Source organism: Porites lutea, chromosome 2 (assembly GCF_958299795.1).
Source record: "Porites lutea chromosome 2, jaPorLute2.1, whole genome shotgun sequence".
NCBI classification, from domain to species: domain Eukaryota; kingdom Metazoa; phylum Cnidaria; class Anthozoa; order Scleractinia; family Poritidae; genus Porites; species Porites lutea.
Window position 1 is genome coordinate 37,125,948 of NC_133202.1, and position 60,948 is coordinate 37,186,895.

The 60,948-nt window shown below is 39.9% G+C and overlaps 4 protein-coding genes and 1 pseudogene across 4 annotated transcripts; all 5 read left to right on the plus strand.

Moving 5' to 3' along the window:
- Positions 1-4,890: 4,890 nt before the first annotated feature.
- On the plus strand, positions 4,891-6,300 carry LOC140926956 (tetratricopeptide repeat protein 28-like). The gene has a single exon (XM_073376628.1). The coding sequence runs from the start codon at positions 5,038-5,040 to the stop codon at positions 5,854-5,856; it is 819 nt and encodes a 272-aa protein (XP_073232729.1). The 5' UTR covers positions 4,891-5,037; the 3' UTR covers positions 5,857-6,300.
- Positions 6,301-11,157: 4,857 nt separating this feature from the next.
- Positions 11,158-20,547, plus strand: LOC140926142 (tetratricopeptide repeat protein 4-like). The gene is made up of 8 exons (XM_073375932.1): positions 11,158-11,311; positions 14,076-14,193; positions 17,704-17,865; positions 18,979-19,056; positions 19,141-19,208; positions 19,637-19,778; positions 19,943-20,104; positions 20,441-20,547. Exons 2-8 carry the CDS (start codon positions 14,118-14,120, stop codon positions 20,545-20,547), a joined length of 795 nt encoding a protein of 264 aa, XP_073232033.1. The 5' UTR covers positions 11,158-11,311; positions 14,076-14,117.
- Positions 20,548-20,600: 53 nt separating this feature from the next.
- LOC140928526 (uncharacterized) lies at positions 20,601-26,428 on the plus strand. Its single transcript, XM_073378281.1, has 3 exons — positions 20,601-20,664; positions 22,505-22,594; positions 22,851-26,428. Exon 3 carries the CDS (start codon positions 22,935-22,937, stop codon positions 25,878-25,880), a length of 2,946 nt encoding a protein of 981 aa, XP_073234382.1. The 5' UTR covers positions 20,601-20,664; positions 22,505-22,594; positions 22,851-22,934; the 3' UTR covers positions 25,881-26,428.
- Positions 26,429-44,321: 17,893 nt separating this feature from the next.
- Positions 44,322-46,530, plus strand: LOC140928527 (tetratricopeptide repeat protein 28-like). The gene has a single exon (XM_073378282.1). The coding sequence runs from the start codon at positions 44,539-44,541 to the stop codon at positions 46,225-46,227; it is 1,689 nt and encodes a 562-aa protein (XP_073234383.1). The 5' UTR covers positions 44,322-44,538; the 3' UTR covers positions 46,228-46,530.
- Positions 46,531-58,539: 12,009 nt separating this feature from the next.
- LOC140926143 (tetratricopeptide repeat protein 28-like) lies at positions 58,540-60,057 on the plus strand (annotated as a pseudogene).
- The last annotated feature ends 891 nt before the right edge of the window (positions 60,058-60,948 follow it).

A 60,948-nucleotide genomic window follows, 5' to 3' on the forward strand; every position in this document is an offset into this window, starting at 1 on the left:
CACAAAATTAGTTTTGGATTCCACAGCAAAAATTTCCGTATTCCGGCCGTATCCCTGTGTATACATTTTAATCACCTTAACTCTTTTAAGATTGACGATGGCAATAAGAATCTTTTCGAAATGAAGAGGACATGTAAGTAATCGTTACCTTTTGCATACTTTCAACTTCACTGGTGTAATTTTTTTTTTTTTTTTTTTTTTTCAGCATTAGCAGAAGTGCACAAGGGTGCTGGTAACAAAGCTTTCGGTAAACACGATTTTGTTCAAGCCGTTTACTTCTTCACGGAAGGAATCAATGTGAACAGCCAGGATGACGAACTAAACGCCAAGCTTTACCACAACAGGGCGACCGCACACTTTTATGCGGGTAGAGTATTTTTGTTTTCTTGTAAAAACTAATTTCAACCTTAAGGAATGAAAAGAACAATAAACAAAACAAAATAAACAAAAACGATCATAGAAGATTAAATTAAAAGGAGTAATGAAATATTGTAATTTTAAAAAATGATATGAACCTCAGCACAGTCATTACCCTCTTGAAGACTACGGTATCTGATGACAATTTAGCACATACGATCTTGTGCCTTAACTGATCTGAAACTTAATCCAGCGAGTTCTCAGTGACCAGTAGTCCAAGTATGTCCTGCGTGGCAGGCGCAAAATACAGAGAGGGAGGGAGAGAAAAAATGGAAAAGGGAAAGGAGTGCGTGCTATACGAAGCCAGTTATTTTGCATAATAACTCCCTTTTCCCTCCTTCCCCCTCCCCTTTCCACGCCTATCATGATGCAGGTGAGACCAAGCCAGGAAATGTGATTAACATGACTCTTGTGACTCTCTTTTTCCCGACACATCAGTTCTTCTTTTACAAACTTCTGAAGTGAATAACGTATACAGGTACATTCTTTCATAGGTGAAAATTATTATTATTTTCTATTACTGTTTTTTTTTTATTATTATTTATTTACAGGAAATTATGAGGATTCACTTAGTCACTACAAAGTTGCAGTATTATTACATCCCACTTACTTAAAGGCTATTGTCAGAGGTGAGAATAGATTATAACACAGTTTATCACGCTACACAATGAAGAGAAGTCTTATAACCCAAAACTTGCTTTACACCAAACCTTTTATACCCCTGATTTAAATGGAGATAATATCACTTCCATTAAATCTTGAATTGTTTATACATTAAAATTTATTTAAAAAAATATGGGAATTTGGAACTCACGTTCAGAATGGGACCACCATAGTTCAAGTTAACCTGAAATCAGTACAAGGTCAGGAAACAAAGGAGGACAGGGCTCGTCCATCTCCATGTGAGCTAAGGATACAAGATATATCTCATGGCCTGGTTTCAAAAACTTGGTAGCGATGATCGTATTTTACTAAAACCCTTAGAAACAATTAAAACATGTAGCTTTGTAAAGGACTGCTGATGAGTTTTAAAGACGTGTAAGAGAGAATTCAGTGGCATGTCTCAATTTCACGTAGGAGCGACTACCTGTGTGAAGTTGAAGAAGTTTGAAGAGGCTAAGAAATGGTGTGAGCAAGGGCTTTCAGTATCCTTTACTGCCTGCAATTGATCTTTAAAACTACTTCAACCGTATTTCTATTATATTGTCCATTTTTGTCCATAATGACATTGTCCTTTCTCAAATAAGGGTAGATCCTTTAAGTTTCACTGTAAAGAATTTTACTTATACTGTTTCCTAAAGGAAACATAAAAGGCTTAGTTCATCCTGTGGTTTTTTGTCTCTGATATTAAATTATTATTATCAACCGCGTCCAACTACCAAATTGCGGTCGGTTCCATGACGCCGTCCACCATTTACAGTGCACATAATTTGTAAGTATCAAATGTTAAACCTGATTTTTCTCCGCTAATAAATAAAAAGCCTGCATCTATGAGGAAAACAGCCCAATTCAAACAATTATAACAACTAAATCCTTAATCACATCTAGAGAGCAAGTGGTAGAACAGTAAACGACAACTGTTCAATCTTTAATTAATAAGGATTTGCATAGCGCGAGAATCTCGTATGCTGTGATCCAGGATAATTCATAAATTGATGTTTTCTTTTTTGCTATTAATATTTCTTCCTGGAAAGCTTCAAGCTCCTAATTAAATTGTTAAGGGGCGGACCATTATGGGGGAGGGGTGGGGGTTTTTGCCTTGCAAGAACTTTTTACTGGCCGATTGCCTGTGCAAGAATTTTTTTTTTAAGTGCAACCCTTTGTAGGAATTTTTTTCCAAAAATTTCATTCACACGTTTTAGTCATTACGATAAATGAAAATGACGCTGCTTCGTTTTATTACAGAGGTTGTTCTTTAAACGTGACTTTCACTGTTCAAGTTTACACTTATGACTCACAATACTAAAGTTTAATTGATGTAACTTACACAATGACTGTCCTAGACGGCATGGCGCCTTTCTTTTGCTCTTATGCCACCACTAGGCAGGGAATGTAAGGTTTTTTTTCATGAAAATAGTATGCTGAGATGCCTGCATTTCACAGAACGCTGTGTAAGTCCTTTTATTAACGTCTTACACAGAGCGTACTCATGTGCAATGTCTTGATAGAAACGCTGGTGTCCAGGCACTACAGCTTAAACTATGCAACTGACTATAAGTGAAAGTTATTTGTATCTCACTAGTGATTTAGGAGCATTTTAAATTTGAGAAATGATCAAAACATAAGAAAATATTGCAGAATGGCGTTAACTCCTAGCGCAAAAAGTCCAAGTCTGAATATTTGATTATCTTCTTCGAGAATATCGGAGCTAAAAACTCAGCTGTGTTTATAAGCTATAAAGTCAAATATCTTAATATACTTTGTTATTTTAAGAGCTATAGATCAGTTTCTAAATTTATTTTCTCTTCTCTTCTCTTCTCTAGTTCAGGCTAGGAGGTTTTTCCCTCCCACCAAAACAGATGGTCATTCTGGTACCCAGCGTACCAGAGGTTTTTTCTCGCGTGTGGCGGGAATCTTCGTTGTCGGCTTGACACCGAAGCCGCTAGCAGCGAAGCAAAAAAAACTCACTTTTTGCGCGTGTAACTATAAGAAAAAAACCTTGACACACCCCCAACCCCCCTGCCCCCCATCAGTTTTCTAATGGTCCGTTCCTAAATATCCTCTGGCAAAGTCATCCGTCCCATTCTTTTTTTAACTTCACACAAACCTTGTTACATGTCTTGACTATCCTAAGATTGACAAGCTTGACAAGACGCTCTTAAATATAAAGCACTCATGGATCATGAATAAGTTCTTGGAAGCCAAGGCTTACATCAGATCGGGCATTGCTTTTAAACGTCCAGATGATTTCAAGAAAGCCATAGAACATTTCAACATTGTTCTTGGTGATGTCAAAGAAATGGGAGAAAAAGTTTTGGAGGAAAAAACCTATAGCTATCTCGCTTGTGCTTATGCCGGTCTTAGTGATTATAAAAAAGCCGTGGTCAACTACAACCTACTTCTTAGCGCTGCTAAAAGCTTAGGGGACAAGCTTGAGGAAGGAAATGCGTATGCAGGTCTTGGTGACGCTTTGTTTCGCCTTGGTGATTTCAGAGAGTCCCTGGATTATTACAGATATGCCCTGAGCAATGCCAAAGATCTGAACGACAAGGAAAAAATAGCCATTGCATATGGAGGACTAGGAAATGCTTCCCATGCTCTTGGACATATTAAAACCGCGATCAGCTACCTGGAACGGAGTCTTGACTATGCCAAAAAAATCGGAAACAAAAGGGAGATAGGAAAAACATACAGCATGCTTGGCCATATTTTTCACAGCCTTGGAGACTATAAGTCGTCCATAGAACACCACAAAAGTTCCCTTGATACTGCCAAAGATGTCGGAGATGTGGTCATAGAAAGCGAGGCGTATGGTGGTCTTGGCATTGCTTATGACAGTTTCGGGGATTTCGAAAAAGCCATTTATTACCATAGCCAACAACTTAGGATTGCTAAAACTACTGGAGACAAAGTTGGTGAGGCAGTTGCAAATGGCAATCTGGGAAACGTTCATACCGGTCTTCGAAACTTCGAGAAAGCCCTCCACTACTACAAACAGCGCCTTAGTATCGCAAACGGTCTGGGAGACAAGGCTGGGGAAGGACGCGCGTATTTTCATCTCGGCAACACTTATGAAAAACTTGGGGATTATGGTAAAGCTTTTGAATATTACACCCTTCGTCTCCGTATTGCTGAAGATCTGGGAGACAAGGCGGGGAGAGGGGATGCCTATGGCAGTTTAGGTGGAGTTTTCCTGTGTTTTGGAAATTGTAAAAAAGCTGAAGAACTTTTCAAACAACAGCTTAGAAGTTATGAAGAGCTTGAAAATAAAATGGGGACTGCTGTCGCTTACCATAATCTTGGCCGATGCTATGAGTTGATGGGAAGTCCGCCTAAAGCAGTCGAAAATTACCGATCAAGCGTTAAAGTGTCTAATGAAATAAGAGGGTCTCTCCAGTCTGAAGATCAATGGAAGATTGGTTTTCGCAACGAATGTAACATTGCTAACATAAGTCTGTGGAGATGTCTGTTAAAACAAGAAAAGATTGGTGAAGCTCTAGCTGCTGCCGAAGAAGGTCGGGCCCAGTCACTAGCTGATCTTATGATTTCTCAATATGGTTAAAAGAATGTCAATACCGCCATTACAGAGGAAAACCTCTAGAAGAACAGGAATTTGGCATGTTAAACAGCACTTCATCAAGCATCGTATTCTTAGCTGTAAACGTGCACGAAAACAAAGTAAATATCTGGTTACTTTCAAAAGAGAAACCTGTTCTCCACTGGGGGAAGACACTAGGCCATCATTGTGCAAAGTTTGCAGCTGAAACATTACAGTCCTTAATTCAATTTGCCTACGAAAACATTGGTGTTCGTGCTAATGTTAACTGCGAGAATCGGTCTTTAGATGTGTTACGCGAAAACTGCTCTGCTGTGGAGCGGTCATCCAAACAGAGCTCACAGGCCATTCTCCAAGAAGATATTCATCCCTTGTCAGCTTTGTACAGCTATGTGATTGCCCCGATGTTAAATCTAATTGATGGCGATGAAATAATCATTGTCCCGGATGGTCCATTATGGCTTGCTCCGTTTGCTGCATTACTGAATCCTTCTTCCAAATACTTGTGTGAATCATTCAAAGTCAGAATAATTCCCTCTCTGACAAGTTTGAAAATTCTTGCTCATTGTCCAGAATATCACTCCAGTAGTGGAGCTCTAATTGTCGGAGATCCAGACGTGAGTGAAGTTACCAACAGCCATGGAGACCAGCTCGAACAGCTTCCTTTTGCCAGACAAGAAGCACAGATGATTGGGCAGATTCTTAATACGGCACCTCTCACTGGAAAATTGGCCATCAAATGTGAAGTTCTAAGACAGATTGGTTCGGTTGCCGTAGTACACATTGCTGCACATGGACGCATGGAAACCGGAGAGATAGCGTTGAGCCCAAATCCTGAAAGCCGGAAATCGCAGACCCCTGCACAAGAGGATTACATGTTGACAATGAAAGATGTGATGAGGGTGAAGCTGCGAGCCAAGCTAGTTGTCCTTAGTTGCTGTCACAGTGGTCGAGGAGAGATCAAAGCTGAAGGCGTGGTCGGTATTGCACGTGCCTTTATTGGTGCTGGTGCTCGTTCTGTTCTGGTGTCGCTTTGGGCCATAGATGACGAGGCCACGTTGGAGTTCATGAAAAGCTTCTACCATAACCTTGTTAAAGGGCGAAGTGCGAGCGAGTCTCTTAACCACGCGATGAAATGTCTCAGAGAATCCGAGACGTTCAGCGATGTAAAATACTGGGCGCCTTTTACGCTTATAGGCGATGACGTCACTCTCGACGAATGAGAAGAAATCAGGGTCTCGTAAATAAATTAAGAAACTATGTCCCCAAAAGGCAGAGAGATGGTATGAAACAAAGTCTTGTCGATCTTTCTACAACTTCATCTGACTGTGGGCAAAGTAAATGAGACTTAGATATCGCCTGCCTGAAGTTACCCAGATAATGCCCGTTTGAGTAAAAGAAGCGGTATCTTAATTCTCTTCCGCGAAGAAACAACTCACGGCTGCGTGGGAGACTAGCAGTCTAAGCAAGTGGACAATTTATTTCAATAATAAACTGTAGCAAGGTCAATCTCATGTATCATGTTCTGTTTCATTTTTCGGACAAATGAAGTACCGTAGAACCTACAAAACCAAGAGCCAAGGCACTGGCAAAATTTGTTCGCTTTCACGCGGTTTCGTTCAATCATTCGTCATACCGAGGACTTCGTTATATAGAGGTTCATTATATCTATGTCCCACAATACAATTAATCCCTAAAATTTGTAGAGAAAACTAATTACAAGGCTGAAATCTGTGAGTTTTTTTGCTACTCTAGAAAGCAACGAGGCCTTAAATGTTAAAGGAGCAGTTTCGCGACTGATATGTGGTGTTTTCTCAGCACGCTAGTTTCAGCTGTAGTTTTAAGCGGTATCTGATTGTTATCGTGCAGCAATACAAAAAGATAAATAATTAAAAAATAAGTGTTAAAATTCTTTGCAATGGAACATCTAATTTGATCGGGTCTAATTCACTTCCTTCCTTTAGGCATTGCAAAGAAGTTTTAAATTAAGGTTCATAGTATACTTCGCAACGCAACATAAGATAAGAACTAACATATTTCGAGATTTGTGCGTGGAATGCAGCTGAACTTGAAAGGGTTGCTTATTTAATCCCTTAATTCACTCTTAGAGTGTTCTCCCTTCTCTCTCTCTTTAGCCCTTTTACCCCTGATACAGGGATACAAATTTCTTTTTGTAAAATCCTGCGAAATATATATAGTGCTGTGACGTTGGCGGGCAAAGCGCACAAAATCTGTTTTATCAAGTGAGGTACCACCATAAAGAGATTGGAAGGCTCAGGTTTTGAGCACCAACCAATTTTTAGTGCGAAAATGGCGGGTGGTCAATGAAACCAGGCACAAATCACTTGTATGAAAGGATTTCATATTGATTCCGTTCCAACTTGGAAGGTAACTGATTGTTCTAAATTTTTGCGTCTTTCCTTGTTACCTTGGTATAGCGAAAGACCACACTGAATGAAACGACAACTCTAGAGGAAAACAGTTTCTTATCTTCGCACCTGTCAAAAAATATCTGAAGTCAACTGGATTCGCCAATTCCAAACAATGACCCACAGCGGAGAGATCTTCTTGAAGCGTGAGCTAACTTTAGCTCGTTTTAACTCCTAACCCTTTTATCTCGCCCAAATCATTCACTGACTTTAGCCGTAACACGGGAGCTGATAGGCGAAGTATGAGTAAAAAGGAGAAAGGCTTTCCCAACCTCATTCCCAGGGTTTTCTCCTACCCGTCCCTAGAGAGTGACGTAGGGACGGGTAGGAGAGAATTCTGGGAACGAGGTTAAGGCTTTCCTTTAGCGTTAATTTTCGATAAGTACCCTTAACAGAAGAAGAGCCGTGAAAGCGATCTGAGAGATACCAAGCTCTGGTAATCTGAAATCTGTAGACTTTCTTTTTGTAGCCTACCCTACGAGTAGAATGTATTTGTAGCCCAACGCTTCCTCTCATCGTTATTAGCCAATTAGAGCCATCATAAAACACAACTTGACGCAGCCCCAAAATGATTGTATATATTTTTTTTCAATGCTGAAAGACCTCAAACCATACTGGAAAATACCGCAAAATAAACTTATGATTTGAAGGGCTGAATACGCTGCAAAAATACTGAGTTCACCATTTTCACATAGGCCATAATGTATCGTGTTTACTCTCTAACCCCCTCTCCCCCCCCCCCCCCCCCCCCAAAAAAAGAAGGAAATTGCATAAACATTGTCTTCAGTTTCTCTTGGGACGGCTATAATACCCATGTTACCCAGAAACTGGAAACAATGGTTGTGCACTATTTTGGGGGGATAACAAGATGCATTATGGTCTATATGAAAATGGTGAATAGAATGTTTATCTGGGAGATTTACTGACCTGTAAAGGATAGCAGAAGATTCGTCAGTAATCTGGGAGAGATCACATTATCACATATGCGGTCTTCCCCGTCTGTATAAAAGTCTCTAAATAATGAAATGGCGGCCGAAAGTGAAAAATTGTTTGGGAGGGATTGGTCACTTCTGTATGAAAAATATTTTCCGTATTTCTACCCAAACTTTAGCTTACGGTAATAGAAAAGAGGACGGAAGGGTTCCTTCCCGGTTTGTTGAAACGCGATATTTTCAATCCGAGGAGCAGCTAGCCTCCCACGCACGTCGAAGCCCCAAGGAGATCTGCGGAGCAGCTTGTTATCATCGCTCCCAAACAATATCTGCCAGGATCTCGTCAACTGCCAAAATATTTGCCGAAGATAGCGAAAAACATGGGCGGCTAACCGGCAAGACGAGAATTTCTGTTTGCGAACTTTGGCCCATGAAAATCCTGACGCCGGTCCGATTAATGGGGAAGACACAGTCTAGCGCGAAGCGCAAGAGACGTGCGTGGAGCGCGGGACGAGGGGGTGAGAGAAAACATTGTGCAGGCGAGAAATAGTTAAAGAGCGATTGAATTCGTCTTGTGTGGTTGTGTTCTCATTTCACGTGATGAATGAGTTCCAGATAAGCCATTGATAGAAGAAATTTCATGCTGATCACTCTTAGGGCAGTTAAAGGCTTTACTGGACAAACCAATCAGACAGTCAAAATCCTTTCACTTAGCATGTCTTCATGCCCAATTTTTGCCGCCTTCTTTCGCGAGGAAGAGCAAAGAGCAAGGAAGAAATACGATGTTGAAAAAGGAAAGTCTTAAGAAAAAAAGGTGGATCAGTTTAGGTCTCTGGGAAACTGCTCACCTACCCCTCCCCTAAGCCAACATTTGGTAGGTGGATAGTTGCCCACAAACCTAAATTCATCCTGCATTAACCCAGTGGATACTTTGGAGATTTTGCAGTTTGACAGGTGCTTCAACGCAAAAAACGCAGCAATGACTAGGTTGAGCAAACTGACTGTTCCCTCTCACTTAAACATTTCTGTGTTTCTTGAAATTTCTGTTCTACAAATCTTCTTGAAAGGGCAAGTCTATTCAATTTTTTATCTAGGATAATGAATTTGAGAGAGGCATGAGCTACTGTTCTTACAATAAACGGTTATTAGATCCGACTTTTGTGATATCCGAACTAAACAAGGTCAAGGTAAGTGTTATCAGCCCAGCCGAAGGCCGAGGCTAATAACTGTTACTGAGACCTTAATTATTTAGGATATCACAAAAACCGAATATCTAATAATTGTTTTATTGTACATTGTTTTGAAGAAAACAACGACAAACGCACCGTCGTAAGGAAACTGAATTGATATAATTGTTGTTGGTAATCATGCATTGCCCGCACAACCTACAGATTAGTCAGTTATCTGCTAGCAGAGAACTAACTAATCTGTAAGTTGTGCTGATTTCCAAAATTAGCTATAGGTCTTAGCCAATGAGAAGACGGATAATGAGTACAATGTAGAATAATGAGAAATAGGGCCCCCGACTTCCTTTCCAGGTGTATTTCTTATATGGTATGTGCAACTCAAAATCTTTAAAACTAGGAAAAAAAGGCCTCGAAATGGCTTTAGAAGCAAACAGAAAGGACACAACACAAACACGAGGTTTAGTCATTTTTATTTCGAATATTTTTAGTACGTATTTTGTTTATTCCCAGAAATTCTCTTATAAAATTCTAGCATAATTATTGTATACGAGCACTTCTGGAAGCATATAATGCTACTTTTGCGAGCACAATTTACTAAAGCCTACAATATATAGCTCAAACTTGATCTCGTTCAGAAAAGATTGAACTCTTTCTTTCAGTTGATATGATGAAGTTCCTCTTCTGTCAGAATTTTTGTCCATTCAGAGTATTTCTTGAAGGGATTTGGATCTTCTTCCATTAAACATTAATTTTCTGTGACCACAAGAGACTGGGAAATAGATAGGCTGAAAGGGAAAGAGCAAACAAGAATCTGTTTAGTACATAACTAGACCTTCAGATTCGAAAATTGTTCGGCATAACTAGGAAGAAAATTTCTATCATAGAAGTATAGGGTCCTTTCAATAATGAGAGGCTGGCCAGTTAGAGAGCAGTGGAAAAGCCAAGGCAAAATGGAACGCCAATTTAATGTTAAAGACAGTTACAGATTCAAGAGAAAACAACGAAATTAAGGTCAAAACTTTTAGGAATGACAGTCCGTTTTTTGTTGTCGAGTTCGCTTCTCTAATCACATGCCTGACGTGAGCGCGCGGGCTCCTACCGTGGAGAATGAGGACGCTCTTAACCCTTCTTCTTAAACAAGTTAAGGTGAAAATCAGAAAAGGCAGAAGACGATTACAATAATCGGCCCCGACGAAGGGAACACAGCGAAAAAGGGCGGAAAAGACTGGAAAGCCCAATTTGCCGCTTTTCCAAGTCTTTTTTAGATCTACACGTCGGAGTCGTAATTATCACCACATTGTTGTCTTTAAAAGGCGCAAAAGTTTCACATTACCAGCCAATAAAAGAAATAAAAGATCTAGGTGTTTTTAATTTGGAATGCAACATTAAATCCAATACAATAAGAAAAAAAGCAAAGAATAACCTTAAGGCACATACCCAGCCAAACGCGCCACGACTTCCTGCTAACCCGGGCTTTTCATTTAGATGTGGAAGAACTATGCATAGCTAGTGCAAAGGAATTCGCGAAAGGAAAGAAGCGTTTTCGTTTGTATTACATGTAAACGGCCAATATCTCGGCTAGTTAAAGAGCAAGCAAACAGAACCAGACACTTTTAGTAAAGTACAAACATTGTCATCAGGGTCGCTAAGCAACGCGCATGTCACAAACCTAAAGAGATAGGGCGACGTAAAGAGATATAGACGCAAAGCTGTTTGTTTGCAATTTAATAATCGATAAGTTACACAGCTATCGAAAATTTTAAAACAGTTTTAAATGGATAATGGCTGATATCATAGTTTATTCACCTCTTCAGTACAACTGCGAGAAAAAATATATATGAATTCCCCTGTACTACCCCCTCAAAAATTAATCGTTCCACAGGAATTTTCCCTCCAGCTAGGTTTCAATTTGTTTCCTGTACTGTGGGTGCATATTTTTGTAGTATAAACGGATACTACAAAACTCGTAGCATACGAGCCTTTCCGTAGCCTTTCTCTTCGTACAAAATGTCATGAGTTTAAGGCAGCACAAGCATTTTAAACATTTCCACTTTTACGAAATGTTACGTTTGGGGAAGGTGTAAGCTTGCTTCAGCGAAGACTCCAGACGGTTCAATGGTCAGTCGTCCGGTAAGTTTCAAAGTCTTTATCTTTATCTTTATCTTTATCTTTATCGCCCCTTTATATGAGACTTTTTTAAAAGCTCTTATATGTTGTACTTTCATGAGGTGTGCAGATTTCAAGAACGGCCCCAAAATTTGCGCTCTGCGAGCGCGATCATATTTATATACTAATACGACAGTCGACGAGTGTTATAATTTGAAAAGGCGAAATTTACATGTAAGAGTTCATACGATCGACGCTCAAGTTGGGTAATGTACCTGGAGGATAGCCGTCAAATGACGATCGGGCAGGTGTCTATTTACGTTTATATGAACAAATCAAGCTTTATTAGCTCTACCCGGAGGTATGTGAGAGTGTTATTGATATCGCAAAGGATATGCATAATCTTTGTCAAAGGAAACTTTACGCTCGACCAAACATTTAAATTGAAATGACGAAACTTTTGGGTTACGCACTAAACATAGCGGTAACTCTTTGATGTACCAAGAGTCCGCGGTAAGTGGAATGGAAGCATGAATAGTTGGTATTCCATTGCTTCTATTTAATATGGTGCCGTGATATCTATGAACAAAAGAAGTTTAGGCAGGTAAACAGAGTCATGTCGAACCTGTTGTGTCTTTGGAGTTACGAAACGAGAATGCCTATAGATGTTTTTCTTAGTTCATGTCAGGAAAACGAACTAAACTCACTTGAAGGGATAATTAGGCATCAAATTTCACTTCCTTGTTCTTTGTGTGTTATTGATATTGACAATATTAGGCCTGTTTCAGACGTCGTGCTACTGCCGTGCTAAGCTTGCTCGACTGTAGCTCGACTGTAGCACAACTCTAGAACGACTCGGTTTTAGACGTCGAATTTAATTCAGTCGAATAGAAAGGTTGTTGCGAAAACAAAACACAAAAATAAAGAAACGATTTTGCAAACTTTTAAATGTATTCTAATGTATTCATAATTTATGAATTGAGTTCGGCACGACAATAGCACGACTTGGTTTTAAACGCCGCGCTACTGCCGTGCTAAAGTCGAACTTAATTCGATCAATTTAATTCGACACGGCAGTAGGACGACGTTTGAAACGGACCTTACCTGTAAAAAACCGATGCCGTACACAAAGGAGCTTCATGTAATTTTAGGGAGGTGAAAAAAGTTAAAGAGTATTAAACGTTATATTATATGATTTCTCTGATGTTATAACAATGGTCTAGAGGCTTATAATTTGACTGATGACGGGCCAGTTTTATATTTCTTTTGAATTAAGACACAATGGTAAAACAACTCTTTGAATTGCAAGTGATTGCACACGACAATTTCTGTCGTTTTTACGTTATGGTTGGTACAGCCTTGAGTCAAACGTCGTGCTTGAATTGCGCCCATTGTGTTCGTAAATCTCTTATTTAATAAGCCCCTTGCAAACTGATGCAACATTGTTGGTTGTCATATGTTGCGTCCTTTTGCACACTTTGTTGCACGCTGTTGCGTGTTGTTAGGAGTTGTTACGCAAAGTTTGACAGCAGTAAAACCTTTGAGCTAAGAAGTCTCAAAATTTTTTTTGTTCTTTGATCGCCGAAGCGTAGCCCAAACAATGTTGGATCCGTAATGCATAGCTCTTCCAACATTGTTAGGGCCACTCACGCGCATTGAAGTCTTATGGTCTGTATCCTTCTCACGCCGTTGTACTGCAGGTCCTAATAGTGTTGGGAGTTGTTTCATCCGTTTGCACACCACTGCCAACACCTTTCTCAATGTGAATCTGTGCGCCAACAAAGGGTGCCTATTTGAGTCCCGTAATTTGGTCAAACTTGTGTCAAGAGAGGAGTCAAAGAGGCTAAATCTATACACGCTTTTAAGAATCAAAATTTTAGGCCTTCAAGATGTAACTACAGAGAGCTGTAAGAGTCTCAATGTGTCTAATAATAATAATAATTCCGTTATTTACCCTCGGCAATATTTATAGCACTAATGCTGTGACGATAGGTTTTGCCTTTCCAAGCACAAATCGGGGAAAACAGCGTTGAGGGAATTTTGGCGGCGTATGAAAAACAAGGAGGGGAACTAACTCAGTCTTCTGTAACTCGCTTGGTTAGCAAGACTGGAATTCGTCACTGTTCCATAGTACTGCGGATCTGCTACAACTGAAAACAAGACAGGACTCAAACTTGGACTTTAACAGTTTAATCTTCAGCTCGTGGACGTAAATCACACAGGCACGTGAATCGAGAAACAGGGATAACAGTGCTCCATTTATACAGACCGATCAACTTATTACAACATCACAAAACAAATGGAAAGGGGGCTGAATAAAATCAGCTGAAAACTGAAAACTAATCTGGATAAATTCAGCTTTAAATTTCATATGCTAAACTAAATGACTCAAAATTAAATGTCAGTCAAGCAAATGAATTTCGGAAAAGTTTAAAGATTGAGCAGCAACTCTTCTAGCTAAATTTACATTTGCGATTAGCAGGACTGCAAATTAATTTGATATCTTAGGCATCGTAATGTATCCTAGTTAAGTACAGTAGAGTGATTTTAACTAACCCGTGATATAGGTAGTAGAATAACACGCACCATTATGTACTAATTCCATTGTCTTCTTCTGTTCACCAATAGCTATTTTGCAGTAGTTGTTAGTATACACGGCTCGAGTAAAATCACCCTGTGTAACTTGGTGTGTAGTAAGTTAGGTGTCCCCAGTTAGTTTACAACTGTGTAAAGTAAGTAACTATCATTATTATTATATTTTATGTGAATACTAATTTTCTTAACACAGGAGCTGTGGTAAGGGGTTCAGTTACAGCTACAGGCGAAATGAATGTCACACCATCCTGTAAAGAAAACAATGGAGGACAATGAAACTGACAATGACTTTGAGGAGGACACTTTAAGAGGTGTATATAAATTGAATAAAACGATTTTAGTATAGTAGTTGACAATATAACATAGGTTTCAGTATTAATCGCTATTCGGAGAACGAGTGCAGAATTTTTAAGTTTGTTTAGTCTCGTTCTTGGGAAGCCTGTGTAGCTAGAGGTTTGTTTGTAGTCGTAGCCTATCCAGGCGTTCAGATAGTAGAGTGCTGCGCAAAGTAAGAGAGCGGGAGAAAAATAAGGAGATGAGGATGCGGGAGAGAAACTCTCACCCCTTACTCCACCCCCTCGCCGTTTTTCCTGCGCACATCTCTTCGCCCCGTACCCCCCTTCGCGCCGTCCCCTCGCGGCTTCTCCGCTCGTTCAGGGGCACGCTCCCCACTGAAAACCGCCAGCCACTCAGGTTAGTTCGACTACCATAACCTTGCGGCAAAAAACGTCTTTTAATAGCCGGAAAGAATGAACCAGTTTGTCAGAAACTGTGAGTAAGGAAGGTACGAACAGTTACAGTTCGTTCCCGGTACGTGCTTCCTATCTCAGACAGTTGACCAGTCTTATTTTAAACCCAGTAACGAACCTTGGTCGCGGGGTAGAATTATACTAAGCCTTAACTAAAATGTGGAATGGCAAGTTTACTTTAACACTGACTATCAACCATCTGTTTGAAGTCTTATATCACTTGAACTCTCGATCATGCATACTTTTAATCACTCAGTAAAAATAGTTCTAGGTTGTTGAATATGACGTTAGCCTACGCCCCCCCGCCCCGTACGAACGCTGCACAGACTGTAAGGAAAGGGCAGGGGTCACTGTGCAAGTAAAGGGATCGACAAAGGAGTCCAAGACATGCATCTTGCGTTTGTCTGGGCGAAAATTTAACCAGTTCAGTTCTTTTCTCAATCAACAACAACGAAATTTTTTGATCAATTAAAGGGGTAAGTTTGTAAAGAAACTGTGGTGTTGCGTCGGTAGAGAAGTAAAACTTACACGAAGACTTAGTTTTATCAACTGAGCTGATAATTAAAGCAAATCGGCAAAGTAGAAAGATCATGATAAACTGGAGTTCAGAAGACGCGCGCGACAGAAGAGGGCGATTCAGGAACTATAAACCCAAAATCTTTTGATTGTACATGTAAGTAAACTTCAAACAAAAAGCGGGTTTGTTAACCAGGGTCTTCACTGGCTCTGCGCTACATTTTGTATGTCAGACAACGTACATTTTCAGTTTTATTCTCTGGCCTCCGCTAGTTCAGTTACTGGCAAAACTCTGTTTGTATTTTTGTTTCAGTAATTGCGGAGACTAGCAAAAATGCTGGCAATGATGCATTTTATAAAGGTGATTTTGTCAAAGCTATAAACTTGTACACAGAGGGAATTGAAGTGAAATGCAAGGATGAGGATTTGAATGCCAAATTGCACAGCAACAGGGCATCAGCTCACTATCACTTGGGTAAAGTATCATAGTCATATTTACGCATTGTCAGCATTGCACTAAATTCCGTATCCAACATTCTATTCTCTATTCTGCATCCCAGCCCTTCTTCGTTAAGACACCTCTGGAATCTCTATGTAACTGTCTCTATTGCCCCATTGATGAATGAGGATAAAGTCTTAGGTGGGCGAACTCTTTAAAGCTTAAGAAAGTAACAGAGGGGGAAGAGGGGTGGGTTCTCGATAGACCTCGATAACATCGTCTCAAAGCAGATAGTGCCTGGTCTCTTGATTTACGTGTTCATTTATTTAATAGCTCAAGTCTGAGTTTCTGAAAACCGTATGTTCGTTTTATGTGCCGTAATAGGTTCAATTCATGCATGCATCTTCCCGTTCCGCCGATGCATGCTGCGCTGCATTTGCAAGGAATCTTATAAAATATTCAATCTTGCTTCCTTGGGTTACTTAAAGATCCTTAGATCGCGCAGAATGTTTAGTGTCGTGTCGAATATGAAGACAGCCCGGGTGTAAGGATCGTTTAAATACAAAACAGGCACTGCCTCTCAATTAAGAGACCCCTGGATAAAGCATAAATTTTAAGAGCTGATTTTTTTCGAGCTTATAGGGCAATTCTTTCTAATCTACTTGAGGATTATTCTTTTTAATTAAAGAATAATAAGAAAAAATTCTTGAACGAGAGGTGATGGCGAACGCTGAGCCTGCTCAGTACCTTAGAAAGATGATTTGTCAACTAGTGACACAGGAAGCTCAGAGGGAAAAATCCGAGTACTCCCAAAAAACTCCCTGTGCCACTGATTGTAAAATCATCTTTCTCATGTGTTCAACAAGCTCCAAATTCACCATCACATCTGTATCATTGCGCATAAGTACATATCAACATTCTTGACCTAGCAGCATCCAGGTTATTTGTCATTTGTCACTTGAACCTTGTTCAGTAGTGGCCTTAGGTCTCACTAGTCTCTTGAAGCTTGAAACTTATAGTAGTAGTGGCCTTACCTCCAACTTGTCTCTTGTAGCTTAGTCATAGCTTCAAACTCCTATTGAGCGCCTGTATGTGTCACTGATTGAAAAGTCATCTTTCTCAAAAAAACTCTTTTTCAGAGAATTACCATGATTGTCTGAGTGACGTAAAAGCTGCGACAGCACTACAGCCGTCTTATCTCAAGGCGATTATCAGAGGTAAAAATGAATCCCAGTAGAAAACCTGAATTTTTTTTCTCCATTTAATCATTTCAAATAAGTCGCCTTTTTTCCCTAGGGGCGCAGACCTGTTTAAAGTTGAAGCAGCTCGAAGAAGCCATCATCTGGTGTGATAAAGGAATAACCGTATCCTTTCTATGTTATCGTCCTCACAGACCTTCTTTTTCTCTTTTTTGAGATCTTAATGTGCACGTACGAAAATAAAAACCGCAGGGAATTTATTCAGCCGCAACGCACTGGATAAATTACTCAAAAAGAAGGAAGGAAAAATCGTGCATGTGCGGACAGACTATCTTTTCTTAGAAGAGCAAATACAAATCCCTGACCGCACAGATTATTACCTCCTTTAGTAAATTAAGCTTGAATCGATAAAATCGGTTTAAATATTAAGTGAATTTTTGGTGTCGAGTTCTGACGTCTCACACAAAGAGTAGCGTAGAAAACTGATTATCGAACCATCTGAAAATGCAGCTCAACTGATGCTGCTGCTACTCAAACGTGTCATTCCTGCCACTGCCGTCAGCCTAGTTTAAGGTAAGAGGAGATTATTTTCTATCCTCTTAACTCTTGTAAGATTGACAAGGACAATAAGGATCTGTTGGAGATAAGGACTTGTTCTGTCATAGAAAGCGAAAAGATTTTAACCCAGGAAGGCGATAAAGCAGCAAAAGAGGAGAGCGATTCACGAACAAACCAAACATCTCTTGATTGTACAAGTAAGTGTTAAAACTCCAAACACAAAGCGTACCTATAACGAGCGTCTTTATTTCAAGTGGTTCTACAATATATCAGCCGCATCAGATGTTATGTTTTGTTCTCTGGCCTTGACTCATTAAAATACTGTCAGAACTCAAAACTCTGTTTGTATTTTTATTTCAGCTTTAGCAGAAACTCACAAAAATGCCGGCAATGAGGCATTTAGTAAACATGATTTTGTCGGGGCTATTAACTTTTACACAGAGGGAATTGAAGTAAAATGCAAGGATGAGGATCTGAATGCCAAATTATACAACAACAGGGCATCAGCCCATTATCACTTGGGTAAAGTATCATACATATTACATTTACTCAACGCATTGTCAACACTGCATGTTGTTCCGTATCCAACATTCTATTGTCTATTCTGCATCTTTGCCCTTTTACGTAAAGACACTCCTAGAATCTCAATTCAACTGTCTCTATTGACCCTATTGATGTTATCAGGGTGAAGTTTTATGTCCTATTATCATCTCTTGGTTATGCGGACGACCTTGTTAAAGCCTAAGGGAGAAACAGTGGGGGAAGGGGGATGGAGTCTCTACAGAGAATTTCAACCTCATCTCAAAGAGCATAGTGCCTGGTCTCATTTCCGTGTGCATTAATAGCTCACGTCTGGAGTACCTGAAAACCGTGTGTCCGTTTTATGTGCCGTAATAGGTTCAATTTATGCACGCATCTTCCAGTTCCGTCAATTTATACTTCGCTGCGTTCGCAATAAGGAATCTTATAAAATACTCAATCTTGCTTCCTTGGGTTACTTAAGGATCCTTAGATCGCACAAAGTGTTGTCGTTTCGAATATGAAGACAGCCCAGTTGTACCCATCGTTTAATTACAAAATAGGTACTGCCTTTCAATTAAGTGACCAGTGGATAAAATATGAATTTTAAGCGCTCACTTTTTCGAGTTAATAGGGTGCAATTCTTTCTGATCTACTCTACTTGAGGATTATTCTTTTTAATTTAACTAAGGGATAAAAATTCTTGATAGAGATGTGCCAGTGAATTGTGAGCGTTGTAAATATTTTACAAAGATGATTTTTTAATTAGTGAAACAGGCGGCTCGGAAGGAAGAATCCGAGTACATGTACTCCCAGTACCTCCTGTGCCACGGATCGTAAAACCATCTTTTTTATATATTCAACAGACTTCAAATTCCCCATCACATCTCTATCATTGCGCATAAGCACATATCAATATTCTAGTCCTAGCAGTATGTGCCAGCGTAATTTGTCACTTGAACCTTCCCTTGGCTCCCACTAGTCCCCTGTAGCTTAATTAGTGGTTGAGCATCCGGACTATACTAGCAGCCTGAAGGTCGTAGCTTCGACTCCTATTTGGCCGCCTGTATGTGTCACTGATTAAAAAGTCATCTTTCTCAAAAAACTCTTTTTCAGAGAATTACCATGATTGTCTGAGTGACGTAGAAGCTGCGACAGCACTACAGCCATCTTATCTCAAGGCGATTATCAGAGGTGAAAAGGAATCTCAGTAGAACACCTAAATCTTAAAATTTTCTCCATTAAATCATTTCAAATGAGTCGACTTTTTTTCACTAGGGGCGAACACCTGTTTAAAGTTGAAGAAGTTTGAAGAAGCCATCATCTGGTGCGACAAAGGATTAGACGTATCCTTTCTTTATCCTGTTCAGAGACATTCTATTTTCTCTTTTGACATCTTGTGCGCTCACGAAAATAGAAACTGTGGGGGATTTATTAAGCCGTATCGCACTGGATAAATTACTCAAACCAAAAGAAAGGAAAAAAATTGTGTGAACAGGCTATCTTTTCTTAGAGGAGTAAATATAATCGCTGACCGGACAAATTGTTACGTCGCAATCCTTTATTTTACTAGGTCAATATCTCTTAATACAGTCGGTTTAAATATTAAGTGACTTGTTGGTGACGCGTCCTGACGTCTCACACAAAGAGTAGCCATTTATATACACGTACAAAACGGATTACCGATGAACCATTTCTCCAATTTCTGCTGCTGCTACTACCACCGCCGCCAGCCAAGATTATTATTATTTTCTACCCCCTTAACTCTTGTAAGATTGACAAGAACAACCAGGATCTGTTGGAGATAAAGACTTGTTCTTTCATAGAATGCGAACACATTTTAACACAGGAAGGTGATAAACCAGCAAAAGAGGAGAGCAATCCACCAACAAACCCAAGACCTCTTGATCGCACGTGTAAGTAAAATCTAAACAGAAAGCGCACTTGTAATCATGGCCACGGTCTTTACGTCAAGTGAATGTACAATTTGCCAGGTATCAAATGTTATGTTTTGATCTCTGGCTTTCACTCATTCATACTGGCAGAACTCAAAACCACTCTGTTTGTATTTTTATTTCAGCCATAGCAGAAACTCACAAAAATGCCGGCAATGATGCATTTCTTAAAGGTGATTTTGTCAAGGCTATTAACTCGTACACAGAGGGAATTGAAGTAAAATGCAAGGATGAGGATCTGAATGCCAAATTATACAACAACAGGGCATCAGCGTATTATCACTTGGGTAAAGTATCATTCATATTATATTAACTCAACGCATTGTCAACACTGCATGTTGTTCCGTATCCAACATTCTATTGTCTATTCTGCATCTTTGCCCTTTTCCAGTTCCGCCAATTTTTACTTCGCTGCATTCGCAAGGAATCTTATAAAATACTCACAATCTTGCTTTCATGGGTCACTAAACTTTTCTTGCATCACATTAAGTGTTTCGTCGTATCGGATTTGATAACAACTCGAGCGTACGCAAGGTTTACGTGGAGTCTATAAAGTAGACGCTGCCCCCTCAGTTTGTGCGGATTATTCTTTTTAATGTGGGTGTAATAAAACTCTTTTTCAGGAAATTATCCAGATTGTCTAAGTGACGTAAAAGCTGCGACAGCACTACAGCCTTCTTACCTCAAGGCGATTATCAGAGGTGAAAATGAATCTCAGTTGAAAACTTGAATTTTTCCTGAAACAATTATTTTAAACGAGTCTACTTTTTTTTCATTAGGAGCAAACACCTGTTTAAAGTTGAAGCAGTTTGAAGAAGCCATCATCTGGTGTGATAAAGGACTTGCCGTATCCTTTCTTTAGCCTGTTCACAGACCTTCTATTTTCTCTTTTCAGATCTTCTAGTGTGTGTACAAAAAATAACCCCCGCGTGGGATTTATTAATTCGTAATGCACTGGAGAAATAACTAGTTCGCTAACGTACGTGTGGACAGGCTATCCTTTCTTAGAAGAGTAAATACAAAAACCCTGACCGCGTTATTAATTCTTCAGTTTTACTATGTCAACGTTTTTTTTTTCATTATTTCTCATCTTCGTTATCAGTATCCTTTCTTGGATCTGCTGTCAAAGTCTTTAACGATTCTTATTTTTTTCCAGGAGGCCCTATGTGGGCCTCTCTGATAACATGATCTAAGTCTTGATAACTGAAGACGGATAACTTCTGCCCGAGGTGTTTATAACTCAGATAACTCAAGACTAAGTAAGAAAATCAGTCTTACGGGCAAATTCGTTCCGGAAAAAATTCAGAGTTTGCAGTTTCAGCAAAAAATTAGCCTGGGACCAGGCTCCGAAGTGAGGGGAAAGGCAAAACACGAAGTGAAATGGGAAAAATATATATCGGCTAGCGAAGTGCGTCGATGGGTGGGCCGGGGAGGGGGGACGGGCGGTGCCACAGCCACCCTTTCCCTACCCAGACTACCGCTGGGCTTGCTTCGCTCGCCGACTTTTTTCTCCTCTTTCCCCAAGGCGGAGCCTGGTCCCAGGTTACAAGAGATGGAAAAGCATAACAATAAAGAAACCGAGAGAAAAATGTCGTATAAACAGTGTATAGAAGCAATATTGCATTGTTTGCATACGGCTATATGATCGCCCGTTTTGCATTTATTTAGTAGCATGCTCGTTTCTAACTTCGACTCAGATGTTTTGTTTGAATTATGAAACGTTGCTGGTGCTCATAATTAGGGTCCGTTTAAAGGATAATGTTGCACAAAATCCCACTTCTCACAAATTCACGAACAACAAGAATACTTGAAATGAAGACGCCTCAACGATTCCTCCCGGTTGGCGAATCCGGCGCTCTCGGAACCATTCAGATTTCAAGGATTTGGGAATTTTTCTCGCTTTTACAAATAGCCAGGTGGGGCTTGTTTTTTCACGTATATTCACTCAGTGTTTTTAAGGGGTGATTCTTGTTACAAACCTTGTTTTTCGTCTATTTCAAAATATTTTCTTCTAAATCTGACCAAGATTGCATCCAATCAAAAAGTGGCTCCATAATTAAAAGGTTGACATTTTTGGATGATTTCTTGACCTTTTTCAACGAATAAAAGTGGGGGATGTAAAATTGGAAAATAATGGATGTAACATATCAAGCATGAGATGCAGTGTTTCATCACTAGATGAAACGCCCAGAAGAGAGTTAAAAATACGACGCGCAGCAGAGTATTTTTGACGAACTTCGAGGTGTTTCATCTGATGATGAGACACTGTGTGGAATGCCTGATATTGCTTCTCAAACAAAATGATTTTAGAAAGAGAAATCAAGGATGCAAAAATGAGTAGTGTTTCATCTGATTTCCAAACACTCGTTAAACATCAATTCAATTTCCTTTGTATTTTCTTTATGAATTATTAATGAGTTTGAGAAGTGAGGATTGAAGATATGAAGGAAATAATGAGCAGGCAAATACATGATAGTCCACCACCATCACAAGGTTCCCCTGAGCTCATTAGTGGATCAACTGGTTTACGTTTATACCGTTTTCTACTCGTACTTGTTTCATTCCTAAATCAACCCCATTCCCACCAAAGAAAAGAAACAGCTGGAATCCATCCATATCCATATCGTTTACCAAGACCATTGTAGGATACTTTCTAAAACCTGTTTATCGAACTTGACAGTCGTAAGATTGACAATGGTAACAAGGAGCTCTTCAAAATAAGGAGGATAAGCCAAAGGGATACTCCAAAGTCAGAAGCTAACACTGTGAAAAAAACGGTTAGTGGTCGATTTGCTCATATTTTGGGCTTACGGGTAACTGTTCAGCCAAAAAAATGTGCTAAAAACAAATAAATACGTTTTGAAGTAAGTATACACATGGTTCTGATAAGGAAGACATTCACATGAGACTTACCTCAAACCTACCCCGTTTGCATGGTTGGGCATACATTTTAGAGACGTACGTGAAAACCAGTAAACTTATACAATCAAATGTCTCAATAATATCTGATCAAAGAGCAATTCAATTTTACAGGTATTTACTCCATATCAATCATCAACGAATTTGCCCAAAGAAAACCAACCCGTTGAAACTAAAGATGATGAATTTGCACGCGTCATGAGCAATATTGATGATGTGCCAAATCTTTCTGGGAATGTCAACGACATCGTTAACTTTTACCGCCAAAATCTCAGTAGTGCCAAGCATGCGGGAGATAAAGCTAGAGAAGGAGCTGTGTATAGTACTTTTGGTTTGTTTTTTCTGGGTCAATGCGATTACAAGAAAGCCATAGAATATAACGACCTTGCTCTTGATATTTTCAAAGAATTGGGCGACAAGAGACAGGAAGGATATGCGTATCAACGTCGTGGTGATGTTTTCCAAAAGCTATGTAAATTCGAAAAAGCCAGGGAGTACCAAAACCGTGCACTCAGTATAGCAATAGATCTGGGAGAAAAACCTTTGGAAGGTTATGCTTACTACGGTCTTGGTAATGCTTTTCGAGGTTTGTGTAGTTATGATAAAGCAATAGGCTTCTACAAGCGTTGTCTTAGAGTCGCCAAAGGTCTGGCTGACAAGACAATCAGAAGGTCATTAGAAGGTATTGCCTGTAGCAATCTCGGACATGCTTTTGACTGCCTTGGTGACTACAAACAAGCTGAAATTTACCAAAGGCTTCACCTTAGCATTGCCAAAGAGAGGAGAGACAAGTCTGGAGAGGGAGACGCGTACAGAGGTCTTGGCAACGTTTTTCAGGGCCTTGGGAATTTCAGAAAAGCCCAAGAATATTACAGCTTAAGCCTTAGCATTGCCAAAGATGTGCGAAACAAAGAAGCAGTGGCACTGGCATATTTAGGTCTAGCAAACGCTTCCCGCAACCTTGGGGATACAAAAAATGCAATAAAATACTCTAATCTGCATCTCACCTGCGCCAAAGAATTAGGAAATAGGGGAGGAGGTGCGTATTGCAACCTTGGACATATTTATAAAAGCCTTGGAGACTTCAAGAAGTCCATAGAATACTTCAAATGCTACCTTGAAATTGCCAAAGATTCTGGAGACTCGGAAGGAGAAGGGGCCGCGTATGGTGGCCTTGGCAGTGCTTTTGACAGCCTCGGAGATTTCGAAAAGGCAGTTTACTTTCACAAACAACATCTTGATATCGCTAAAAATATTGGAGATAAAGAAGGGGAGGCGATTGCACATGGCAATCTCGGCAACGCTTATCTCAGTCTTGGTGACTTCAAGAAGGCCCTCGACTACTACTTACCCCGCCTGAGTATTGCAAAAGACCTGGGAGATAAAGCAGGGGAAGGACGTGCGTATGGCCATCTAGGCAGCACTTATCAACATATTGGCGATTACGACAAAGCCATGGTCTATTACGACCGGCGTCTCTGTATTGCCCAAGAACTTGGAGACAAGGCTGGGGAAGGGGCTGCCTATGGCAATTTAGGCACAGTTTCCCAAAATATTGGTAACTACATGAAAGCCATAGATTGTCACAAACAACAGCTTAGAATTGGTAAAGAAATAGGAGACAAAGGAATGCTAGGCATAGCCTACAGTAATATTGGACAATGCTTTGAGATGCTGAAAAGTTTACCTGAAGCACTCGAAAATTACCAAACAAGCGTTAAAGTGTTTAATGAAATGAGAAGTCTCCTCCAGTCTGAAGATCAGTGGAAGATTGGATTTCGGAACGAATGTAACCATGCTTACACAGGTCTTTGGAGAGTTTTGTTAAAACAAGAAAAGATTGGTGAAGCTCTGGCTGCTGCCGAAGAAGGTCGGGCCCAGTCACTAGCTGATCTTATGACATCCCAGTATGGTTTAAAAGAATGTCAATACAAAGGAAAACCACTAGAAGAACAGGAATTTGGCATGTTGAACCACACTTTATCAAGTACCACATTCTTAGCTGCAAACGTGGTCGAAAACAAAGTAAATATCTGGGTAATTTCAAAAGAGAAACCCCTTCTTCACCGAGGGAAGACACTTGGCCGTCATTGTGCAAAGTCTGCAGCTGAAACATTACAGTCCTTAATTCAATTTGCCTACAAAAACATTGGTGTTTGTGCTAATGGTAACTGCGAGGATCGGTCTTTAGATTTGTTACGCGAAAACTGCTCTGGTGTGGAGCGGTCATCCAAAAAGAGCTCACAGCCCATTCTCCAAGAAGATATTCATCCCTTGTCAGCCTTGTACAGCTATGTGATTGCCCCAATATTAGATCTAATTGATGGCGATGAAATAATCATTGTCCCGGATGGTCCATTATGGCTAGCTCCATTTGCTGCATTACTGAATCCTTTTTCCAAATACCTGTGTGAATCATTCAAAGTCAGAATAATTCCCTCTCTGACAAGTTTGAAAATTCTTGCTCATTGTCCAGAATTTCACAGCAGTAGTGGAGCTGTAGTTGTAGGAGATCCAGACGTGAGTGGCGTTATCAACAGTCAAGGAAAGCAGCTGCAACAGCTTCCTTTTGCCAGGAAAGAAGCACAGATTATCGGGCAAATTCTAAACGTGGCACCTCTCACTGGAAAATTGGCCACCAAATGTGAGGTACTTAAACAGATAAGTTCGGTTTCTGTAGTACACATTGCTGCACATGGGTGCGCAGAGACCGGTGAAATAGCGTTGAGCCCGAATCCTGAAAGGAAGTCGCAGACCCCTGCAGAGGAAGATTACATGTTGACAATGGCAGATGTGATGAGTGTGAAGCTGCGAGCCAAGCTAGTTGTACTTAGTTGCTGTAACAGTGGTCGAGGAGAGATCAAAGCTGAAGGCGTGGTCGGTATTGCTCGTGCCTTTATGGCTGCTGGTGCTCGTTCTGTTCTGGTATCACTTTGGGCCATCGATGACGAGGCCACGTTGGAGTTCATGAAAAGCTTCTACCATAACCTTGTTAAAGGGCGAAGTGCGAGCGAGTCTCTTAACCACGCGATGAAATGTCTCAGAGAATCCGAGACGTTCAGCGATGTAAAATATTGGGCGCCTTTTACACTTATAGGCGATGACGTCACTCTCGACAAACAAGAAGACATTAAGGTGTCATAAATAAATTAAGAAACTATGTCCCCAAAAGACAGAGAGATGGTATGAAACAAAGTCTTGTCGATCTTCCCACAACGTCATCTGACTGTGAGCAACGTAAATGAGAATTAGATATTTTCTGCCTGAAGCCGTGCCCAAATAATGCCTGTTTGAGTAAAAGAAGCGGTAACTCTTCTCTTCCGCGAAGAAACAAATCACGGATGCGTGGGAGACTAGCAGTCTAAGCAATTGAACAATTTATTTCAATAATAGACTGTACCAAGGTCAATGTCATGTATTATGTTCTGTTTCATTTTTCGGACAAATGAAGTACTGTGGAACCTACAAAACAAAGAGCCAAGGGACTGGCAAAATTTGTTCGCTTTCACGCGGTTTCGTTTCATTGAAGTTCTTTTCCATGCATATATTTTACTATTACTAGGTAAAGAAAATCAATCGTTATGCCGAGGACTTCGTTATATAGAGGTTCATGTCCCACTATAATAACACAGAATTGGTAATTGTCCCCTTAAATTTGTAGAGAAAACTAATTAGAAGGCTTAAAAGTTGTGAGTTTTTGTGCTATTATAGAAGGCAACGAGGAATTAAATGTTAAAGGAGCAGTGTCCCGACTCATACATATATATCGTGTTTTCCCAGTAAGCTAGTTTCAGCTGTAGTTTTAAGCAGTATCTGATTCTTATCGTGCAGCAGTACAAAAGATAAATAATTAAGAAAGAAAAGTTAAAGCTCTTTCAATCAGGGTTCATTTAATTTGATCAAGTCTAATTCACTTCCTACCTTTCGGCATTGCACAGACGTTTTTTAAAAATTACGGTTCATACTTGGCAATGCAACATGAGATAAGAACTGATATTTTTCGAGAATTGTGCATAGAATGCACCTGAACATGAAAGAGTTTCTTATTTAATCCCTTAATTCACTCTTTAAGTCTTCAAAAGAAAAAGGAAAGAGATAAAAGACCGTGCAATTTGTTGATGAAACAGTCAAATCTCTTAAGAAGGACCACCCTTTGGTACACGCAAGCGTCAGCCTCAGAGTGTTTTCCCTTCTCTGTGTCTCTTTAGCCGTTTCACCACTAATACAGGGTGCAAATTTCTTTTTGAAAAATCCTACGAAATATATATAGTGCTGTGTCGTTGGCAGGCAAAGCGCACAAAATCTGTTTTATCAAGTGAGGTACTACCATAAAGAGATTGGAAGGCTCAGGTTTTGAGCACCAACCAATTTTTAGTGCGAATTGGCGCCGTGGATGGCAGGTGGTGAATGCCTGGGGACTCGGAAACCAGGCACAAATCAGCAGAATGAAAGGATTTCATGTTGATTCCGTGCCAATTTGGAAGGTTACTGACTGTTCTAAATTACTGCGACTTTCCGTGTCACCTTCGTAAAGCGAAAGACCACAGTGAATGAAACGAGAATCCTAGAGGAAAATCTTTCTTAGCTTTGCACCTGTCATGAAATATCTGAACTGGATTCGCCAATTGCACAATGGCCCACAGTGGAGAGATATCTTCTTTAAGCGTGATCTAACTTTAGCTAATTTTAACTCATACCCCTGTTATCACGCCCAGATCATTCACTAACTTTAGCCATGAGACGGGGGCTGATAGGCGAAGTATAAGTGAAAAGGGAGAAAGGGCTTTCCTTTGGCGTTAATTTTCGATAAGCCCCCTTAATAGAGGAAGAGCCGTGAAATGGAAAGCGATTTTACAGTTGACAAACTCCGGTAATCTGAAATCTGTATACTTTCCTTTTGTAGCCCAACCTCTCCTCTCATCGTTATTAGCCAATTAGAGCCCCCATCAAACACAGCTCGACGCAGCCCCAAAATGATTTCCTTTAGGGTCTAGAACACGAAAATATTCTTTTTCAATAAGGAAAAACCCCAAACCATACCGGGAGAAACCGCAAAATGAACTTATGATTTTAAGGGCTGAGTACGGTGCAAAATACTGAAAAGACATTTTTATCTGGGAGACACACTGACAAGTAAAGGATACCAGAAGATTCGTCAGGGATCTGGGAGAGTTGTCACATATGCGACCCGCCCGATCTGAGAAAAAGTCTCTGTATTCTCTTCAATCAAATGGCCGGAAGTGAAAAATTGTTTGGGAGGGATCAGTAACGTCCGTATGAAAAATATTTACCACATTTCTACCCAAACCTTACCTTGCGGTAATAGAATAGAGGACGGTGGGGTTTGTTCCCGGTTTGTTGAAACTCGATATTTTCAATCCGTGGAGCTGCCAGCCTCCCACCTGCGTCGAAGCCACTAGAAGATCTGCGGAGGAGCTCGTTATCATCCCTCCCAAACCATATCTGCCAGGATATCGTCAACTGCCAAAATTGTTGCGAAGATAGCGAAAAACATGGGAGGCTAAACGGTAAGACGAGAATTTCTCTTTGTGAACTTTCGCCCATGAAAATCCTGTCGTCCGGTTAATGGAGAAGAAACAGTCTAGCGACGCGCGAGAGACGTGCTTGGAGCGAGTGACCAGGGGCAGACATAGTAGGGAGAAGTTATTAAATTAGCGATTGAATTCATCTTGTGTGGTTGCGTTCTTATTTCACGTGATGAATGAGTTTTATAAACCACTGATCCAACAAGGAGAAATTTGATGCTGATCACTCTTAGGGCCGTTAAAGGTTTAACCAAATCAACCAATCAAACAGTCAAAATCCTTCCACTTACGTCCTCATGTTCATGCCTTCTTTAGCGAGAAAGAGAAAGGAAGAAATACGATGTTGAAAAACAAAAGTCTTACGAAAAACGGCAAGAGGAATCAATTTGGGTTTCTGGGGAATTGCTTACCTACCCCTCCCCTAAGCCAACAGTGGGGAGGTGGGTAGTTTTCCGCAAACCTAAATTGATCCTACATTAAACCAGTGGATATACTTTGGAGATTTTGCAGTTTGACGAGTGCTCCAACGAAAGAAACTCAGAAATGACTAGATTGAGCAAACCGACCGTTCCCTCTCTCTTAAACGAGTATGACATTTCCTTGTTTCTTGAAATTTCTGTTCTCCACTTCTTCTTGAAGGGGCAAGTCCATTCAATTTTTCAGAGGAATGAGTTACTGTACTCACAATAAACAATTATCGGGTGAGGTTTTTGTGGTATCCGGAATGATCAAGGTCGAGAGCCGTAGGCCGAGGCTGATAACTCCTACTGAGACCTTAATTATTTAGGATATCACACAAACCCAAATTAATAATTGCCGTTTTATCATACATTGTTTTGAAGAAAATGGCGACAAACACAAGGAAAACGTAAGGAACCTGAATTGATATAATTATTATTGGAAATCATGCATCGAGCGTGTAACCTACAGATTAGTCAGTTATATTATCTGCTAGGAGATAACTAACTAATCTGTAGGTTGCGCTGATTTCCAAAATTAGCCATTGGCTCTTAGTGAATGAGAAGACAAATAGTGACCGCAATGTAGCATAATGAGGAATAAGGGCCCGGCTTCCTTTACACCTGTATTTTTTACATTGTAAGTACAACTCAAAAATCTTTAAAACTCGCCAAAACGGCTTTGAAAAGGCAAAAGACACAACACAGACACAAGGTTAAGTCATTTTTATCTCGAATATTTTTATAGTACGTATTTTGTTTATTCTCAGAAATTCTCTTATAAAAATCTAGAATAAATTTTTGCCATATAATTATTGTCACAAATAGAAGCATATTATGCTACTTTTGCGAGCACAGTTTATTAAAGCCTACAATATATAGTTCAAACTTGATCTCGTTCAGAAGAGATTGAACTCTTTCTTTCAACTGATGAAGTTCCTCTTCTGTAAGAATTTTTGTCCAACGGTATTTCTTGAAGGAATTTGGATCTTCTTCCATTAACAATTACCCTTCTGTGAAAATTGTTCGGCATAAATTAGCGACAAAAATTCTATCATATAAGTATAGGGTCCTTTCCATTATGACAGACTGGCTAATTAGAGAGCAGTGAAAAAACCAACGAAGGAAAAATGGAACGCCAAAGTTAAAGACAATTACTGACTGAAGAGAAAACAAGGAAATTAAGGTCAAAACTTTTTAAAATGACATTACGTTTTTTGTTGTCGATTTCGCTTCTCTAATCACATGCCCGACGTAAGCGGGCAAGCCCCTACCGTGGAGAATGAAAACGCTTACGACCCTTTTTCTAAAACGAGGTGAAAATCAGCAAAGGAAGAAGCCGATTATAGGAGTCGGCCCCGACAAGGTAACACAACGAAATCGCGAGGAAAAGACTGGACGCAACCTCTAGAGCCCAATTTGCCGCTTTTACATGTCTTTTTTAGATCCGCACGTCGGAGCCGTAATTATCACATTACCAACAAATAAAAGAAATAAGACATCTAGGTGTTTGTAATCTGGATCAAAGACAATAAGGAAACAGCAAAGAGTAGCCTTGGGGAACATACCCAAACAAAGGCGCCACGACTGCGTGCTAACCCGGGCTCTTCATTTCGATGTGGAAAAACTATGCATAGCTAGTGCAAAGGAATTCACGAAAGGACAGAAGAGTTTTCGTTTGCATTACATGTAAACGGCCAATATTTCGGCTAGTGAAAGGGCAAGCAAACAGAAACAGACACTTATAGAGTGTGAAATGGGGGCCATGTTGGTGTCCCAGACCAGTCGTCCTGTGGGAGTTGAATTTCGTTCTTATGCAAACGCTTTCTTTTGTTTCAATAAATTTGCGTAGACTCTGGTTACGTTAGTGAAAACACTCTGTAGTAGGGTACGAATATTGTCATCAGGGTCGCTCAGCAACGCGCATGTCACAAGCCTAAAGAGATAGGGCGACGTAAAGAGATAGACGCAAAGCAGCTGCTGTTTGTTTGCAATTTTATAACCGATCAGTTACACAGCTATCGAAAATTTTAAAACAGTTTTTTATGGATAATGGGTGATATCATAGTTTATTCATCTCTTCAGTACAACTGCGGGAAAAAAATTAAATATGAATTCCCCTGTACTACCCCCTCAAAAATTAATCGTTCCTCGGGAAGTTTGCCTCCTGCTAGGTTTCAATTTGTTTGCTGTACTGTGGGTGCATATTTTTGTAGTATACTCGTATACTACAAAATTCGTTAATATAGATTTCGTAGCCTTTCTCTCCGTAGAAAATGTCATGAGTTTAAGGTAGCACGAGCATTTTAAGCATTTCCACTTTTACAAAATGTTACGTTTGGGGAAGGCGTAAGCTTGCTTCAGCGAAGACTCCAGACAGTTCAATGGTCAGTCGTCCGGTAAGTTTTTTTTTCTTTATCTTTATCGACCCTTTATATGAGAAGTTTTTAAAAGCTTTCATTTGTTGTACTTTTATGAGGTGTGCAGATTTCGAGAACGGTTCTAAAATTTTCTTTTTGCGACCGCGATCAGATTTATATACTAATAGAGCGTTTTCACGTGACGTCACGGCGGCCATATTGGTGTTCCAAAGCAATAAAACGGGGGCCATGTTGGTGTTCCAAGAAAATCCTCTGGGAGTCGAACTCTTTTCTTTAACGCTTTCTTTTGTCCCAATAAATTTACATAGAAGCTGGCCACGTGAGTGAAAACACCCTATATGACAGACGAGTCGACGAGTGTAATAATTTGAAAAGGCGAAATTTATATGTACAACTTGAATCTATTTAAATTACGACAGGTGCTAAAATATTATGAAACCATAGTTACAGCCTCTCTATAGAATATTCTGTAAATCATTAAATATTCACAACTCAGTCAAAACAAACCGGCACGTGCTTGAGATGTTATTTAAATGGGGGATTACCTACTTTAAAATCACACATTTCTTGTAAAAAAAGGTTGCATTTGTATATTTGAGTAGTTATATAAATGGGTGCTCTGGCTACATTCAAAACTACTTTTTTCTGATTATCCCTGGCGAGCAAAGCGAGCTAATTGTAGAGTCAATAAATCATACATTTTAGGGATTATTTGGAAGTCATTTGATTTGACGGACTTCGAATTCTTGATTAAAGACTGTTTGAAAAAATACTTCTTAAATTAAAATTCGCGAAAAAGTACAAAAATCATGACAGAGAATAACCACTAGTAACCAGTGGAAAAAAGTAGTTTTGAGTTGAGCCGGAACACCCATTTAGATAAGTACTGACGCTCAAGTTGGGTAATGTACCAGGAGGAAAGCCGTCAAATGACGATCGGGCAGGTGTCTATTTATCTTTATATCAACGAATCAAGCTTTATTAGCCCTACCCGGAGGTATGTGAAAGTGTTATTGACATCGCAAAAGGATTGCATAATCCTTGTCAAGGAAAAATTGACGCTCGACCAAACATTTAAATTCTGAAAAGACGAAACTTTTGGGTTACGCACTAAACATAGCGGTAAGTCTTTGGCGACCCAAGAGTCCGCAGTAAGTGGAATGGATGCATGAATAGTTGGTATTCCATTGCTTCTATCTGATATCTATGAACAAAACAAGCTTAGGCAGGTTAACAGAGTCATGTCAGAGGTGTCGTGTCTTTGGAGTTACGAAATGAGAACGCTTATAGATGTTCTTCTTAGTTCATGTCAGGAAAACGAACTAAACTCACCGGAAGGGATACTTGGACATCAAATTTCACTTCCTTCTTGTTGTTTGTGTGTTATTGATATTGACAATATCAGGTCTGCTTCAAACGTCGTCGTGCTACTGCCGTGCTAAGCTGTCTCGACTGTAGCTCGACTGTAGCACAACACTAGCACGACTTGGTTTCAGACGTCGAATTTTATTCAGTCGAATAGAAAGGTTGTTGCCGAAAACAAAACACAAAAAAAAAGAAACGATTTTGCAAACTTTTAAATGTATTCTAATGTATTCATAATTTAGGAATTGAGTTCGGCACGGCAGTAGCGCGACGTTTGAAACCAAGTCGAACTACAGCCGTGTAGCACGGCAAAGGTTGCTGTGCTACACGGCAGTAGCACGACTTGGTTTTAAACCCCTCGCTACTGCCACGCGAAAGTCGACTTTAATTCGATCAATTTAGTTCGGCACGGCAGTAGCACGGCGTTTGAAACTGACCTTACTTGTAAAAACAAGGGCCGTACACAAAGGAGTTTCATGTAATTTTAGGGAGGTGAAAAAGTTTAAGAATATGATACAACTGTACCCCGAAGGGGAGGTGAACAGTGGTGGTAATATACCGAGACGCGAAAGGTCGAGGTATTTATCTAGCACTATGAACCGACCCTAAGGGGGATAGTTGTTTTATTATTTACCAAATCAGTTGAATAAAAATCAAAAAGAACCTTTCTGTAAATAAAAGACGTCACTTAGTTACAGTTTGTTTACGTTGCAATTGACGTTGTTTTTTTCATTTTTTATGATTTTGTTGCAAATTCGGTAAGAAAATTTTTTTCTACCGACCAGTAAACGCCGACAAGCCAAATTTTGTCCCTTTCTTGGTGTTTGTTAGTGCAGCTGCTTCAATTACCGTTAAAATTTCTTATTTCGAAACTGTCGCGAAACGAGAAGCCATTTTGAATACCGTCCCAAAACAGTGAATATCCAAGGATATTCTGGGTTACGGGAGCCAATCAGAAGGCGCGAAAATCGCTAACCACTGATTTGGTGAATACTAAAGAGTAATATTATATTTGGAAGGAAATCACATGGCCGCCCGGACTTTTAGAAAGAAAAAACAACAAGAAAGTCGTGTCTTTTCAGCGTTGTTTTTTATGTTTACACTAACGTGGATAACAGAGAAAGAGCTAGAGCGAGTTATTGAAAACAAAGGAGACGAATTTCGTGGGAAGAAAAACATGGAAAATCAAAGCGGCGGTGAGAAAATAAGAAATGCTAGCGGCCAGCAAGGTGAAAATGAGCGGCAGTGAAAAATAAAAGCGAACATGAACACAGGAAACAAAATATTGGTAAGCACATACGACAATTCCTCCATAAAAATAATGTGTAACTAGGAAGTTTGACGTTTTAGTCGTACAAAACAGCGTTGTAGTCGTACAAAACAACGGCAAGGGAAAGACAAAAAAGCGTGCTGCACGTGCACATTTGTTTTTTGCTAATTAGAAGAAAAAGTGTGCTGCACGTGCAATTTGTTTTTTTGCTAATTAGATCTATTAGTCTTGAAGCCATTTTCATTGTCGTCCTCGTTTAGCATTACACGATCAATTTTTTTTTGTTTACACGTATTATTAACCAGAGCTTCGCTTTTAGCCCTGGCTAAATCTATATTTTATGATTTCTCTTATGTTATAAGAATGGTCTAGAGGCTTATAATTTGACTGATGACGGGCCAGTTTTATATATCTTGTAAATTTAGACACAACGGTAGAACAACTCTTTGAATTACAAGTGACTGGACTCGACAATTTCTGTCGTGGTTACGTCATGGTTGGTAAAGCCTTGAGTCAAACGTTGTGTTTGAATTGCGCCCATTGTGTTCGTAAAGTCTCTTAAGCCCCTTGCAAATGGATGCAACATTGTTGGTTGTCATATGTTGCGACCTTTTGCACACTCTGTTGGGCGTTGTCGCGTGTTGTTGGGAGTTGTTGCACAAAGTTAGACACCAGTCAAACGTAGCCCAACAATGGTGGATCCGTAATGCAAAGCTCCTCCAACATTGTTGGGGCCAAGCGCGCGCATTGAAGTCTTATGGTCTGTATCCTTCCCACACCGATGCACTGCAGGTCCTAACATTGTTGGGAGTTGGAGTTTCCTTTTCTCAGGATTCGAGTCCTTAAATTGTCAAATCTAAAAACAGTTGGTATTTGAACAGGAGAAAGGTCCAGTTGTTCAGCCACTAAGCTGTATAATTATTTCTAGAAAATGCAATTTTCGAGGATACATATAATATGTGTACAGAAATTACTAAAGGTACACTATTCCAATAATTATATACAGGAATAAACATTCCTGGTTATAATATTTGTACACTCTTAAATCAGAAAAACTTATTCAAAACGTTGAAATCCTATTTTTATAATTTTGTAGTTCACATGCCATTAATAAATTTAAAACCTAATGAAATCCACATTTTTCCCCTAACTATGCTAGTGGGGCAGAGCAAATGCCTGCAACAAATAATTCAAATCAAACATAACAGGTTAAGAATGTCAACTCTTCTAGTTAAATTTACATTTGCTGTTAGGAGGACTGTCAATTAATTTGATATCTCTAGGCATGGTGATGTATCCTAGTTAAGTACATTAGAAATAGGTAGTAGAAAACTACGCACTATACTAGTAGCTATTTGGCAGTAGTTGTTAGTATCTGTTACACGGGTCAAGTAAAATCACTCTATGTAATTTGGTGTGTAGTAAGTTAGGTGTCCTCAATTAGTTTACAACTGTGTAAAGTAAGTAACTATCATTATCATTATATTTTATAAGAATACTAATTTTATCAACACAGGAGCTGTGGTAAGGGGTTCAGTTAAAGCTACAGGCGAAATGAATGTCACACATCCTGTAAAGAAAAAAATAGAGGACAATGACTATGAGAATGACTTTGAGGAGGACACTTTAAGAGGTGTATATAAACTGAATAAAACGAGTTTAGTATAGTAGTTGACGTTATAACATAGGTTTCAGTATTAATCGCTATTTGGACAACGAGCACAGAATTTTTAAGTTTGTCTAGTCTTGATCTTGGGAAGCCTGTGTAGCTACCGGTTTGTTTGTAGTCGTAGCCTATTCCACGTGTTGAATTAGTTGAGTGCGGCGCAAAGTAAGAGAGCGGGAGAAAAATAAGGAGATGAGGTTGCGGGAGAGAAAGTCTCACCCCTTACCCCACCCCCTCGTTGTTTTTCCTGCTCTCATCTCTTCGCGCCGTCCCCACGATCTGAACACCTGGAACAGGATAGCTGTAGAGCGCGCACATTTTCCCCCATTCCCTCGCGGCTTCCCCGCTCGTTCAGGGGCACGCTTCCCACAGAAAACCGCCGTTTGTCAGAAAGTGTGAGTAAGGAAGGTACGAACAGTTACAGTACGTTCCCGGTACGTGCTTCCTATCTCAGACAGTTCACCAGTCTTATTTTAAACCCAGTAACGAACCTTGGTCGCGGGGTAGTGTTATACTAAGTCTTAACTAAAATATGGAATGGCAGGTTTATTTTAATGCTGACTATCCACCGTCTGTTTGAAGTCTTATACCACTTGAACTCTCGATCACTCGTACTTTTAATCACTCAATAAAAATAGTTCTACGTTGTTGAATATGACATCAGCGTGTGCCTGCCGTACGAGCGCTGTACAGACTGTAAGGAAGGTGCAGGGGTGACTCTGCAAGTAAGGGGATCGACAAAGGAGTCGAAGACATGCACCTCGCGCTTTTCTGGGCCAACATTTAACCAGTTCAGTCCATTTCTCAATCAATAACAACGAAAGTAAGTTTGTAAAGAAACTGTGGTGTCGGTAGAGAAGTAAAACTTACACAAAGACTTAGTTTTATCAACTGAGCTGATAATTAAAGCAAATCGGCAACGTAGAAAGATCATGATTAACTGACTTTCAGATTGCTAGAACTTTGTTAGAGTGAATTGGTCTGACTAATTTACAGCTGTAGTCTAGTAAATCCACGGGACAAGTGAACCTATCACAACAGTTGTGTTGGGAGGTAAAATAGGATGCAAGGCTTGTGCTCAGACTTCCTCAGGAACCGTGATTGTTTTCGTTTTAGAAAAAGCAGAAGTACTCAAGAATGCAGGCAATGGGGCATACACAAAGAAAGATTTTGCCAAATCCATTTTCTTTTACACGGAAGGACTCAAAATTCAATGCGCGGATAAAGAACTTGTTTCCAAGCTGTACAACAACAGATCGACGGTATACTTCTATTTAGGTAATATACTGAATGTGGGATCAACATGCAACAAACTTTCTAACTGAGGGACGTGGCATTTACGGATACCCCTAAAGACTTCCTTTAATATTCAGTCTAGAGAGTGCACACTCATTGGTCTCGCTTGTGTAAGCAGCGATACGGCAGCCATATTGAATTTATTAGATTTAAGGAGTATTATGAGATGCTTGGGGGGGGGGGGTTGAGGGGGGAACTCGTTCAGTATTTAGGCGCGCTTCTCGGGCAAAAAGAGAACTTCACTGTATATTTCTTGTGAAAAGGCGAACATTATGACATCCAGACACGGCACATCGATCTTTTTTTCCCATTACAATCATTTTCTAGGAAAGCTTAAAGAAAAATTGGCCCAAAAAGCGCGCGTAAATACTGAGCGAGTATATCGAATCGTGCTCATGCCCCCTGGGCATCCTACAATACTCCATAAATCTGATTAATTTAATATGGCCGCCGTATGTGTAAAAAGGTCTACTTTTCGAGTAAGGGTGCCCGGAATTTTATTTTGATTATTCTTCTTACGAATGATTATCATATGGGTATCTTTTTTAGAGAATTACCATGATTGTCTGAATGACGTAAAAGCTGCAACAGCACTACAACCGTCTTACCTCAAGGCGATTATCAGAGGTGAAAATGAATCTCAGTTGAAAATCTGAAGCTTATCTCTCTTCATGAGAAATGATAAATTAGTCGACTTTGTTTCACTAGGAGCGAGCGCCTGTGTAAAGTTGAAGCAATTTGAAGAAGCTATCATCTGGTGTGATAAAGGACTTGCCGTATCCTTTCTTAGATAAATGCACGCTGGCTCGTTGCACAACTATTGTTTTCTTTACTTTTAATACTTTACTATCAACTCACTTTTTTTAGCCCTCAGTAAATTAGAAGTTGAATCAATGAAGACGATTTGAAAATAAGATGATCTGTCAGTGGCGAGTTTAACGGTTTACATTTTTAACCGTAGCCGCTATTGATATGTTTTTTTTTTTTGTTTTTTTTGTTTTGTTTTTTTTTTTAATATGTGCAGAAAAAGATTTGATTTTTTTAAACAACAGCTGTTACTGTTCTTCCTATTGTCACAACTACAACTTCTAATGCCAAAAACTTATGTAAGGCCTAGGTTAAGAATGAATTTAGATTATTTTCTACACCTTTACCCTTGTAAGATTGACAAGGACAACCAGGGTCTGTTGAAGATAAAGAGTTGTTCTATCAAGGAACGCGAAAAGCTGTCAAAACAGGGAGGGGACGAAGACGCAACAGAAGAGGGCGATTCAGGAAACAAACCAAAATCTTTTGATTGTACATGTAAGTAAACTTCAAACAAAAAGCGGGCTTGTTAACCAGGGTCTTCACTTTAAGTGGCTCTGTACAATATTTTGTATGTCAGACAACATTTTCAGTTTAGATTAATCTCTGGCCTCGGCTAGTCCAGTTACTAGCAAACCTTTGTATGTATTTTTGTTTCAGTAATTGCGGAGACTAGCAAAAATGCTGGCAATGATGCATTTCATAAAGATGATTTTGTCAAAGCTATAAACTTGTACACAGAGGGAATTGAAGTGAAATGCAAGGATGAGGATCTGAATGCCAAATTGTACAACAACAGAACATCAGCTCACTATCACTTGGGTAAATATCATATTCATATTTACGCATTGTCAACATTACATTAAATTCCGTATCCAACATGCTGTTCTCTGTTCTGTATCCCAGCCCTTCTTCGTAAAGACACTTTTGGGATCTCCATGTAACTGCCGTAAAATTCCGAAAATAAGCCCCGGGGCTTATATTTTTCAAAGGCCCGTTTTGAGGGGATTATCCATGGAGGGAAATTTCCGTTTCAAAATCGATTGGGCTAGCCTTAAAGTTGGAAGTAAATTTACCGTTTTTGCTTTGTTTTACTTTGTGTTTGAGCGCAATGTTCCAAATACAAGCCCCAGGGGGGCTTATATTTGGAGGGGTTTATTTTCGGAATTTTACGGTATCTCTATTGCCCCATTGATGAATCAGGATAAAGTCTTAGGTGAGCGACCTTTTTACAGCTTAAGAAAGTAACAGAGGGGGAAGGGCGGTGGGTTCTCGATAGACCTCGATAACATCGTCTCAAAGCAGACAGTGCCTGGTCTCTTGATTTACGTGTTCATTAATGGCTGGAGTCCCTGAAAACCGTTTGTCCGTTTTATGTGCCTTAATAGGTTCGATTCATGTATCTTCCCGTTCCGCCAATGTATTCTGCGCTGCATTCGCAAGGAATCTTATAAAATACTCAATCTTGCTTCCTTGGGTTACTTAAGGAACTTAGATCGCACAGAATGCAAAACAAAACAGGCACTGCCACTCAATTATGAGACTCCTGAATAAAGCATAATTTTAAGAGCTAATGTTTTCGAGCTGATAGGGCAATTCTTTCTAAGCTACTTGAGGATTATTCTTTTTAATAAAAGAATAATAAGAAAACATTCTTGACAGAGATGTGATGGCGAACGATGGGCCTGCTCAATACCTTAAAAAGATGATTTGTCAATTAGTGACACAGGCGGCTCAGAGGGAAAAATTCGAGTAATCCCAATACTCCCTGTGTCACTGATTGTAAAATCATCTTTCTTATGTATTCAACAAGCTCCAATTTCACCATCACATCTGTATCACTGCGCATAAGTACATATCAACATTTTTGACCAAGCAGTATGCAGGTTATTTGTCACTTAAACCTTGTTCAGTAGTGCCCTTACCTTCCATGAGTCTCTTGTAGCTTAGTGGTAGAGCTTATGGACTAGCAGCCTGAAGGTCATAGCTCCGGCCTCTCCTATTGGACCGCCTGTGTTACTGATTGAAAAGTTATATTTCTCAAAAAACTCTTTTTCAGAGAATTACCGTGATTGTCTGACTGACGTAAAAGCTGCGACAGCACTACAGCCGTCTTATCTCAAGGCGATCATCAGAGGTGAAAATGAATCCCGGTAGAAAACCTGATTTTTTTTCCTCCATTTAATCATTTTAAATGAGTCGACTTTTTTTCCCTAGGGGCGAATACCTGTTTAAATTTGAAGCAGCTTGAAGAAGCCATCGTCTGGTGTGATAAAGGACTAACCGTATCCTTTCTATGTTCTGTCTATCTCTTCGCAGACCTTCTTTTCCTCTCTTTTGAGGTCTTTATGTGCGCGTACGAAAAGCAGCAACGCACTGGATAAATTACTCAAAAAAGGGAAGGAAAAAGCATGTGTGGACAGGCTATCTTTTCTGAGAGGAGCAAATAAAAATCCCTGACCGCACAGATTATTACCTTCTTTACTTTTACTACGTCAATGTCTCTTTCTTTTTTACCTTTGAGTAAATTAAGCTTGAATCGATAAAATCGGTTAAAATATTAAGGGGGGAGTACGGTTAAAAGTATTATTTTTTGTTGATTTCCACTCTTTTTTCTTAAATATCAGGCCAAGACTTCATTCAATCCAAAAATGACTCAATTAAGTTACAGGCCTTAGTTCAATAGCCTGAGAACAGCAGACGCATTTCCGGTAGTCGCTTCTCTCCCTCCGAAAAATAGCGTCTGCGAACCCCAGCGGCAAAACGATTTCCGTGACGTAAAACCTTTTGAGCCAATCACGGTTTAGCTCTTAAAATCAAGGAACTAACTCACGAGACTTCTCGCAAGATCGTGAGCGTTGGATACAAGTCGAAATTGAAAGGACGACGTAGCTTGTCTATGGCCGCCCATAGAATAATTAATAAATTATAATTATAATTAGAATAATTAATAAAGCTATCTATCTATCTATCTCTATCTCTTTCTCAGAACCACGCGTTTACGAAAGTTAATTTGCCAGGATTGTGGGACTGATTGACGAAATAAGCATCAAGAGGATTTATATCGAAGAAAAGATTACAGGACATTTTTTATCTATTTGCCTTCAGAGTCAATGATTTATCACACCTAGTTTTTTTGGTCATATTCGAAACGATATATGTCCTAATGAAAGTAGACGCATCATGCCGTTTGTTGCTTCTGTTCCTTTCTGGTTCCCGGCAGGAAAGTATGCTTTGGAGAACTCTTCAATAGTTTGTCGTGTGCCGCTTTAGATATTTTTTAGTAGATATCCTTTATCTTTGAAAGCTAGTACGTGTGGTAATTGATTTCCCATGCGTGGTTGCTTCTTGGTTCAGACAGAACTTTGATCAGATCGAAAGCATTTTATATTTGTTCTTATATTTCTTTACATACATGTTCTTTTCAAGGTTTTAATTTCCATAGTTTTTTTTGAGATGAGTCGAAGCGTCGTAGCTGAAATGTCATCTTGATCTACTGCTGTAACTATTTATTTTGACGCTATGTCTGGCCCAGGTTTATAATATTTCAGATCATTGTGTTGTGGCGATACTAGAATTATCAACGAGCGATTATCAGAGATTTCTGAATCAGTCAAGGATATGTCTGTATAATTGATTCACATCCTTTTGTCAGCGCTGGTTAAACTGAAATAAATAAGTCTGAGCGCGATGTCATTAAGCTACGTTACTTTCCTTTCGCTGTAGCGATTATTTTGTCCAGGTTTTGTTTATGTCACGTACTACCGTATTTTACAAAGCGAAACCAAAGGCCCACATCACATACATAGCTTAAGAAGCAGTTACTTCATAAAGAAGTCAGCATTCAACGTCGCAGGAAACCTTGTTATGGTCGTGAAATTCACGTTCCAAAGCGTATTTGGTAACTGTCGCCGAAATCCAAGACACTTCAGCGCGCGAGGTCGAAAGGAGTCACTCGAGCTGTATTCTATCCTTTGATCTGATTGGCTAACATCAAAACAAAAGGTTTTACGTCACGGAAATCGTTTTGCCGCTCGGGTTCGCAGACGCTATTTTTCGCAGGGAGAGAAGGGACGACCAAAAATGCGTCTGCTGTTCGCAGGCTATTAGGTTTATAATTATTTGTAAATTTTTGGATGATCTTTCAAATGTCTTTAATGTGTAAAATTTAGGGGGGAAGATGTTTGAAATTTGGAGAAAAAGGGAAATGTTGGATTTGTGGGTTTTTAAAAACTGAAATATGAAGTGAATAATTAGTAGAGAATTACTCGGAACCAATCAGATTTCAGGATTTGGGAATTCTTCTCGCTATTACAAATAGCCACGTGGGGCTCGTTTTTCACATATATTCACTCAGTATTTTTAAGGGGTGATTCTTTTTAAAAGCCTTGTTTTTCGTCTCTTTCAACCCAAAAAGTGGCTCCACAATAAAAAGTTAGGTATTTTTGGATGATTTCTCGACCTTCTCCAGTAAATAAAAACTGGGGATGTTTGAAATTATATAAAATTGGAAAATATTGGATTTGAGGATTGAAGGTAAGAAGGAAGTAATGGGCAGACAAATACCAGATGGTCCACCACCACAAGGTGCTCCTGAGCTCATCAGCGGATCAACTTACCTTTTTCTTCCCTTGTTTCTTTCATTCCTAAATCAACCCCATTCCCACCAAAGAAAAAAACAGCCGGAATTCATATCCATATCATTTACCAAGTCCATTGTAGGATACTTTCTAAAACCTGATTATCGAACTTGACAGTCTTAAGATTGACAATGGTAACAAGGCGCTCTTAAAAGTAAGGGGGATATGCCAAAGGGATACTCCAAACTCAGAAGCTACCACTGACTGTGGAAAAACGGTTAGTGGTCGGTGTACATAAGATTTTGGGCTCACGGATAACTGTTCAACCAAGAAAATGTGTTAATCGCAAATACATACGTTTTGAAGTAAGTACAGTAGAACCTCGATATAACGAAGGGCCGAGGGACTGAGGAAATTTGTTCCTTATATCCAAGGTTCCTTATATCGAAAACCTAGATAAGGAATTTTTTGGTAAAACAAGCAAAATGTTCAGTCTTTATATCGAGGTAGAATGAATGATTAATTTCCAACGCCCAGCATTTCCGGATCTGAACAACTTCTATAATAAGCATTTGTATACGGAGCTATTGTCTCAGTTCAGAGCTGTTAGCTACGGCACTAGAAACACAAGAACAGGCAAACAAAACCTCTTAAAATTACTGTACACATAAATTTTATCCTCGTTGCTCTGTTTTGAATTCATCTTTAACTATCTTTTGGTCACATGTTGACATTTATTCGTTACATCGAGGTATATTTTATGTTTGCGTTTCTGGGTTGTGTTCGTTATAACGAGGATTTCGTTAAATCGAAGTTCGTTATATCGAGGTTCTGTTCCATACATTTTATTGTAATTTTGGCTGGGCTGAAGAAAATCATTCGTTATACCGAGGACTGGTTGAATAGAGTTTCCACTGTATACACATGGTTAAGATAAGAGAGACATTCACATGAGACCTACCTAGCTCAAATCTACCACGATTGCATGGTTGGGCACACATTTTAGAGACGTACGCGAAAACCAGTACACCAATACAATCAACTATCCTAACTAATATCTGATCAAAAAGCAATTCAATTTTACAGGTGTTAACTCCATATCAACCATCAACGAATGTGCCCATAGAAAACCAACCCGTTGAAATAGTAGATGATGAATTTGCACGCGTTATGAGCAATTTTGTTGCTGTGCCAAATCTTTCTGGGAATTCCAAAGACATCGTTAACTTTTACTGCCAAATACCCAGTAATGCCAAGCAAGCGGGAGATAAAGCTAGAGAAGGAGCTGTGTATAGTATTCTTGGTGGGTTTTTTCTGGATCAGTGTGATTACAAGAAAGCCAAAGAATATAACTACCTTGCTCTCGATATCTTCAAAGAATTGGACAACAAGAGACAGGAAGGAAATGTGTGTCAATGTCTTGGTGATGTTTTCCAAGAGCTCTGTAATTTTGAAAAAGCCATTGAGTACCAGAACCGTGCGCTCAATATAGCAATAGATCTGGGAGAAAAACCTTTGGAAGCTTCTGCTTACTACGGTCTTGGCAATGCTTCTCGAGGTTTGTGTAGATATGATGAAGCAATAGGCCTCTACAACCGTTGTCGTAGTGTCGCCAAAGGTCTGGCTGACAAGACAATCGGAAGGCCATTAGAAGGTGTTGCCTGTAGCAATCTCGGACATGCCTTTGACTGTCTTGGTGAATACAAACAAGCTGAAATTTACCATAGGCTTCACCTTAACATTGCCAAAGAGAGGAGACACAAGTCTGGAGAGGGAGACGCTTACATAGGTCTTGGCAACGTTTTTCTAGGCCTTGGAAATTTCAAAAAAGCCCAAGAGTATTACAGCTTAGGCCTTAGCATTGCCAAAGATGTACGAAACAAAGGAGCAGTAGCAATTGCATATTCAGGTCTCGCAAACGCTTCCCTCAGCCTTGGAGATACAAAAAATGCAGTAAATTACTCTAATCTGTGTCTTACCTGCGCCAAAGAACTAGGGAACAAAGATCAGGAAAAGGGTGCGTATTGCACCCTTGGACATATTTATAGCAGTCTTGGAGACTTCAAGAAGTCCATAGAATACTATAAACGCCAACTTGATATTGCTAAAGATGTTGGAGACTTGGGATCAGAAAGTGGCGCGTATGGTGGCCTTGGTGGTGTTTTTGACAGCCTCGGAGACTTCGAAAAAGCCATTGACTACCACATGAGACATCTTCGTATTGCTGAAACCATTGGAGATAAAGATGGGGAAGCAAAAGCATATGGTAATCTTGGCAACGCTTATCTTGGCCTTGAGGATTTCACTGCAGCCCTCCACTTCTTTGAACACCGTCTTAGAATTGCGAAAGACGTGGGAGATAAGGCAGGGGAAGGTCGTACATATGGCCATCTCGGCGGCACTTTTCAACGTCTTGGGAACTACAAGAAAGCCATGGACTATTACAACCTGCGTCTCTGTATTGCCCAAGAAGTGGGAGACAAGGCTGGGGAAGGGGCTGCCTATGGCTATTTAGGTTCAGTTTCCCAGTTTCTTGGTGACTACAAGAAAGCTATCGATTGGCACAACCAACAACTTACAATTGCTAAAGATATGGGAAATCAAGGCATGGAAGGTCAAGCCCGCAGTTGTATTGGACGATGCTTTGAGATGCTGAAAGTTTTACCTAAAGCTCTAGAAAACTACCAAACAAGCGTTGAAGTTTTCAATCAAATGAGGAGTCTACTTCAGTCTGAAGATAAATGGAAGATTGGATTTCGGAACGAATGTAACTATGCTTACACAGGCCTTTGTAGAGTTTTGTTAAAACAAGAAAAGATTGATGAAGCTCTGGCTGCTGCCGAAGAAGGTCGGGCCCAGTCACTAGCTGATCTTATGACATCCCAGTATGGTTTTCATGAAGGTCAAACCGAAGGAAAGCGCCTTGACGAGCAGGAATTCGGCATGTTAAACAGTACTTCATCAAGCACGATTTTTCTATCTGTGTCAGAAAATAAGATAAATATCTGGTTACTTTTGAAAGAAAAACCTGTTCTTCACCGACAGAAGACACTTTGCCACCATTTTGCAGAAAATGCCGCAGCTGAAACATTACAGTCCCTGATACAATTTGCGTACAAAAACAATGGTGTTCGTGCAAATGTTAACTGCGAGAATCGGTCCATAGATGTGTTACGCGAAAACTGCTATACTGTGGAACGATCATCCAAAAAGTTCTCACAGCAATTTCTCCAAGAGGATAACCCTCCCCTAGCCGCCTTGTACAGCTATGTTATTGCCCCAATTTTGGATCTCATTGAGGGCGATGAGCTAATAATTGTGCCGGATGGTCCATTATGGCTTGCTCCGTTTGCTGCATTGCTGAATCCTTTTTCCAAATACTTGTTTGAATCCTTCAAAGTCAGATTAATTCCTTCGCTGACAAGTTTGAAAATTATTGCTCATCGTCCAAAATTCCACAGCAGTAGTGGAGCTCTAATTGTCGGAGATCCAGACGTCAGTGAAGTAACCAACAGCCATGGAGACCAGCTCGAACAACTTCCTTTTGCCAGACAAGAAGCACAGATGATCGGGCGGATTCTTAATGCGGCACCTCTCACTGGAAAATTAGCCACCAAATGTGAAGTGCTAAAACAGATTAGTTCGGTTGCGGTAGTACACATTGCTGCACATGGACGCATGGAAACCGGAGAGATAGCGTTGAGCCCGAGTCCTGAATGCCCGAAATCGCAGACCCCTGCAGAAGAGGACTACATGTTGACAATGGCAGATGTGATGAGTGTGAAGCTGCGAGCCAAGCTAGTTGTCCTTAGCTGCTGTCACAGTGGTCGGGGAGAGATCAAAGCTGAAGGCGTGGTCGGTATAGCACGTGCCTTTATTGGTGCTGGTGCTCGTTCTGTTCTGGTATCGCTTTGGGCCATCGATGACGAGGCCACGTTGGAGTTCATGAAAAGCTTCTACCATAACCTTGTTAAAGGGCGAAGTGCGAGCGAGTCTCTTAACCACGCGATGAAATGTCTCAGAGAATCCGAGACGTTCAGCGATGTAAAATACTGGGCGCCTTTTACACTTATAGGCGATGACGTCACTCTCGACAAACAAGAAGAAATTAAGGTGTCATAAATAAATTAAGGAACTACGTCCCCAAAAGACAGAGACATGGTATGAAACAAAGTCTTGTCGATCTTCCCACAACGTCATCTGACTGTGAGCAACGTAAATGAGAATTAGATATGGTCTGCCTGAAGTGACCCAAATAATGCCCGTTTGAGTAAAAGAAGCGGTATCACTTCTCTTCCGCGAAAAAACAAATCACGGCTGTGAGGGAGACTAGCAGTCTAAGCAAGTGAACAATTTATCTCAATAATAAACTGTAGCAAGGTTTATCTCATGCATTTTGTTCTGTTTCATTTTTCGGACAACTGAAGTACTGTGGCGCCTATAAATCAACGGGCCAGGGGACTGGCAAGATTTGTTCGCTTTGACGCGGTTTCGTTTTGTCGAAGTTCTTTTCCATGCATATATTTTACTATTACTGGGTAAAGAAAATCATTCGTTATACCGAGGACTTCGTTATATAGAGGTTCGTTATATCTATGTCCCACTATACAATTGTTCCCTAAAATTTGTAGAGAAAACTAATTACAAGGCTAATATCTGTGAGTTTTTGTGCTACTGTAGAAAGCAACGAGGCCTTAAATGTTAAAGGAGCAGTGTCGCGACTGATATATGGTGTTTTCTCAGCACGCTAGTTTCAGCTGTAGTTTTAAGCAGTATCTGATTGTTATTGTGCAGCAATACAAAAAGATAAATAATTAAAAAATAAACGTTAAAATTCTTTGCAATGGCACATCTAATTTGATCGGGTCTAATTCACTTCCTTCCTTCAGGCATTTCAAAGACGTTTTAAAATAAGGTTCATAGTATACTTGGCAACGCAACATGATAAGAACTAACATATTTCGAGATTTGTGCATGGAATGCAGCTGAACATGAATTTAATCCCTTAATTCACTCTTTAATTCTTTAAAAGAAAAAGGAAAGAGATAAAAGACCGTGCAATTTGTTGATGAAACAGTCAAATCTCTCAAGAAGGACCGCCCTTTGGTACCTGCAAGTGCCTGTCTTAGAGTGTTCTCCCTTCCCTCTCTTTAGCCCTTTTACCCCTGATACAGGGGTACAAATGTCTTTTTGTAAAATCCTACGAAATATATATAGTGGGGTGTCGTTGGCAGAGTAAAGCGCACAAAATCTGCTTTATCAGGTGAGGTACTACCATAAACAGACTGAAAAGCTCAGGTTTTGAGTACCAACCAATTGTTAGTGCGAAAATGGCGGGTGGTCAATACCTTGGGACTCTGAAACCAGGCACAAATCAGTTGAATGAAAGGATTTCATATTGATTCCGTTCCAACTTGGAAGGTAACTGATTGTTCTAAATTTTTGCGGCTTTCCTTGTTACCTTGGTATAGCGAAAGACCACAGTAAATGAAACGACAACCCTAGAGGAAAACCGTTTCTTATCTTCGCACCTGTCAAAAAATATCTGAACTGGATTCGCCAATTCCAAGCAATGACCCACAGTGGAGGGATCTTCTTGAAGCGTGAGCTAACTTTAGCTCGTTTTAACTCCTACCCTTTTTATCCCTTTTAAGACGGGAGTTGAATGGCGAAGTATAAGTAGAAGGGAGAAAGGGCTTTCCCAACCTCGTTTCCAGGGTTCTCTCTTACCCGTCCCTACGGAGTGACGTAGGAACAGGTAGGAGAGAAAACTGGGAACCTGGTTAAGGTTTTCTTTTAGCGTTAATTTGCAATAAGCACCCTTAACAGAAGACGAGCCGTGAAAGCGATCTGAGAGATACCAAGTTCTGATAATCTGAAATCGGTAGACTTTCCTTTTGTAGCCCAACCTCTCCTCTCATCGTTATTAGCCAATTAGAGCCATCATAAAACACAACTCGATGCAGCCCCAAAATGATTGTGTTTATGGTTGATGTAGAACGTTGATGTAAGCAGCAGTCATCTCCACAGAAACGAAAGTATATATATTTTTTCAATGATGAAAGACCCCAAACCATACGGGCAAATACCGCAAAATAAATTTATAATTTGAAGGCCTGAATACGCTGCAAAAATACTGAGTTCACCATTTTCACATAGGCCATAATGCACCTTGTTTACTCTTTACCTCGCCACCCCCAAAAGAAGGAAATTGCATAACCATTGTCTTAGATTTCTCTTTAGACGGCCATAATACCCATGTTACCCAGGAGACATTGGAAACAATGGTTATGCACAACTTTGGGGGGTTAACAAGATGCATTATGGTCTATGTGAAAATGGTGAATAGAATGTTTATCCGGGAGATTTACTGACCTGTAAAGGATAGCAGAAGATTAGTCAGTAATCTGGGAGAGATCACATTATCACATATTCGATCTTCCCGGTCTGTATAAAAGTCTCTGAACAATCAAATGGCGGGAAGTGAAAAATTGTTTGGGAGGGATTGGTCACTTCTGTATGAAAAATATTTTCCCTATTTCTACCCAAACGTTAGCTTACGGTAATAGAAAAGAGGACGGCAGGGTTCGTTCCCGTTTTGTTGAAACTCGATATTTTCAATCCGAGGAGCAGCTGGCCTCCCACGCGCGTCGAATGTCCCAAGGAGATCTGCGGTGCAGCTCGTTATCATCCATTCCAAACAATATCTGCCAGGATCTCGTCAACTGCCAAATTGTTTGCCGAAGATAGCGAAAAACATGGGCGGCTAACCGGTAAGATGAGAATTTCTCTTTGTGAACTTTCGCCCATGAAAATACTGTCCCCGGTCCGGTTAATGGAGAAGACACAGTCTAGCGCGAAACGCGAGAGACGTGCGTGTAGCGCGGGACGAGGGGGTGAGAGAAAACATTATGCAGGCGAGAAATAGTTAAAGAGCGATTGAATTCATCTTGTGTGGTTGTGTTCTTATTTCACGTGATGAATGAGTTCCAGATAAGCCATTGATAGAAGAAATTTGATGCTGATCACTCTTACGGCCGTTAAAGGCTTTACGGGATTAACCAATGAAACAGTCAAAATCCTTTCACTTAGCATGTCTTCATGCTCACCCGATTTTTGCCGCCTTCTTTCGCGAGGAAGAGCAAGGAAGAAACACGATGTTGAAAAAGGAAAGTCTTATGAAAACAAGATGCATCAGTTTAGGTCTCTGGGAAACTGCTCACCTACCCCTCCCCTAAGCCAACATTGGGTAGGTGGATAGTTGCCCACAAACCTAAATTCATCCTACATTAACCCAGTGGATACTTTGGAGATTTTGCAGTTTGACAGGTGCTCCAACGCAAAAAACTCAGCAATGACTAGGTTGAGCAAACTGACTGTTCCCTCTCACTTAAACATTTCTTTGTTTCTTGCAATTTCTGTTCTACAAATCTTCTTGAAAGGGCAAGTCCATTTAATTTTTTTATCTAGGATAATAATGAATTTAAGAGAGGCATGAGCTACTGTTCTTACAATAAACATTTATTAGATTCGACTTTTGTGATATCTGAACTAAACCAGGTCAAGGTAAGTGTTATCAGCCCAGCCCAAGGCCGAGGCTAATAACTCTAACTGAGACCTTAATTAAACAACGACAAACACACCGTCGTAAGGAACCTGAATTGATATAATTGTTGTTGGTAATCATGCATTGCGACCTGCGCAACCTATACCTTAGTCATCTACTAGCAGAGAACTAACTAATCTGTAAGTTGCGCTGATTTCCAAAATTAGCTATAGGATCTTAGCCAGTGAGAAGACAGATAATGAGTGCGATGTAGAATAATGAGAAATAGGGCCCCCGACTTTCTTTACACGTTTATTTCTTATATGGTATGTACAACTTAAAATCTTTAAAACTCGCCAAAACGGCCTCGAAGTGGCTTTAGAAGCAAACAGAAAGGACACAACACAAACACGAGGTTTAGTCATTTTTATTTCGAATATTTTTAGTACCTATTTTGTTTATTCCCAGAAATTCTCTTATAATATCCTAGCATAATTATTGGCATATACCAGCTTTTCTAGAAGCATATTATGCTACTTTTGCGAGCACAGTTTATTAAAGCCTACAGTATATAGCTCAAACTTGATCTCGTTCAGAAAAGATTGAACTCTTTCTTTCAATTGATGAAGTTCCTCTTCTGTCAGAATTTCTGTCCATTAGTATTTCTTGAAGGGATTTGGATCTTCTTCCATTAAACATTAACTTTCTGTGACCACAAGAGACTGAGAAATAGATAGGCTGAAAGGGAAAGAGCAAATAAGAATCTGTTTAATCAAGAGAGGATAAAGGGGACAGAGAAGGCATCCCCCATACACACCCTATTCCATATGTAATTCGTCTCGAGTTATTTTTAAGACCACAGATCCCAAGGGGGATTAGACAACAGCCACTCACATAGCGCGAATGTGTTCCGCGTGGATGACCCACGCTCAGAGCCACGCGTCCTTCACGAATTGACGCAGGACAAAATAGCGGAAGACGCGGAGAGCGATATTGCTATTCGTTTTGTTGACGAAGACGAAAACAAAGAGATTTCTGCTAAAGCTGTGTCAGCGAAACGGAAATTAAAAAAGAATCGCCCTTCCTCTCTTGTATAGAGCTAACAGTACAGCAGGGAAAACCTTAACACACTGAATCTTCTCTCAGGATCATTATAATTTACAGTTTGAAGAGAGCAATTTCTGGTTTGATATTTATTCTTTTATTAGTCTTTCATTATTCAACAAAAATAACACTTGGCGTCCTACTTGCTTTATTGTACAAACGACCGGTTTCAATAGACCGGCGAAATTTCTCATTTTATTAAAGCACTAAGGTTACGACAACTTCGAGTTAAACTGGGGCAGATACTCAGCCAAATGGACAGACTATCTTTTCTTAGAAGAGCAAATACAAATCCCTGACCGCACAGATTATTACCTCCTTTAGTAAATTAAGCTTGAATCGATAAAATCGGTTTAAATGTTAAGTGAATTTTTGGTGTCGAGTTCTGACGTCTCACACAAAGAGTAGCGCACAGAACTGATTATCGAACCATTTGAAAATACAGCTCAACTGATGCTGCTGCTACTCAAACGTGTCATTCCTACCACTGCCGTCAGCCTAGTTTAAGGTAAAAGCAGATTATTTTCTATCCTGTTAACTCTTGTAAGATTGACAAGGACAATAAGGATCTGTTGGAGATAAGGACTTGTTCTGTCATAGAAAGCGAAAAGATTTTAACACAGGAAGGCGATAAATCAGCAAAAGAGGAGAGCGATTCACGAACAAACCAAACATCTCTTGATTGTACAAGTAAGTGTTAAAACTCCAAACACAAAGCGTACCTATAACGAGCGTCTTTATTTCAAGTGGGTCTACAATTTGTCAGCCGCATCAGATGTTATGTTTTGTTCTCTGGCCTTGACTCATTAAAATACTGGCAGAACTCAAAACTCTGTTTGTATTTTTATTTCAGCCATAGCAGAAACTCACAAAAATGCCGGCAATGATGCATTTAGTAAACATGATTTTGTCAAGGCTATTAACTTGTACACAGAGGGAATTGAAGTAAAATGCAAGGATGAGGGTCTGAATGCCAAATTATACAACAACAGGGCATCAGCCCATTATCACTTGAGTAAAGTATCATTCATATATTATATTTACTCAAATTGTCAACACTGCATGTTGTTCCGTATCCAACATTTTATTGTCTATTCTGCATCTTTGCCCTTTTACGTTAAGACACTCCTGGAATCCCAATTCAACTGTCTCTATTGACCCTATTGATGTTATCAGGGTGAAGTCTTATGTCCTATTATCATCTCTTGGTTATGCGGACGACCTATTTAAAGCCTAAGGGAGAAACAGTCTGGGAACGGGGATGGGGTCTCTATAGAGAATTTCAACCTCATCTCAAAGAGCATAGTGCCGGTCTCATTTGTGTGTTCATTAATAGCTCAAGTCTGGAGTCCCTGAAAACCTTATGTCCGTTTTATGTGCTGTAATAGGTTCAATTTATGCATGTATCCTCCCGTTCTGCCAATTTATACTTCGCTGCATTCGCAAGGAATCTTATCAAATACTCACAATCTTAGTTTCGTGGGTCACTAAACTTTTCTCATATCACATTAAGTGTTTTGTCGTGTCGGATTTGGAAACACCTCCAGCGTGTGCAAGGTTTACATAGAGTCTTTAAAGTAGAGGCTGCCCCATCAGTTCAGATTTACTCTAATTTTCTTGCGGATTATTCTTTTTATTGTGGGTGTAATAAAACTCTTTTTCAGGAAATTATCCAGATTGTCTAAGTGACGTAAAAGCTGCGACAGCACTACAGCCGTCTTATCTCAAGGCGATTATCAGAGGTGAAAATGAATCCCAGTTGAAAACTTGAGTTTTTCCTGAAACAATGATTTCAAACGAGTGGGCCTTTTCTCTTTAGGAGCGAACACCTGTTTTAAGGTGACTCGGCCCAGTTTTTTTTAGGGGGTACCATCCTACTTTGAAGCTCTCTGGTATCTCCACCTTTACTTTTATCGTAAGTCTAACACATAGGATGGATAACATATAGATCAATCTACAATATAACATAAAATTTTTGGCGATCGGAGTAAATGTCACGTGATTATAATGCCACGCCCCTTTGAGGTCTGAGTCGAAAATCTGCTGTTGCCGGCATTTTTTCGTGAAAATCTCTCGGCTACATATAGTGCGCATTAGTACCTTGCGCTGAACAGAGTTTCACCAAAATCGCAAAGACCCAATTCGAGAAATTCAGCGGTTTCCAAATTTAGGTCATAATTTATGCGAAAATGATGAGCAAACTTTATACGGATTATATCTGATAAACTATGAGATTCATCTCTGTATTTTGGGCATCCTTATAACAGATGGGTCCTTGCAAGTCAGCAAAACGCTTTAGGGCCTTGTAAATGCGCGCGATTTCGAGCAAAGCAAACATAATATAGAAATTATAGTTTTCGCTATTTGTTGACGTTTGTCAGCGTTTAAGAGTCAATCTCACGAAAAAAGCATTTTGTTAAAAAACTCGTAGTTTTTTTTCCTTCAAATTTTTTCAGCGCCACAATTGATTAATTAACTACCCGGACTCTGAATTTCATGGTCATTGAAAAACTGTGACATTACCATGTATAAGCCCAAACTTGAGTAAACATTGAAGATTTTTAGCGTTTTGGCTGAGTTTGTGCTTTGGGAGTTGTCTATTGTTTCTAGTCTGTCATTCTACAGCATTCTTGTTCAGCACGCGTGGAATGACCATGCTTGGCTGACTTCCGAATGCTCACCGAGATATGATAATTTAGTATAAGAAAATAGAAGGGATTCCCGTCACGAGTTGGTTTAATTATTGGCTTGCATTAAACCTATGAAAAAAGGATATTTTTTTAATAGTAGGTAGATTTAGTGTGTAGTACTTCTTGATTTTTTTGCAAAGGCACAAGAAGCAGGAGAATTGATTAAAAATTGTGAGTTAAACCTCTATGTATCACGCGATGGCCTGTCTCACTGTAACAAAATTATTATATTCGGAAGTCAGTCAAGCGCGGTCATTGCACGCGTGCTGAACAAGAATGCTGTATCATGACAGACTAGAAACAATAGACAACTCCCAAAGCACAAACTCAGCCAAAACGCTAAAAATCTTCAATGTTTACTCAAGTTTGGGCTTATACATGGTAATGTCACAGTTTTTCAATGACCATGAAATTAGAGTCCGGGTAGTTAATTAATCAATTGTGGCGCTGAAAAAATTTGAAGGAAAAAAAACTACGAGTTTTTTAACAAAATGCTTTTTTCGTGAGATTGACTCTTAAACGCTGACAAACGTCAACAAATAGCGAAAACTATAATTTCTATATGTTTGCTTTGCTCGAAATCGCGCGCATTTACAAGGCCCTAAATTGTTTTGCTGACTTGCAAGGACCCATCTGTTATAACGATGCCCAAAAAGAGATGAATCTTATAGTTTATTAGATATAATCTGAGTAAAGTTTGCTTATCATTTTCACATAAATTATGACCTAAATTTGGAAACCGCTGAATTTCTCGAATTGGGTCTTTGCGATTTTGGTGAAACTCTGTTCAGCGCAAGGCACTAATGCGCACTATGTGTAGCCGAGAGATTTTCACGAGAAAATGCCGGCAACAGCAGATTTTCGACTCAGACCTCAAACGGGCGTGGCATTATAACCACGTGACATTTACTCCGATCGCCAAAAATTTTACGTTATATTGTAGATTGATCTATATGTTATCCATTCTATGTGTTAGACTTACGATAAAAGTAAAGGTGGGGATACCAGAGAGCTTCAAAGTAGGATGGTATCCCCCCCCAAAAAAAACTGGGTCGAGTCACCTTAAGTTGAAGTAGTTTAAGGAAGCCATCATCTGGTGTGATAAAGGACTTGCCGTATCCTTTCTTTAGCCTGTTCACAGACCTTCTATTTTCTCTTTTCAGATCTTTTAGCGTGCGTACAAAAAATAACTCCCGCGTGGGATTTATTAATTCGTAACGCACTGGACAAATAACTAGCTCGCTAACGTACGTGTGGACAGGCTATCCTTTCTTAAAAGAGTAAATACTAAAACCCTGACCGCATTATTAATACTTTAATTTTTACTAGGTCAACGTTTTTTTTAGTTATTTTTCATCTTCGTTATCAGTATCCTTTCTTGGATCTGCTGTCAAAGTCTTTAACGGTTCTTTTTTTTTTCAGCACACACTATGTGGGCCTCTCGGATAACATGATCTAGGTCTTGATAACTGGAGACGTATAACTTCTGCCTGAGGTGTTGATAACTCAGATAACTCAAGACTAAGTAAGAAAATCAGTCTTGTGGAGCAAATTCGTCCCGGAAGAAATTCAGAGTTTACAGTTTCAGCAAAACATTAGCCTGGGACCAGGCTCCGGAGTGGGGGAAAAGGCAAAACACGGTGTGAAATAGGAAAATATATATATCGGCTAGCGAAGGGGTGGGTGAGCTGGGGAGGGGGAGACGGGTGGCGCCACCGCCACTCTTTCCCTACCCAGACTACCGCTGGGCTCGCTTCGCTCGCCTATTTTTTTGGCGTAAGCCGATTCTGTTTTTTCTCCTTTTCCCCAAATCCGGTGCCTGGTCCCAGGTTACAAAAAGTGGAAAAGCAGAACAATAAAGAAACCGAGAAAAAATGCCCTATAAACAGTGTATAGAAGCAAGATTGCAATGTTTGCGTAGAGCTATATAGTCGCCCGTTTTGCATTTATTTAGTAGCATGCTCGTTTCTCACTTAGACTCAGATATTTTGTCTGAATGATGAAACTTAGCTGGTGCTGCTCATAATTAGGGCCCATTTAAAGAATAATATTGTACAAAATCACACTTTTCGCAAATTCACGAACAGCAAAGAAACTTGGAATGAAGCCACCTCAACGATTCCTCGAGGTTGGCGAATCCGCTCTCGGAACCAGTCAGATTTCAGGATTTGTTAATTCTTCGCGCTTTCACAAATAGTCACGTGGGGCTCGTTTTTCACATATGTTCACTCAGTTTTTTTAAGGGGTGATTTTTCTTAAAAGCCTTGTTTTTCGTCTATTTCAACCCAAAAAGTGGCTCCATAATTAAAAGTTAGGTATTTTGGGATGATTTCTCGACCTTCTCCAGTGAATAAAAACTGGGGATGTTTGAAATTATATAAAATTAAAAAATATTGGATTAGGGGATTGAAGGTAAGAAGGAAATAATGAGCAGACAAATACCAGATGGTCCACCACCACAAGGTGATCCTGAGCTCATTAGCGGATCAACTTACCTTTTTCTTCCCTTGTTTCTTTCATTCCTAAATCAACCTCATTCCCACCAAAGAAAAAAACAGCTGGAATTTATATCCATATGATTTACCAAGTCCATTGTAGGATACTTTCTAAAACCTGATTATCGAACTTGACAGTCTTAAGATTGACAATGGTAACAAGACGCTCTTGAAAGTAAGGGGATATGCCAAAGGGATACTCCGAACTCAGAAGCTACCACTGTGAACGGTTAGTGGTCGGTGTACATAATATTTTGGGCTCACGAGTAACTGTTCAACCAAAAAAATGTCTTAATCGCAAATAAATACGTTTTGAAGTAACTACAGTAGAACCTCGATATAGCGAAGGGCCGAGGGACTGAGGAAATTTGTTCTTTATATCGAGGGTTCGTTATATCGAGAACCTCGATAATGAATTTTTCGTAAAACAAGCAAAATGTTCTTTATATCTAGGTAGAATGAATGATTAATTTCCAACGCCCAGTATTTCCGGGTCTGAACAATCTCTGTAATAAGCATTTGTATACGGTGCTATTGTCTCAGTTCAGAGCTGTTAGCTACCGCACTAGAAACACAAAAACAGGCAAACAAAACTTCTTAAAACTACTGTACACATAACTTTTATTCTCGTTGCTCTGTTTGAATTCATCTTTAACTATCTTTTGGTCACATGTTAGACATTTATTCGTTATATCGAGGTATATTTTATGTTTGTGTTTCTGGGTTGTGTTCGTTATAACGAGGATTTCCTTCGTTAAATCAAAGTTCGTTATATCAAGGTTCTGTTCAATACATTTTATTGTAATTTTGGCTGGGCTGAAGAAAATCGTTCGTTATGCCGAGGACTGGTTGAATAGAGTTTCGATGCAGGGGTATACGCATGGTTAAGATAAGAGAGACATTCAAACGAGACTTACCTCAAATCTACCAGGATTGCATGGTTGGGCATACATTTTAGGGACGTACGCAAAAACCAGTACACCAATACAATCAACTATCCTGACTAATATCTCATTAAAAAGCTATTCAATTTTACAGGTGTTAACTCCATATCAACCATCAACGAATGTGCCCAAAGAAAACCAACCCGTTGAAAAAGAAGATGATGAATTTGCACGCGTTATGAGCAATTTTGTTGAAGTTGCAAATCTTTCTGGGAATTTCAACGACATCGTTAACTTTTACTGCCAAATACTCATTACTGCCAAGAGTGCGGGAGATAAAGCTAGAGAAGGAGCTGTGTATAGTTTTCTTGGTGGGTTTTTTCTGGATCAGTGTGATTACAAGAAAGCCAAAGAATATAACTACCTTGCTCTTGATATTTTCAAAGAATTGGGCAACAAGAGACGGGAAGGTGTGTGTCAATGTCTTGGTGATGTTTTCCAAGAGCTCTGTAATTTTGAAAAAGCCATTGAGTACCAGAACCGTGGGCTCAGTATAGCAATAGATCTGGGAGAAAAACCTTTGGAAGCTTCTGCTTACTACAGTCTTGGCAATGTTTTTCGAGGTTTGTGTAGTTATGATAAAGCAATAGGCTTCTATAACCGTTGTCTTAGAGTCGCCAAAGGTCTGGCTAGCAAGACAATCGGAAGGCCATTAGAAGGTGTTGCCTGTAGCAATCTCGGACATGCCTTTGACTGTCTTGGTGAATACAAACAAGCTGAAATTTACCATAGGCTCCACCTTAGCATTGCCAAAGAGAGGAGACACAAGTCTGGGGAGGGAGACGCTTACACAGGTCTTGGCAACGTTTTTCTAGGCCTTAGAAATTTCAAAAAAGCCCAAGAGTATTACAGCTTAGGCCTTAGCATTGCCAAAGATGTACGAAACAAAGGAGCAGTAGCACTTGCATATTCGGGTCTCGCAAACGCTTCCCGCAGCCTTGGAGGTACAAAAAATGCGGCAAGTTACTCTAATCTGTATCTTACCTGCGCCAAAGAACTAGGGAAGAAAGATCAGGAAAAGGGTGCGTAAGGCACCCTTGGACATATTTATAGCAGCCTTGGAGACTTCAAGAAGTCCATATAATACTATAAACGCCATCTTGATATTGCTAAAGATGTTGGAGACTTGGGATCAGAAGATGGCGAGTATGGTGGCCTTGGTAGTGTTTTTGACAGCCTCGGAGATTTCGAAAAAGCCATTGACTACCACATGAGACATCTTCGTATTGCTGAAACCATTGGAGATAAAGATGGGGAAGCAAAAGCATATGGTAATCTTGGCAAAGCTTATCTTGGCCTTGGGGATTTCAATGCAGCCCTCTACGTCTTTAAACATCGCCTTAGAATTGCGAAAGACCTGGGAGATAAGGTGGAGGAAGGTCGTGCATATGGTCATCTCGGCAGCACGTTTCAACGTCTGGGCAACTTCAAGAAAGCCATGGACTATTACAATCGGCGTCTCTGTATTGCCCAAGAACTGGGAGACAAGGCTGGAGAAGGGGCTGCCTGTGGCTATTTAGGATCCATTTCCCTGCTTCTTGGCCGCTACACGATAGCCATTGGCTGGAACAAAAAAATGCCTCAGAATCGCTACACATCTAGGAGACAAAAACCTGGAAGGTAAAGCATACAGTGAGCTTGGACGATGCTTTGAGATGCTGGAAAGTTTATCGAAAGCACTCGAAAACTACCAAACAAGCGTTGAAGTTTTCAATCAAATGAGGAGTGTTCTTCAGTCTCAAGATAAATGGAAGACTGGATTTCGGAACGAGTGTAACTATGCTTATACAGGCCTTTGTAGAGTTTTGTTAAAACAAGAAAAGATTAGTGAAGCTCTGGCCGCTGCCGAAGAAGGTCGGGCCCAGTCGTAGCTGATATTATGACATCCCAGTATGGTTTTCAAGGAAGTCAACCCGAAGGAAAGCGACTAGACGAAGAAGAATTCGGCATGTTAAACAATATTTCATCAAGCACTATTTTTCTATCTGTGTCAGAAAATAAGATAAATATGTGGTTACTTTTGAAAGAGAAATCTGTTCTTCACCGACAGAAGACGCTTTGCCGCCACTTTTCAGATAATGCAGCAGATGAAACATTACAGTCCCTAATCCAACTTGCCCAAGAAAACAATGGTATTCGTGCAAATGTTAACTGCGCGAATCGGTCCTTAGATGTCTTACACGAAAACTGCTATACCGTGGTACGGTCATCCAAAAAGTGTTCACAGCAAACTCTCCAAGAGGATAACCCCCCCCCCCCCCCCTAGCCGCCTTGTACAGCTATGTGATTGCCCCGATACTGGATCCGATTGAGGGCGATGAGCTAATCATAGTCCCGGATGGTCCATTATGGCTAGCTCCGTTTGCTGTATTGCTGAATCCTTTTTCCAAATACTTGTGTGAATCCTTCAAAGCCAGATTTATTCCTTCGCTGACAAGTTTGAAAATTATTTCTCATTGTCCAAAATTCCACACTAACAGCAGTAGTGGAGCTCTAGTTGTAGGGGATCCAGACATGAGTGAAGTTGCCAACAGCCAAGGAAATCAGATCCTGGAGCAGCTTCCTTTTGCCAGACAAGAAGCATAGATGATTGGGCAGATTCTCAATACGGCACCTCTAACTGGAAATTTGGCCACCAAATGTAAAATGCTAAAACAGATTAGTTCGGTTGCGGTAGTGTACATTGCTGCACATGGACGCATGGAAACCGGAGAAATAACGTTGAGCCCGAATCCTGAGAGGAAATCGCAGACCCCTGCAGAAGAGGATTACATTTTGACAATGACAGATGTGATGAGTGTGAAGCTGCGAACCAAGCCAGTTGTCCTTAGTTGCTGTCACAGTGGTCGGGGAGAGATCAAAGCTGAAGGCTTGGTCGGTATTGCACGTGCCTTTATTGGTGCTGGTGCTCGTTCTGTTCTGGTGTCGATGTGGACCAGGCCACGTTGGAGTTCATGAAAAACTTCTACCACAACCTTTTTGAGAGGCGAAGTGCGAGCGACTCCCTTAACCGCGTAATGAAATATCCGAGATAATCCGAGAAGTTCAGCGATTTAAAATACTGGGCGCCGTTTACACTTATTGGCCATGACGTCACTCTCACGCCAAACGAGAAGAAATCAGGCTCTTCTAATGAAATTGAGAAACTATGTCCCCAAAAGACAGAAAGGTGAAGCAAAGTCATTTTCACCTTATGGTTGTATTTCTTTTAACTCTTCTTTCATACCAATTTTATCCGACTGTGAGGAACGTAAATGAGAATTATATACTGCCTGAAGTTGCCCAAGTAATGTAAGTTTAAGTACTCGAAGCAGTACTCCTTCTCTCTCTGTAGAGATAAATGACGGCTGATTTACTGTAGCAACGTCTATCTCATGTATTATGTTCTGTTTCAGTTTTTGCATAGATGATTAAGTACCAACAAAGAATTGCTCATTGTCCCTTAAAATTTGTAGATAAACCTAAATATAAGACTGAAAAATGTTAAGCTGAATGCTGGAAGTTGCTCAAATCATGAAGATATTTTGCCGCTGAGAAATAGAACGAGCTATTGTAGCAAATGAAGCGGGCTTTAATGATGTGAAGAAAAAATTCGATTGCTTACTGAGTTTGAGTGATATCGTAATGTACAGTCACTGCTTCCTCTTGCGTTTTTTGCTTTAATCGATTCTTAGATCTTAGCTTTTACACTCCTTGTATTACAATTTATTGTACATTTTTAGTTTTTAATTTTTAGAGTATACTAGGGTGTATACCGTAGATTACATGTAAACTAGCTGATTAAGCTAAGCGTTAACTTATCGTTCCTATCTTATTTTGTTAAATTACAATAAAGAGCAAAGAGAACTTAAATGTTAAAGGATCAGTGTCCGACTGATATATCGTCCTTTCTCATAACACTAGTTTAAGATGTAGTTTCAAAGCTGTATTGTTATTGCCCAACAATAGAAAATGACAAACCAAAGGAAACGTTAAAATTAACTTCAATAGTAGTTCTAGACCAATCTAATTTGATGGGCTTTTAATTATTATCCTCCTTCATTTCGGTATTGCAGACACGCTTT

Bases quoted from the DNA above. Each gene is read 5' to 3' on its own strand.
- LOC140928526 (XM_073378281.1), top strand. From the start codon at position 22,935: ATGAGCAATATTGATGATGTGCCAAATCTTTCTGGGAATGTCAACGAC.
- LOC140926142 (XM_073375932.1), top strand. From the start codon at position 14,118: ATGTCACACCATCCTGTAAAGAAAACAATGGAGGACAATGAAACTGAC. The intron at 14,194-17,703 runs GTGTATATAAAT...TTTTTATTTCAG, and splicing joins TGAGGAGGACACTTTAAGAG to CTTTAGCAGAAACTCACAAA. The intron at 19,779-19,942 runs GTAAGTAAAATC...TTTTTATTTCAG, and splicing joins AAGACCTCTTGATCGCACGT to CCATAGCAGAAACTCACAAA.
- LOC140926956 (XM_073376628.1), top strand. From the start codon at position 5,038: ATGTTAAATCTAATTGATGGCGATGAAATAATCATTGTCCCGGATGGT.
- LOC140928527 (XM_073378282.1), top strand. From the start codon at position 44,539: ATGGACTATTACAACCTGCGTCTCTGTATTGCCCAAGAAGTGGGAGAC.